This window comes from Leptopilina boulardi, unplaced genomic scaffold (assembly GCF_019393585.1).
Source record: "Leptopilina boulardi isolate dan_hultmark-lab unplaced genomic scaffold, ZJU_Lbou_2.1 LbouV2_122, whole genome shotgun sequence".
NCBI lineage: Eukaryota > Metazoa > Arthropoda > Insecta > Hymenoptera > Figitidae > Leptopilina > Leptopilina boulardi.
In genome coordinates this window covers 2,317,777-2,389,865 of record NW_026137666.1, presented here as the reverse complement: position 1 = coordinate 2,389,865, position 72,089 = coordinate 2,317,777, and the positions used below count along the sequence as shown (strand labels likewise).

The window sequence follows — 72,089 nt, the reverse complement described above, 5'->3', positions numbered from 1 at the left end:
TGATAACCCATAAGAAGACATTTTTAAAGTACTTTAACAATAGTTTTAAAGGTATATAAGATCAACAAACCGTCTCTCACGATATACGTGTAAAACAGCAAAAAAAAAACATAATAGTTTGTAGAAAATTTCTGTTAAGTTTGACAATTATATTGCAATCCCTCCTTGAACAATAGACCCCTAGGTCCTTTGTTGAAGGATTAAAATTTTAACCCGAGTTTTATTGCTTAAAAAATTTGTAATTTTAATAACTCAACTTTAAAAAATATATATTCAGATTCGTTAATATTTCCAGATTATGAATATCTAAAATTTATCATAAAATAATTACATTTAAAAAAGTTATAATTTATCTCGTATACCTTAAGTTTGATAAAAAAAATGGACATCATTTTTGAATTTAGCTGACAAAGGAAATATCATATGCATAATAATGTATGAAAATAATATAAATCCATGAAAAACAAATATAATATTGAAATAAATATAAAGTTTTAGTTTAAACATATTGAAAAAGCTAGTTGCTTTTCACTTTTATGAGGGTATTAACGGTAACTCGACCCTTTTCGCAGGTAAATTTCCCAGTTCCATTTCAGTACCAAAATGCACCAAATTAGTACTGAGTTGGTACTGAGATCTCAGTTCCAATTTCCCAGTACCAATCCAGTACCACCCTTCCGGAAGGGTCGTAAAAGTCTCGCGGAAAAGGTACGTAAATGGGGCGTAACATATGATGATACACGTGATCTGCTTGATTTCTTGGAGCATGTGGAGGAACTAAGTTTTACTTATGAAATCCCGCTGGATAATTTGGTGTCTTGTCTTCCAATGCTCTTAAAAGGAAAAGCTATTTCATGGTACCGTTATAATAGGATAAATTGGAAATTTTGGGACGAATTCGCCCACGATATTAAACAATTCTTTTTACCAGTTAATATTAATAGACAGTTAGAGGAGGATATTAGAAATCGCACGCAGAGACAGAAAGAAACCGCACATGATTTTATCACAGCGTCGCAGACTCTGAGGGCGCTCTCACAAGAAAAGACGGAGCAGTGTGCAGGATATGATTCAAATGAGTTAGAAAAGGACAGAAATATCGCTCCTTCCTTTTCTACCCCATTTGAAACACATCCTGCAGACGTTATATACGTAGACATGAAATTCATAACGTCTCGGAGTTAATTCGTTTAACTAACGAATATGAACTGATTGTCGCAGCGGAAAAAGCATACAAACCGCCCCCTCAACTAATTTCCGGTCCTACGCAATCCGAACAAAACAACAACAGGGAAACTCGCGGCGGACCGACGAAAATCCGGCGGAGACACAGTCCAAGACTCAAGTTTTGAAAGCCGGACAACAGGCAAAGTAAATATCGTTAACGTACTAAAAGAAGCACGTATCTATGAACCAATTAATATAGAAGGCAAAATTTGTTGTGCTTTATTGGATACGGGTGCGAGTCGTTCATTTATTGGTGTAAAAGTTTACAATGAAATTTGTAGACATAACTTCGCGGAGTTAAAGCCTATAAATATGATGGCACGGTTTGCAGATGGTAGTCGCGCTCAAATTTTAGGTACTGTTGACCTTAAAATTTTCTTTCATGGAAAAACCGTAGATGTCTCTTTTCGGGTTTTACCGAGTCTTGATTTAGACATGTTAATCGGTCTTGATATTCTTAGCGCCGTGAATTATAAATTCGATTATAATAAAATCGCGTCGACCGATGGCGAATTTATTAACCCCGAAGAAAAGGACATCAACGAAGCGCTCAGGGAAATTTCCGAAGTGTTGAAGATATTCAACGAAATTAAAAGTCCTACCACATTCGGCAAACATACGGTTAAACTTAAAAATTCGGACCCTATAAATTTATCTTATTCCCCACAAAATCCCGCGATGCTTAAAATTATGAACGACGAAGCAGACGATATGATCGCAAAAGACGTAATCGAGCCATCAAGCGGTCCTTGGTGTTCTCCAATTGTTATCGTCAGGCGAAAAGACGGAACTTATCGTTTCTGCATCGATTTTAGGAAAATCAATGCCGTATCGGAGAAAGATGCATATCCAATTCCTCACATCAATCCGACGTTGGATAAATTACGGGATTCGACATTTTTCTCCAAAATTGAATTGAAAAATGGCTATTGGAATATCCCACTAGCGGAGGAAAGCCGATCGATTACGGCTTTCATCATTCCCGGATGTGGTTTATTCCAATTTAAGGTCATGCCGTTTGGTTTGCATTCAGCATCATCTACTTTCCAACGTACGATAGAGAAAGTATTAGGGCCTGAAATGGGAGTTTCGGCGTTCGTATATTTAGATGACGTTATCGTTCTCGGTAAGACTGTTAATGAGCACTTACAGAACGTTAGGCGTATTCTTAAACTTTTGCGAAACGCTAATTTAAAGGTGAATTCCGAAAAATCGGAATTTTTTAAAACTAAAATTCATTACCTCGGACATATGGTCGACGCGACGGGTATTCACACCGATCCGGAAAAAGTAAAATCGATTCTCGCGATTCCGGTCCCGAAAAATATTACCGAATTGAGACGATTCATGGGAGTCATCTCCTGGTACAGGCGTTATATCCTGGATTGTTCTACTTTGACTGAACCTTTGACTCGTCTTCTCCATAAAAAAAGTCGTTGGAACTGGGGATCCGAGCAAAATAACGCATTCGAGACATTAAAGGAACGTTTGTCGTCGGCACCCGTTCTCGCTGTACCTGATTTTTCGATTCCTTTTTGTCTTCAGACCGACGCCAGTCAATATGGCCTCGGAGTCGTCCTCACCCAAGTTCAAAACGGTCAGGAAGTCGTTATCGCATACGCGAGTCGCACGCTGAATAAAGCCAAACAGAATTATTCAGTCACAGAAAAAGAGTGCTTGGCTATAGTTTGGGGAATATCAAAAATGAGATATTACCTCGAGGGCTACTCTTTTTATGTAATTACCGATCATGCGTCCTTTCGGTGGTTACAAACGTTAACTAGTACCTCTGGTCGAATAGCCCGTTGGTGTGTTTATTTACAGCAGTTTGATTTTACGATTAAATATCGTAAAGGTAAATCGAATAACGTCGCCGATGCCTTGTCTCGCGATCCGATTGCGGATGAAAATCTGCTCGAAGATTTTATAGACGAAACTGCTTTTATTATCGATGAAAACGACCAATGTGAATGGTATCGCGATTTATTAAAGGCTTCGATCGCAAATCCGGATCGATACCCAGACTTTTCTGTGAAAGATGGGTTGCTTTATCGACATTTGCACCACAGTCTCAATTTCAAGGACAGAGGTAAAGCCTGGAAATTATGCGTACCCGAACCGTTGCGACCTACAGTATTGAATGAAAACCACGACGTTCCGACCGCCGGACATCTCGGAATTGCCAAAACTATCGCCCGAATTTGCGAAAATTATTACTGGCCAGGCATGAATGGCGATATTTCCCGATACGTTCGGAATTGCGTTTCGTGCCAAGAGTATAAATTTTCGCAAAACGCGACTTTTGGAAAAATGGGAACCTGTAATGCTACCCAAACATGGGAGTATGTGTCAATGGACATCGTTGGTCCATTGGTCCGTTCTTCTCGCGGAAACAAATATTTACTTGTTTTACAAGATAAATTTACAAAATGGATCGAATTGTTTCCCCTCAAAGAACAAAAGACTAAATCAATCATTACAATTTGCGTTTAATACCGCGAAACACGAGTCGACACAATTTTCACCGGCGTATCTTAATTTTCAAAGAGTATCGCAGACACCTTTTTCGCTGAAAGGTAACTTAGAAAAGGAGTTTTCGCGAAATACACCTTCCGTTGAAAAATTAAAAGACACTCAGGAATTCGTCTGTGTGAATTTGGCACGCTCTTTTACGCAACAAAGCACGCATTATAATAAACGTCGTAAAAATTGGGTACCTGAAATTGGGGAAAAAGTAGCAAAAAGGGAGCGTCACCTGTCGTCTGCTATTGATAATTTCGCGGCAAAACTAGCTCCTCGATGTTCAGGTGATGTCATTATAAAAATTGTAAGCGCAAATATCGTCGAAATTCAAGATTCTTCAAAACGAATTCAAAGATGTCACGTAAAGGATTTGAAACCCTTCTACTCCGTGGATAAGGATCCACATGCACCGTGATTGGACGTTAGGATCCAAGAAGATTTTTTCCCACCTCCTGATTCAACCACCAATGATAAGGGAAGAAGATTTTCGCAACCCCACCATTGCGACATCGACAATATAAATTGATTGCATAAAATTTTAAGTCATTATCTTTTCTATTTGTTACTCGAGAAAGATGGCATCTCTTCCAATCTTAAATAAGTGTGATGACGTTTCGGCTATCATCGAAAAAGTAACCCCTGATGAAGAATAATTGTCGGACATAGCGGTAGTGAAGCATATCGACGATTTACTTCAGCGAAAATCCATACCTGTTTCCAAATCAAGATATCCAGTCAAAGACACGGGTTTGTCGGAGCCAATTGTAATATCATATCCTTAAAAAAGTTACTATTAGTACATCTACGCAGCGCAAACCATCACCGGACTCCTTCGAGGAATACAATCCAGAAACGATGTTCTTAGAACAGGATGTGTAGAATACTTATTTTCGCTAACGTGATGAATTTGAGGAGGCATACGCTGCGTTGTCCGAATTTGTCGACGATGCTGAGAAATATTTGCCCACAATTGTAAATAGTCCGCTACCCATGGAGGAAATATCACCCTCACATACACCTATTATCGAGAAGGATGTCGTCTTGGTCAATAATGCAGAAGAGTGGAAAACCCGACTTTTTTCAATTGAAGTCCTATATCGTCCAACCCCACAAGCCAGCTTCGATTTGCGAGCCTTACAAATCGAAAAATTAAAGTCAACGCCTGGAAGATGTTCGGACTTTTGGATTCCTCCAAGAAAAAGGTTCAACGACGAAAATAAAACCGTTAACTTTAGTTTTCCTAAAGGAAGAAAATCCCGATTTTTGACGACAGTAGATGGAATCTTGATGCAAGTACAAACAGACACAGCAGGAAACATCAAGATGACGCCGAAACATTAACCTTTTTTTACTTTATTGTATAAATCTTTTTTTATTTTTCTATTCAATATATCTTTTGTTTATATTCATTCAAACGTCTTTTTTATACATATATATTTTTTTGTACAAATATTTTATTAAAAAAAAATTTAAACGGAGAATTATATTTGTTCTAAATTACATTAGAAGGAAAATCCAATAATAGGTTTTCCTTCTCAACGAAAGGGGGGTGTAAGGAAAAACAAATATATGTCACGAAGAGCGACCGCGAAAGTGACAGGTGAAGGTCACTGAAAACTGGGAGCGAAACGAAAAGCGAATTATGTATATCGAGCGCACGGACCGTAAAGAAAGACCCCTTTGTCGCCGTCGAAAATTTTGGCCAAGATGCGCGTCGCCCACCGAATTTCGAGAAAGATGGGAGTATTTCTCTACTTTCTATCTAATATATTGAGCATTTCTTAATATATTGGAAGGTATTTTTAACGTATGGAATCTTTTGTTCAAAAGGAAAGTTGTCGTTTTACGCTCTTTCCTCCGTGCATTTCACGGCAAATAAAAACAAGGAGGGGGTCCTTTATGTTTATTTCATAAACATTATGCTTCCTCATTGTGTAAAGCAAAAAATTCGCTTCCTCGTGAAGGAAGCAATGAATTTGTCCAATTCAATTGATTGATTTAAAAAATTTCGAGTTAAAAATGTTTTAAATTAATTAAATTTTTTGAAAAATAAAGAAAATTTTCATTAATTTTGAGTGTAACATAAACTTTATATATACGAATCGATTCGTTTTAATGCAAGGAATACAATTATTTTATTCATCAACTTGAATTTAAAAAAAACACAAAATTTTTTAGCTAAAATATGAATTTTCGATTTTTCAATTTTTATTAATTCTCAAATTTTAAATCAAATCTATACTTTATATATACCAACCAATTCGTTTCAATGCAGGGAATAAAATTATTTCATATATAAACATGAATTTAAATAAACACATCATTTTTTAGCTAAAATGAGAATTTTTGATTTTTTAACTTTCTTTAATTCTTTAAATTTCAATCAAATCTATACTATATATGGGCAAATCCACAGAACCGGCCGATTTTTACTTATCAAGATGAAAATTTTCCAAATAGCAAGCACACCTTTTATTTATGGTTTACTTTCTTTAAAATATATTCAAGAACAATTATCTTCTTGCGTGATTCATTTTATTTTAATGCCGTTTGAGTTAAAAGCCAAAAACGAAAATATTATTTTTCTTCTGGAAATTATAATTAAAAATGGCATTTCTTTGTTTTTTTTATATATTATTTGAAATATGTGCAAAACATTTTGAATAATAAAATATGATAAAATACAAATAATTAATTTTTTAATTATCAAAAATAAATTATTTATATTTTATCATATTTTATTATATATTTTATTTATTAGCATTTAATTTTTTATTTCTGTAAATTAAATTGTTTACTTACTAATTTTGATATTAACTATTTTAACCAACAAACTGACATTATTGACATCGATTTTGATATAACTTTGAAAATAAAACAAATGAAAGGATAATTCATTTTTCACGATTAACTAGTTAAATTTCGATAAATTTTTTTTTATTTTTAATTTTTAGACGTTATAAATTGAAAATATAATTTGGCGTTTGCATACAAGAATTATAATAATGTCTTTATATAATCACACATGTTTTCAACTCATCATATTTTATCCTGTAGTTGTGCTACTGAAAAAAGGCTAAGTTGAAAATGGTTCACGCTTAAACATAGAGTGATAATTATTGGAATATTTTCTTTAATTCTGATTGCACTCTATTCTATGATACATACATTTGTTCGTCTGTTCACAAGCAATAAGCTCCAATTTGAAAAATTCAAATCGAATAATCGCCGCAAAAGATATTTACAAAAATGTATAGACATTTCATTATTATAAAATAATGAGTAACGCTACTTTCAACGACTATCATTTCTTTTTATTTAAGAACACATATTTTTTATTACTTTCAAAACATTCTTCAATAAGTAAACTATAATTCACCACAGTTTGGAATTGTTCGGATCTATGCCGAACAAGTTATACCTATAAGAATTAAAATTTATACCTGGAGTAACACCGTAAATTTCATTTTTTAAGTTACTTAATTCGATTTAATTTTTTATAAAAGACTAGAAGGTTCACATTTATTCAATTTTCTTATTTCAATAGGTTCTCAGAGATATTACAAAATGGTTGAAGTATGAAAATAATTAATATAATACTTCTAAAATAGAAAAATATGTGAGTAACATGAAATCGGCCGGTTCTGTGGATTTGCCCATATATATATCAATCGATTCATCTTGACATAAAGAAGACGATTATATTATATATTACCTTAAATTTTTCGATTTAAAAATTTTTTCAATTAAAAAAAAATTTTTGGAAAAAAGACGATAAAATTTTTTTTTTGGGGTATTTTTAAAAATCCTCTCGTCATTTTTGAGAGATTAATGTGTTAAATAAGCCTACCAAATTTTATCCAAATCCATTAAAACCTGTTAAAGATATCGTGTTCACAAAAACGACCCACACACCCATACACACACACATACACACACACATACATACATCCGGACAATTGATCAGGATCTCATATAACATGTTTCTATATAGAGGAAAATTTGTTTTCACCATTTTTAAAAAGTTTATAAACGAAAGGACTACATAGCTTCCTCCACGAGGAAGCAAAACGAGTTTTTCTCGCCTACAAGATTTGTCATTTTCTGGTCATCGCAGCTGATCATCATCGTTTCCTGGTCATCGTAGTGGATCATCATCGTAAATTGGTCATCGTAGCGGATCATCATCGTCGTCATCGTTTCTTACCCCTTTTTTGCCTTCGTCGATACGTGTCGCGTTTCTCTTTCCTTATGTCGTAACCATTTTGTATATATTCACATTCGTCGCGTCGTGAATATCGCCATAATTTAAATAATTTTTACGTGCGTCAATTTGCGTAGTAAAATTAAGTTATTTACGAAATCCGTTCTTTTTTTTGCGTCTATTGTGTTTAAATTTTGTCAAAGTTTTACGTTTATTTATTATAAATAATAAATCACCTTCTTTGTAACTTTAACGATTGTAAATTTTATTTTATATATACGAACCCTGATCCGACTAGCTAATCCTCAAAAATTTATCTTACATTCGTTACACAGTAGGCTCGAAACTTTCCTAGTTTTCATTAACCTTCATTATAATAGAATTTTACAGGGTTTATGTTACACTTATTTGAGTAATTAAATGCAATATTTACAAACTATTTTTATTTTTTCAGAGTTAAAAATGGGATTCAATGCCTTCGATCCTGACAACAAAGGAGCTATTAAAACAGACCAAATAAGTACAATGTTCAGTATGATAGGAAAGACAATTGGCGCTGATATTCTTAATGATGCTATTGCAGAAGTTGATCCCTTTGGTATTGTTAATTTTGTCTTACCTTAGAATAAAGTTTTTTGAAGCTGTAACTTGGAAACTATGAAAGCTATCACGTTGTTATTTTTTGCAAATTGTCACGAATTTAGTTATCAAATTACTCAGAATTTTATACACTCCCACACAACACAATATCTTGCTGTAAGCTTCCCCTGAGTTTAAACCTAAGATTCGTTAGCTTACATTGTAAACATAAGGTGAGCTGAAAATGTCCTATAACCTTACTGTAAGCTTCCCGTAAACTTTCTGTAAGCTTCGTGTAAGCTTACATTATTCTTAATAACCTCAAATTTCAAAATCCGTAAATTATAATTTTGTAAACACAAGAAATGATTTAACAATTTTTAAATTTAGAATTTTGTTACTATATAATCAATTAATAATTATTTTCTGTATTTTACATCATTTTCTATAAACTGCACGCATTTTTTGTTTGCATTCAGTCTAATCTTTATAACTATTCACCAGAATTATGTTTTAGCTACACATTTTGAATACTGTAAACGAGGAATTTCAAAATCTTTATTATAAAGTGACCTAAAGGCGCTTGTACACCTCACAAATTCTGACTGTATTCAGGATTTGTAACAGTTTTCTAAGTAAGAAATTATTTTTCTAAGGCGGAAACCAACTTAGAAAATTGTTTTCTATGTCGGGATGATTTGAATATATGATTATTATAATCGTAATTAATGAAAGTTATGAAGTTTTAGGATATAAATATGTATAAAGTATTGAATAAAATGTGAGAAAACACGTTTGTGCTAAATTTATTTTATTAGAAGGTGAAAATATTACAAGAAATGTGTTAAAATTGTTGACATTGTAATTGAGGTGATGTTTTTGGAAATGGTGATGCAGCACATGCGTGATGAACCGGCAGTCACCCTATTTGTTACTTCAACGTTTTCATTGTTTTTAAAATTGTTTTTAAAAAAATGAACAACTCAGAGATAGATGTAAGTAATATAAATCTTCTATTATATTAAGTTAACAAATTTCGAAAAACGACACCGACCTCGTGACCTCGACACCGTCCTTGAAAAATCTATTTTCAATTATTTTCAAATAAATCAAAATACTTTGCATATATGCTGTTAGAAAATCTTACAAACTATTTTTATGTAACATCTTTTTTCAACTTTAAACCGAAAAAAGGTTATTTTTCAATTTTAACCCGAAAAAGGGTTATTTTGCAATTTGTTAAGAATTTTTTGATTTTTTCAATTTTTTATTATTATTTTTTATTATTTATTGTTGTTTTTTCAATTTTTAGTTAGTAACCTATAATATTGTGTCTAATTTTAAGTGTCATTAAAATCAAATGTTTTTAACTTAATAATTTTAACATTTCTTAATTTAAAACGAAACATCTTCTATTATATTAAGTTAACAAATTTCGAAAAACGACACCGACCCCGTGACCTCGACACCGTCCTTGAAAAATCTATTTTCAATTATTTTCAAATAAATCAAAATACTTTGCATATATGCTGTTAGAAAATCTTACAAACTATTTTAATGTAACATCTTTTTTCAACTTTAAACCGAAAAAAGGTTATTTTTCAATTTTAACCCGAAAACGGGTTATTTTGCAATTTTTTAAGAATTTTTTGATTTTTTCAATTTTTTATTATTATTTTTTATTATTTATTGTTGTATTTTCAATTCTTAGTTAGTAACCTATAATATTATGTCTAATTTTAAGTGTCATTAAAATCAAATGTTTTTAACTTAATGATTTTAACATTTCTTAATTTAAAGCGAAACATCTTCTATTATATTAAGTTAACAAATTTCGAAAAACGACACCGACCCCGTGACCTCGACACCGTCCTTGAAAAATCTATTTTCAATTATTTTCAAATAAATCAAAATACTTTGCATATATGCTGTTAGAAAATCTTACAAACTATTTTAATGAAACATCTTTTTTCAACTTTAAACCGAAAAAAGGTTATTTTTCAATTTTAACCCAAAAAAGGGTTATTTTGCAATTTTTTAAGAATTTTTTGATTTTTTCAATTTTTCATTATTATTTTTTATTATTTATTGTTGTTTTTTCAATTTTTAGTTAGTAACCTATAATATTGTGTCTAATTTTAAGTGTCATTAAAATCTAATGTTTCTAACTCAATAATTTTAACATTTCTTAATTTAAAACTAAACATCTTCTATTATATTAAGTTAACAAATTTCGAAAAACGAAAACGACCCCGTGACCTCGACACCGTCCTTGAATAATCTATTTTCAATTATTTTCAAATAAATCAAAATACTTTGCATATATGCTGTTAGAAAATCTTACAAACTATTTTTAAGTAACATCTTTTTTCAACTTTAAACCGAAAAAAGGTTATTTTTCAATTTTAACCCGAAAAAGGGTTATTTTGCAATTTGTTAAGAATTTTTTGATTTTTTCAATTTTTTATTATTATTTTTTATTATTTATTGTTGTTTTTTCAATTTTTAGTTAGTAACCTATAATATTGTGTCTAATTTTAAGTGTCATTAAAATCAAATGTTTTTAACTTAATAATTTTAACATTTCTTAATTTAAAACGAAACATCTTCTATTATATTAAGTTAACAAATTTCGAAAAACGACACCGACCCCGTGACCTCGACACCGTCCTTGAAAAATCTATTTTCAATTATTTTCAAATAAATCAAAATACTTTGCATATATGCTGTTAGAAAATCTTACAAACTATTTTAATGTAACATCTTTTTTCAACTTTAAACCGAAAAAAGGTTATTTTTCAATTTTAACCCGAAAAAGGGTTATTTTGCAATTTTTTAAGAATTTTTTGATTTTTTCAATTTTTTATTATTATTTTTTATTATTAATTGTTGTATTTTCAATTCTTAGTTAGTAACCTATAATATTATGTCTAATTTTAAGTGTCATTAAAATCAAATGTTTTTAACTTAATGATTTTAACATTTCTTAATTTAAAGCGAAACATCTTCTATTATATTAAGTTAACAAATTTCGAAAAACGACACCGACCCCGTGACCTCGACACCGTCCTTGAAAAATCTATTTTCAATTATTTTCAAATAAATCAAAATACTTTGCATATATGCTGTTAGAAAATCTTACAAACTATTTTAATGAAACATCTTTTTTCAACTTTAAACCGAAAAAAGGTTATTTTTCAATTTTAACCCAAAAAAGGGTTATTTTGCAATTTTTTAAGAATTTTTTGATTTTTTCAATTTTTCATTATTATTTTTTATTATTTATTGTTGTTTTTTCAATTTTTAGTTAGTAACCTATAATATTGTGTCTAATTTTAAGTGTCATTAAAATCTAATGTTTCTAACTCAATAATTTTAACATTTCTTAATTTAAAACTAAACATCTTCTATTATATTAAGTTAACAAATTTCGAAAAACGAAAACGACCCCGTGACCTCGACACCGTCCTTGAATAATCTATTTTCAATTATTTTCAAATAAATCAAAATACTTTGCATATATGCTGTTAGAAAATCTTACAAACTATTTTTAAGTAACATCTTTTTTCAATTTTAACCCGAAAAAGGGTTATTTTGCAATTTTTTAAGAATTTTCTGATTTTTTCAATTTTTTATTATTATTTTTTATTATTTATTGTTGTTTTTTCAATTTTTAGTTAGTAACCTATAATATTGTGTCTAATTTTAAGTGTCATTAAAATCAAATGTTTTTAACTTAATAATTTTAACATTTCTTAATTTAAAACTAAACATCTTCTATTATATTAAGTTAACAAATTTCGAAAAACGAAAACGACCCCGTGACCTCGACACCGTCCTTGAATAATCTATTTTCAATTATTTTCAAATAAATCAAAATACTTTGCATATATGCTGTTAGAAAATCTTACAAACTATTTTTAAGTAACATCTTTTTTCAATTTTAACCCGAAAAAGGGTTATTTTGCAATTTGTTAAGAATTTTTTGATTTTTTCAATTTTTTATTATTATTTTTTATTATTTATTGTTGTATTTTCAATTCTTAGTTAGTAACCTATAATATTGTGTCTAATTTTAAGTGTCATTAAAATCAAATGTTTTTAACTTAATAATTTTAACATTTCTTAATTTAAAGCGAAACATCTTCTATTATATTAAGTTAACAAATTTCGAAAAACGACACCGACCCCGTGACCTCGACACCGTCCTTGAATAATCTATTTTCAATTATTTTCAAATAAATCAAAATACTTTGCATATATGCTGTTAGAAAATCTTACAAAGTATTTTTATGTAACATCTTTTTTCAATTTTAACCCGAAAAAGGGTTATTTTGAAATTTTTTAAGAATTTTTGATTTTTTCAATTTTTTATTATTATTTTTTATTATTTATTTTTGTTTTTTCAATTTTTAGTTAGTAACCTATAATATTGTGTCTAATTTTAAGTGTCATTAAAATCAAATGTTTAAAACTTAATAATTTTAACATTTCTTAATTTAAAACGAAACATCTTCTATTATATTAAGTTAACAAAATTCGAAAAACGACACCGACCCGGTGACCTCGACACCGTCCTTGAAAAATCTATTTTCAATTATTTTCAAATAAATCAATATACTTTGCATATATGCTGTTAGAAAATCTTACAAACTATTTTTATGTAACATCTTTTTTCAATTTTAACCCGAAAATAGGTTATTTTTCAATTTTAACCCGAAAAAGTGTTATTTTGCAATTTTTAAAGAATTTTTTGATTTTTTCAATTTTTTATTATTATTTTTTATTATTTATTGTTGTATTTTCAATTTTTAGTTAGTAACCTATACCCTCACAACAAAAGGATATTCAGGATATCCTTGGGACGTCCTGGGGATATCGATTTGTTTTCGGCGGTTTGGATATCCCTGGGATATCTTAGAGATGTCCATGGATATCCAGAGGATATCTTAGGGATATCCGAATCGCCAAAAGCAAATGGATATCCCCAGGACGTCCCAGGGATATCCTGAATATCCTTGTGTTGTGAGGGTAATATTGTGTCTAATTTTAAGTGTCATTAAAATCAAATGTTTAAAACTTAATAATTTTAACATTTCTTAATTTAAAACGAAACATCTTCTATTATATTAAGTTAACAAATTTCGAAAAACGACACCGACCCGGTGACATCGACACCGTCCTTGAAAAATCTATTTTCAATTATTTTCAAATAAATCAAAATACTTTGCATATATGCTGTTAGCAAATCTTACAAACTATTTTTATATAACATCTTTTTTCAATTTTAACCCGAAAAAGGGTTATTTTGCAATTTGTTAAGAATTTTTTAATTTTTTAAATTTTTTATTATTATTTTTTATTATTTATTGTTGTTTTTTCAATTTTTAGTTAGTAACCTATAATATTGTGTCTAATTTTAAGTGTCATTAAAATCAAATGTTTTTAACTTAATAATTTTAACATTTCTCAATTTAAAACGAAACATCTTCCGAGTTATATTAAGTTAAAAAATTTCGAAAAACGAAAACGACCCCGTGACCTCGACACCGTCCTTGAATAATCTATTTTCAATTATTTTCAAAAAAATCAAAATACTTTGCATATATGCTGTTAGAAAATCTTACAAACTATTTTTAAGTAACATCTTTTTTCAATTTTAACCCGAAAAAGGGTTATTTTGCAATTTGTTAAGAATTTTTTGATTTTTTCAATTTTTTATTATTATTTTTTATTATTTATTGTTGTATTTTCAATTCTTAGTTAGTAACCTATAATATTGTGTCTAATTTTAAGTGTCATTAAAATCAAATGTTTTTAACTTAATAATTTTAACATTTCTTAATTTAAAGCGAAACATCTTCTATTATATTAAGTTAACAAATTTCGAAAAACGACACCGACCCCGTGACCTCGACACCGTCCTTGAAAAATCTATTTTCAATTATTTTCAAATAAATCAAAATACTTTGCATATATGCTGTTAGAAAATCTTACAAACTATTTTAATGTAACATCTTTTTTCAACTTTAAACCGAAAAAAGGTTATTTTTCAATTTTAACCCGAAAAAGGGTTATTTTGCAATTTTTTAAGAATTTTTTGATTTTTTCAATTTTTTTTATTATTTTTTATTATTTATTGTTGTTTTTTCAATTTTTAGTTAGTAACCTATAATATTGTGTCTAATTTTAAGTGTCATTAAAATCAAATGTTTCTAACTCAATAATTTTAACATTTCTTAATTTAAAACTAAACATCTTCTATTATATTAAGTTAACAAATTTCGAAAAACGAAAACGACCCGGTGACCTCGACACCGTCCTTGAAAAATCTATTTTCAATTATTTTCAAATAAATCAATATACTTTGCATATATGCTGTTTGAAAATCTTACAAACTATTTTTATGTAACATCTTTTTTCAATTTAACCCGAAAAAGGGTTATTTTGCTATTTTTTAAGAATTTTTTGATTTTTTAAGTTTTTTATTATTATTTTTTATTATTTATTGTTATTTTTTCAATTTTTAGTTAGTAACCTATAATATTGTGTCTAATTTTAAGTGTCATTAAAATCAAATGTTTTTAACTTAATAATTTTAACATTTCTTAATTTAAAACGAAACATCTTCTATTATATTAAGTTAACAAATTTCGTAAAACGACACCGACCCCGTGACCTCGACACCGTCCTTGAAAAATCTATTTTCAATTATTTTCAAGTAAATCAAAATACTTTGCATATATGCTGTTAGAAAATCTTACAAACTATTTTTATGTAACATCTTTTTTCAATTTTAACCCGAAAAAGGGTTATTTTGAAATTTTTTAAGAATTTTTGATTTTTTCAATTTTTTATTATTATTTTTTATTATTTATTTTTGTTTTTTCAATTTTTAGTTAGTAACCTATAATATTGTGTCTAATTTTAAGTGTCATTAAAATCAAATGTTTAAAACTTAATAATTTTAACATTTCTTAATTTAAAACGAAACATCTTCTATTTTATTAAGTTAACAAATTTCGAAAATCGACACCGACCCGGTGACCTCGACACCGTCCTTGAAAAATCTATTTTCAATTATTTTCAAATAAATCAATATACTTTGCATATATGCTGTTAGAAAATCTTACAAACTATTTTTATGTAACATCTTTTTTCAATTTTAACCCGAAAAAGGGTTATTTTTCAATTTTAACCCGAAAAAGTGTTATTTTGCAATTTTTAAAGAATTTTTTGATTTTTTCATTTTTTTATTATTATTTTTTATTATTTATTGTTGTATTTTCAATTTTTAGTTAGTAACCTATAATATTGTGTCTAATTTTAAGTGTCATTAAAATCAAATGTTTAAAACTTAATAATTTTAACATTTCTTAATTTAAAACGAAACATCTTCTATTATATTAAGTTAACAAATTTCGAAAAACGACACCGACCCGGTGACCTCGACACCGTCCTTGAAAAATCTATTTTCAATTATTTTCAAATAAATCAAAATACTTTGCATATATGCTGTTAGAAAATCTTACAAACTATTTTTATATAACATCTTTTTTCAATTTTAACCCGAAAAAGGGTTATTTTGCAATTTGTTAAGAATTTTTTGATTTTTTAAATTTTTTATTATTATTTTTTATTATTTATTGTTGTTTTTTTCAATTTTTAGTTAGTAACCTATAATATTGTGTCTAATTTTAAGTGTCATTAAAATCAAATGTTTTTAACTTAATAACTTTAACATTTCTTAATTTAAAACGAAACATCTTCTATTATATTAAGTTAACAAATTTCGAAAAACGACAGAGTCCTTGAAAAATCTATTTTCAATTATTTTCAAATAAATCAAAATACTTTGGATATATGCTGTTAGAAAATCTTACAAACTATTTTTATGTAACATCTTTTTTCAATTTTAACCCAAAAAGGGTTATTTTGCAATTTTTTAAGAATTTTTTGATTTTTTCAATTTTTTATTATTATTTTTTATTATTTATTGTTGTTTTTTCAATTTTTAGTTAGTAACCTATAACATTGTGTCTAATTTTAAGTGTCATTAAAATCAAATGTTTTTAACTTAATAACTTTAACATTTCTTAATTTAAAACGAAACATCTTCTATTATATTAAGTTAACAAATTTCGAAAAACGACAGAGTCCTTGAAAAATCTATTTTCAATTATTTTCAAATAAATCAAAATACTTTGGATATATGCTGTTAGAAAATCTTACAAACTATTTTTATGTAACATCTTTTTTCAATTTTAACCCAAAAAGGGTTATTTTGCAATTTTTTAAGAATTTTTTGATTTTTTCAATTTTTTATTATTATTTTTTATTATTTATTGTTGTTTTTTCAATTTTTAGTTAGTAACCTATAATATTGTGTCTAATTTTAAGTGTCATTAAAATCAAATGTTTTTAACTTACTAATTTTAACATTTCTTAATTTAAAACGAAACATCTTCTATTATATTAAGTTAACAAATTTCGAAAAACAACACCGACCCCGTGACCTCGACACCGTCCTTGAAAAATCTATTTTCAATTATTTTCAAATAAATCAAAATACTTTGCATATATGCTGTTAGAAAATCTTACAAACTATTTTAATGTAACATCTTTTTTCAACTTTAAACCGAAAAAAGGTTATTTTTCAATTTTAACCCGAAAAAGGGTTATTTTGCAATTTTTTAAGAATTTTTTGATTTTTTCAATTTTTTATTATTATTTTTTATTATTTATTGTTGTTTTTTCAATTTTTAGTTAGTAACCTATAATATTGTGTCTAATTTTAAGTGTCATTAAAATCAAATGTTTCTAACTCAATAATTTTAACATTTCTTAATTTAAAACTAAACATCTTCTATTATATTAAGTTAACAAATTTCGAAAAACGAAAACGACCCCGTGACCTCGACACCGTCCTTGAATAATCTATTTTCAATTATTTTCAAATAAATCAAAATACTTTGCATATATGCTGTTAGAAAATCTTACAAACTATTTTTATGTAACATCTTTTTTCAATTTAACCCAAAAAAGGGTTATTTTGCTATTTTTTTAGAATTTTTTGATTTTTTAAGTTTTTTATTATTATTTTTTATTATTTATTGTTATTTTTTCAATTTTTAGTTAGTAACCTATAATATTGTGTCTAATTTTGAGTGTCATTAAAATCAAATGTTTTTAACTTAATAATTTTAACATTTCTTAATTTAAAACGAAACATCTTCTATTATATTAAGTTAACAAATTTCGAAAAACGACACCGACCCCGTGACCTCGACACCGTCCTTCAAAAATCTATTTTCAATTATTTTCAAATAAATCAAAATACTTTGCATATATGTGAAAAATGCATTAAAATTCATTTTAGATAAATTAAAATCCATTAACTTTTGGCATAGTTATACGGTTTTGAAAATGACAATGTTACCCTTAACGTCAAAACTTCAACCCCCTCCACTTTCTACAAATATTTTTTTAATGAGTTTATATTTTAGGGATTTATTACTATCATATAGGAGAACAATTTACCAAAGTATGAAGCCAATCCCAGAACATTGACTTTTTGGGCTGGGGCGATTGAAAAATAATCTCTCATATATGCTGTTAGAAAATCTTACAAACTATTTTTTTTATAAGTCCAAAAAAATTAGAGACTTAGAAAAATATTGATTTTTTTATTTTTAATACTTAATTTTCATTTACAATAATGTAAAGTTATAATATGTTTTAACTTATTCATCGCATCCATTCTGCAATTTTCGTAAGTTGTTTTATTTCTTATTAATTTTTAAATTAATTTTTTATAATTTAGTTTTATATGAGTGATGTTATTAATAAATTATTATAATTTATTATATTATTTTCTTGATGTTACGCAGCCGTTACTACTCAGCGCAGCCAGTTTACAGTTTTTGTTATTAGTTGATTATATTTTATATATTTTGGTTAATGAGGGAGCATATTTTATATATTTTTTTCTTTTAAATGGTTTTTTAATCCATTCTATGCGATATGAACAGTATAATAATAATTATAATATTTTTTTATGGCGCTGCCGTTACAGTTCAGCGCAGCCATTTCCAATTCAATGAATTAATTTATATATAAAGTAGAGTTAGTAGATTTCTTCGTAGTCGAATTTTTTTAAAACATGTGTTAAATATTATTGTAATATTTCTTGGTAAACAATGTTTCTTACATAAATTTCTTTTTCATTGCCTATCTTTTTTTTATTCCTTTTTCGCTATGTGTAATACTTGAATTTTTATATAATAATACTTTAAGATTATATTTTGAAGTTACTCTTGATAAAGCAACATATAATTGTCACGGACTAAAAACATGTGAAGGAAGGTATATGCCTACTTTTTGGAAAGATTGGCCTTGAGATTTGTTGATTGTTAAAGCAAATCCAAGCCTTATTGGAAACTGCTTTCTTGACATTTGAAATGGTATTTCTTCGTTAGACGGTGACAATGTAATTCGTGGCAAAATTACAATCTCATTTTTATAATTTCCCGTTATTACTTGTGCATGAAGAGAAAAACTACCCATTTTAATAACTTTTAGTCTTGTTCCATTACAAAGACCTCTTTCTAAATTAATATTCCTTAAAAGTATCACAATTGCACCAATCTTTAATATTAATTTTTGAGGAGGAAGTCCATTTGGAGTTAAACTATTTAATACTTCAATTGGTATTAAGTTAGTTATTGTGTCACACTTTTCATCTTCTTCAGATGAATCTATACTTAAATATTCTCTAGGTTCACCTGTCATTCGTTTAACAATATCATTATTGAATTCAAATACATCATTATTCCGGAGAACTAGTAATATATGTAAAATCAAACAAGAATCTCTTTATAACGGTTTACTATAGATAATAAAAATAAAAACCGATATTTTAAAAAGTATTTCGATTTATTACGAATATTTTTCTCAAAAATTTGCAAAATCTACATGTGTTTGTGGGACAATTTACATCAATATAATATAATAAAATATAATTTAAGATAAAAAAAATATATTATAATATAATTAATATTGTTGTCATAATTATAATAAAAAAAATCTAATATTTAACAATTGTCATTTCATCCTTCAATGAAACTGATCAAAATTAAGATAAATTTTATACAATATTAATTATATATTAATTTAAAACATAAATTATATATAATATACATAAACTACAATAAGTAAACAACAATAAGTACAATTTTAACCGAGCGTGCGTTAGCGAGCGAGGAATACATCGCTAGTTTTTTATTAAATTAAATAACGCTATTTTGAGAAACAATCATTTTTTAGGGTTTCGTGGCCCATGGCCGAAAGCCTTATAGTTTTACTTTGGCGTCCGTCTGTCCGTAGTATATTTTGGGGCACCACAGCTCCCAAAATCAAATTTTAGGGCACAGATCCCAAATTAAACTTTTTGGGCACCACAGATCCCAAATTCAAATTTTGGGGCCCCACAGATCCCAAATTAAACTTTTGGGGCACCACAGATCCCAAATTCAAATTTTGGGGCCCCACAGATCCCAAATTAAACTTTTGGGGCACCAGAGATCCCAAATTCGAATTTTGGGGGCACCAGAGATCCCAAATTCGAATTTTGGGGCACCACAGATCCCAAATTCAAATTTTGGGGCACCATAGCTCCCAAATTCAAATTTTGGGGCCCCACAGATCCCAAATCTCCATTTACTGAATGGACATTTTCCCGAATGGACATTACATGAATGGACATTACATGTCCCATTAGTTAACATGCCCCTATAATTGACATGTCCCAGTAGTTGACCTGTCTCAGTAATTGACATGTCCCAATAGTTGACATGTCCATATAGTTGACATGTCCCTATAGTTGACATGTCTCTATAGTTGACATGTCCCAGTAGTTGACATGTCCCCTTAAAGCGCCACGAAACCCTAGATGTAGGCGCAATTGCGCCTAGTTCTTTTCCTATTTTTTAAATTCTCGCAATAGTGGAAGTTTGAAACTTAATTTTTTAAGGTTAAGTTGACAGTTATTTCACTTCAATTTAATCAAATTTATCATATCACATTGTGTAGTTTTGTCTTTTATGAAAGAGGAAAAATATGATGGTCAATTTAACCTTAATAAAAAATCAAGTTACAGTGCATAGTATCAAAAAAGATACAAATTTATTAAAATTCACACGTATAACAATATTTACATGTAAATTTTATTATACATTTTTATAACTACTTTAATTATTATTCTTGTAGAATTATTAACATATCAGTTTAAAATAATTTGTAAATTAAATTATTATGGGCTGAATTTAATAATAAAGTCAATAATATTTATTTACAGTCTGCTAAGAGAAAACTAGCTGTTTTATTACTGCAGAAAATAAGTATGTGTAGGAAAAGCAGCGAAAAAAAGAGGAAGTTCCGAGTCCACCCTCTTTGGCAGCAACGTTCGATACTCGGTATGTTATTAAAAAGAAAATACAATTTATTTTGTTTAATTCTATTCAATTTATCTCTTATAAACTTTGTAATTAACTCAACTATTTAGGTGCACACAACTCCTTAGCAAAGGAAATGGTCAAGTATGACCCAACAATGTTAACGAATTATATTCGAATGTCAGTGTCCACATATGAAAAATTACTACTGAAAGTTGGAAGTAAATTGGAAAGCTATCCTACCAGAAAGGATATAATTACTCCATCTGAAAAATTGATGGTAACTTTAAGGTAAAAATCAATTTTTATCTTTTGCAGGGATCATGGATCAAATCCACATATTAAAAATCATTAAATGTACACCACAAGCTTGAATTGTGCTATTGCTTGTATTTTGATCATTGCAAAAATTTGTTTATTTTTTAGAATAAATTGCATAAAATTTTTTCTCCCCGAAACTGAAACTGGCACCTAGTTTTCAGCAACAAGTTAATTTTTTAAAAATTATGTTAGCAATATCATTAAAAAAGTTAATATAAAATTAACTTTATTAATGAAGTAATAATATACCTAAGTAAAGTTACTAAAATTAATTTTATTAACTTTAACTTTCGTCTTCTACCTTAAATTTTGTACTTTTCTTTTTTTCTTACGTTACTATAAATAATTAAAATTTTAATAATAAGTTCACAACAACTCAGGTGAAAATATAATTGATTTTAAATATAATGGCTTTATGATGTTTAAAATGTCTATAGTTGTCATATTGTTTTAGGTATCTTACGACTGGAGAGTCATACACGTCCTTATCACGACAGTTTCGTATGGGGATAAAAACTATTCAAGTTTTTATTCCTCAGACTTTAGCAGCTATTTGGACAACATTGCAGCCAGAGGTGCTTCAATTTCCAAATTCGCCAGACTCTTGGAATGATTTAACAAATGGGTTCAAGGAAAAATGGCAATTTCCAAATTGTTACGGTGCTATCGATGGGAAGCACGTCCTAATGCAGGTTATTTGTAAAATGAGTTATCAGTAGAATAATTTGCTTCATTTTTTCATTATTTTTTTTTATTAAATCTTATAAGATCTACCGTTTTTTGTTCATGGAAGTATAATATGAGGCATTTTATGTGAAAACCGAAATTGATGTCACGGATTTTTTTGTCCTTTTGGTGATCAATAGTGTTCTGTTTGTTAAAAAAGTATACCAAATATTAATTTAGCTTTGCCACAGGTCAGGGAAATCAGAAAAATCATGAAAAGTGAGATTGGTCATAGAAATCAGAGAAAAGTCATGAAATTTAATGAAAAATATCAAATTTCATAAAAATACTACCAAAACTATTATTTTTAAAAATTTTCAATTCAAATTTTTACTTCTAAAAATTATTGTCTTACATTTTTTTTAAGTTTATTATTTTATAAATATTGAATTATTATTAAAAATTTGTTATTTAAAAAAAAATTAATTTCTTAACAAAAGAACGTTTCACATGAATATTTTCTGGAATATTTTTTAATCTTCTGCATTAAACTAAGTTTTCAATTTAGGTTAAATAAATGTTGAATAATATTTTATAAAAAAATTAATAAAAATTTTAAAAAATTGATTAAATGATCAGTTTTGCAAATTATTGAAAATCAGAATTTCGATAAATGTTTTTAAATAATTAAATTATTTTGAAGAATTTGATTAAAATATTATTAAAATAATTAATTTAACTAGGAATTTTAAACAAATGGATATCAATTTTAGATAAAATGGAACTTTTAGAAACTTTTAATTCTATTTTTTTAAAAGAAAATTTAAATTATAAAAGAGTTATAGTGAAGATTTTTGTAAATAATTGAACTTTAGAAGACTTTTTAAATAAAATTTTGAAAATAATTGAATTCTGAGAAAGTTGTAGTTAAGATTTTTAGAAATTATGGAATTTTTGGAAAATTATAATAGAAATTTTTAAAATATCTGAATTTTAGAGAATTTTAAATTTAAAAATATTGTAAATAATGGAATTTTTAAAAAGCTCGATAAAAATCATTAAAAATAATTAAATTTTAAAGAATTTTAAATTGAAAAATGTTTTAAATAATGGAATCTTTTAAGAACTTTTAATTAAAATTTAATTATTATTATATTAACTTTATTTTTTGTCTTTAAGCAATAAATTTAATTATTGGTACTCTTTTTGAAACACCAAAAACACTATTGATCACATATGATGGAAAAAAATTCCTGACATCAATTTGGGTTTTCATATGAAATACCTCATAATAAGGGTGATAATAAGTTCATTAGATAATATTAATTTTGAAATTATTTAAAAATAATTCTATAATTATTATCATACATTTTTAGGGACAACCTGATACTGGATCAGATTATTTTAATTATAAGGCATTCCACAGCATTGTTCTTCTTGCGATGGCAGATGCTAATTACAGGTTTTTAATGGTAGACGTCGGAGGAAAAGGGCGACAGAGTGATGGTGGCATATTAAAACAATGTCAATTTTTTAAAGCTGTTAAGGAAAACAATTTAAATCTACCCCCACCAAAGTCACTGTATGAAGGTGGTCCAAGAATCCCACATGTGGACATTGGTGATGCTGCTTTCGAAAATAGTTTACATTGCTTAACACCATATAAAGGAGCGAAAAGTGGCAATCTTTCTATAGATCAGAACGTGTACAATTACAGACTGAGCAGAGCACGACGTGTCATAGAAAATGCTTTTGTCATTTTAGTTGCCAAGTGGAGAATTTTTAGGACTCCCATTTTGATATATATAGAGGTAATAAAATTAATTGTCTTAGCGACAATTTGTCTACACAACTTTATTATCAGAGAAGAAAAAAAATTGCCAGAGAATTTGCAAAAATACTGTTCTGCAAACTCTGCAGGCCAACTTGGAAGTTTGGAAGACACTGCTTTGCAACCTTTGGTCATTCCTCAAACAAAAACTGACCAACAAAATCTTGCCAGAACGATTAAAAATCACTTTAAAGAATATTTTATAGGTCCAGGAAAAGTTCCGTGGCAAAATAGAGCCGTTTTTGAAGATGATTGAGAAATTATGTGTAAATTAAGCGATCCTTGAATTTATTCTTATATTAAAAATCTTGAATTCTTTTTAAACTCTACGAAAACCGGATTATTAAAATTTTCGAAACTATGTTTAATATAATTTCCCCTAAAATAATGTAAAACTAAATTATTTTATAAAAATATTGATTAAAACGATTTTCTGTGATTTAGATAGTATGTATAATTTGTATGTCTTCAGCAAGATTCTTAGAGTTACTCAAATTATTTAAATAAATCATTTATTTATACTATTATACATGGAGGAACAATTTTTTAGTACAATTTTAGAAAATTGTTCCTCTGAGTATAATAGTATATACTATTTAACATAAAATTTGTATATTTTTTAGTACATATGTGTTTTCGCAATAAGTTTGTTTTATGTACGGAACCCTCGGTTTCAGAGCGAACTGCACTCGAACTTGTCCGATTTTATTTTTTCTATTTATTTAATTTTTAATTTAATTTAGATGCAAAAACAATGTTTTAAAAATATTTCAACTATGGAGTATTAATATTTAATTAGGACATCAACAATAAATATATAACAATGGATACAACTATAACTGTGAGAGGAATGTTTATCAAGAAACTAAGTCATTAACACAGTTTTTAAGTAGTAAATTTTTATTTGGGCTTACCTAAACACAGGCAGTTTCTTTGCTTCTTTTAGTAGTTAACTAGTATTGTTATTATTAATACTTACAACGAATCAGTCATTCTTTAATCACAATAGTATCAATCACATAGGTGATAAATAAACATAAATATTTGAAACATAATTTAAACCACTTTATGAATGACTAATTACAGTAAAACGCTAGTTATCCGATCTAATGTGGACAGTACGTCCCTCGGTTTAGGCGAAAACTCAAAAAATACGGATTGTTATTAATATAATACAATTTAAAATTTGTATTTAAAAAAAGCAACTCGGATGACGCGGACTAGACGCTCTACTGTAAATAGTTCTTAATAAATGAAATTATCGGCATATAGAATCTTGTAAATTTTTCATTATTTTTATCTGAACGTCTATTCTCTCATAATCGTTGTCCAGTTTCTCCAATTCTTTGTCAATAAACATTCCAAATTGTTCACAACTGCTGTATTGTTGTTGCTTTGGTCAAGTTATGGTTTCTACACATTTGAGAATTTCTGCATCGAGTTGCGTGCAGTTCATCTTTTTTGTACCTTCATTAATATAGTTGTAACTCATGAATCTCTATTGATATATTTAAAACCAAAGACAATTAATTAATTTAACTTGTAATGTATGTTGATGCGAATTTCTATATGTATTTATTCACTTTAAACATAATTAAAAATTATCTATCGCGGAAAGAAGATCTTATTCTTATCAACTGTTATATTTAATTTAATTTAAATATTGAATAGGTTATAATAAATCGGTGTAGTGAAATAACCAAATTATCTGGAGCCACCCTGCACTGTAAGAAACATTTTTGCAATTTTTGTTGATAAAATGAAGAAAACATCAACGAAAAAAAATATAATAAAATTTTAGACTTATTATCAAACCCCTTGAAGCATTCTTCTAAAAATGAAGCATAATGTAAAAGTAGACAATTCTACTCATACCTTATTCTATTTTTTTAAATAATTATTTATTATTACTTTTAATTACTTTGAGAAATAGAAAAAATATGTATAAGTAGAGTTTTGTAGTTTTAACTGGTGTTCTTCCTTTGACGTCGAATCCCAGGTCCTTCAGAACATTATTATTATTTTCATTCGCCGTATTGGATGCTGGGACATTGCTAATTCTCCTAAGATTAATAAAATGTAAACTGAAAGCTTAAAATGTAATTCCTTTCAGAATTTAATTCTTTCCCTGCTAAAAATAAAATCACAGATCGTCAAAAAATTAGTCAGGATTTCTGACGTTTTGAGACTGATTTCTGATTTTATTTTTAGCAGGGTTTTGAAAAAATAAAATAAATAAAAAAAATAATAAATTAACAAATTTAAAATAACATAACCAGCTAGCAAATTAAATAATAATTTTTGATTAATTCTCCCACTTTCGAGGTGAATAAGAAATTTAAGCTAATTTGCCCGCTATAGTATTAAATTTTTTACGATTTCAATCATTATATTTTTGTAAAAGGCAAAATATGATTGTCAACTTAACCTTAAAAAATTAAGTTTCAAACTTTCACTATTGCGAGAATTTAAAAAAATGATTGTTTTTCAAAATAGCGTTATTTAATTTAATAAAAAATTTATATTACTTACATGTGTCTCTAAGTTGTTCATTTTTTTAAAAACAATTTTAAAAACAATGAAAACGTTGAAGTAACAAATAGGGTGACTGCCGGTTCATCACGCATGTGCTGCATCACCATTTCGAAAAACATCACCTCAATTACAATGTCAACAGTTTTAACACATTTCTTGTAATATTTTCACCTTTTAGTAAAATAAATTTAGCACAAACGTGTTTTCTCACATTTTATTCAATACTTTATACATATTTATATCCTAAAACTTCATAACTTTCATTAATTACGATTATAATAATCATATATTCAAATCATCCCGCCCTAGAAAACAATTTTCTAAGTTGGTTTCCGCCTTAGAAAACTCATTTCTTACTTAGTTAACTGTTGCAAATCCTGAATACAGTCAGAATTTGTGAGGTGTACAAGCGCCTTAAAGTATAAATTAGCAGTACATTTACACGAATATAGAGATATTGACCAAAGATTTTCACTTTGGCCAAAACAGCGGTAATGCTAGTATCGCTCGTTAATTTTTGACGAAATATTTAGCTACACGGAAAAAACAAACTAACTATTTTAGCACCAAACTGCTCTATCATTTAATAGTATATAATTTGGTTTACCTATTAAAGTATGAAATAATGCTTTTTTGGTTTAAAGTAAGTCCATACTAAATAAGTATAATGGTTATACTCTTATAGTAATAGTGACGTACGCTCGTGCTCAACGATGCCTTCTCTCAGGGAAGGCACTAATTTCATGTAGTTTGCTTCCGCTCTGTGTTGTTTCTATGGAGTAGCGGTTAATTTAGCGGAATGTGAAATGGGAATCTGTCATTTCGAGAGAGGGGTTATATTATTGTTTTGATTTTTCAATAATTTTGAAATTTTAATTTAGTTGTGCATTGGAAAGAAATTTATAATAAAAATTAAAAAGTTCAAAGTGGAGGAGAAACGAGAAAATTATAAAATGTTCGCTTGATTAATAGGTAAGTTGATTAATATATATTAAAAGAAGAATAATATTTATTAACAAGAAATTGTAATTTTTAGGTTATGTGTCTTAGTCAAATTTCAAGCTTTAATTAATTTGATTTCTCAAACAAAAGTTCAAGTTTTTTCAAACAATAAAATGAAAACATGTTGAATATAGATTTGTCAATTACAATGTTTGTTACAAAATTCTAATATGTTTAAAAGATAAGCAAAACAATTTGCCTATTTCGTCTTTCTTGGCGACAATTATTTTAGCATTATTTCTATTTATTCATTTCTTAAATTCTATTAATTGTGTTATTAACTATCTTTGCATTAATTACATGAAAATTGATAATGAATGATTAAATTTATTAATCAAATTTTTGTTAATTAAATCAATTTTTGGGAAAACAAAATTTTTATTTTCAATCCTTTTCGTTATTTATTAATCATATTATTCTTTTGATCTTTACAATAAATATAAGTATAGTGATACGAAAGTACCGTTCAGTAAAATTCAAAAAATTTAATTTTCAGGTGAATGCGATGGATGCTGTAATAAAAATTAAAATGTGATATTAAAAGTAAATTTTCCTGGGAAATTATTGGAAATGGAATTAATTGAAAAAAATGGATTTAATTAAATTAATGGAAATTGCTGGAAAGTTACTTTCGTATAACTATTTATATATATTTTAAAGATAGAAAAAGTGAAATAACGAGAAGTATTCAAAATAAAAATTTTATTATCCAAAACATTGATCATTTCAATCTTTTTTGGTGAAACATTCAAATAATTTATAATAACAGTGGTAGAGAATTAAGAAATAATAATTATTATTATATTTATTATCATTATAAATATTTTCATTATTATATGATAATTTTCTTTTTATTAAAAACAACAACCTTACCACGTTTACAGGTTAGGTTTATTCTTATAAATGTGAATCACAGCTTCATTTTGATATTACGATATCATATAATATCATATTCATAATATTCATTAGATTGTAAAACATTTTTATGAAATTTGTAAAGAATCAATTGCTTTCACTCCAATTTTCACAAAATTTCAATTACAGTAGAACCCTGATTATCCCAGCTTGCTTTATCCGAGATCTCGATTATTCGAGGTGGCGTCAGAAAAAAATTTTTGATAAATATTGCATATATTCTTTTTCTATTGATTGTTTACAAACGATCTAAATATTATTTTTATCATTGTAAAGAAAGTTTGTTTTTAAAAAATAATATTTTAGAATTACCAAAGAATATTTAAAAAGAATTACACATAAATATGTAATTGTTCGAATAATTATAGTTAATAAATATTTAATAGTTTTTGAAAAATTATTATTATTTTAGTAAATTGTTTAAGAAATTATCGAATATGAATATAAAAAATACCTTTCTTGTTTGTAGTAAAGACATTTTTAAGAATAAAATGTTAAATTACATATATTAGAATAAAAGTCCGTGTTATCCGAGTTTTCGCTTTATCCGAGGTGGGTCCAGTCCACATTATCTCGGATAACCGAGGTTCTACTGTATATATTTTGAACATTTAGTTATTTTAAAGATTTGACTGCAGCTATTTTTCACAATAATGGAATTCAAAATAAGTTACATTTTTATACCAAAATAGTCGCGTGTCGTTTGAAATATTTGGGATAAAACTTGAGAAAATCGAATTTTTTGAAAACAAATTTTAAAAAGTGGTCTTTTTCTTTCAAATAGTCTGAAAAAGTCTAAAAGGTATGCTATCCAAGGTCTGAAAAGAAAATGAAAATTATTCAGAAACTTGATTTTTTAAAAATATTTTCTAAAAATTATATCAAGTAATCTAATTATTGTCAAAAGATTTTATTAAATTTTATCTTATATTATTATAAAATCTAATATTATTCAAAAATGCGTTTGGTCTAAGGTATTAGTGACTACAGTCTCATTTTTTATTTAATAAGTCAATATGACCTTAGACCAAATGAATTACCAATATAAGTCGAAACGAAAAACCAGATCTATTCGTTAAAGAAATCATTTAAAAATTGTTTGAAATATTTAAAAAAAGATAATTTAAACATATTTTTTGTTAATTTAATTATTTTTACTACTTTTGTTTATATATTTTTTAAATTCCTGTGGAAAAATAAATGACAAGTATTTAAATTTTCGTATTAAACAAAATTATTGATTTTTATTCGCCTTTTCTATAATCTTCAATTGACTAAAGTGCCTTTTTTTACAGACTTGTGCAAATGTTTCATATCTTGATCACAATGTATCATGTGTGAAAGGAGGCGAAGCTTTGGGAATCACAAATGGATTTCGAGGATGCGCTATTTGGCTGGCAGGATTATCTGGAGTAGGTAAAAATTGTGACGTTGTAAAATTTACAATTTTACAAATCACAAAGGTTTATTTATTTTTCAATATATTAAATAACTTTGTTTATTATTTGTTGGAATGGTAGTAATAAAAAGAACACACGAATTTAAATAACGAAAGTATCTTTTATTCACTCTTGTCGAGACACAGCGTAGTAGGCGGACGCAAGCGAAGTGAGCCGCACTCTGCTACACGTCAGTGCTGTAGTAATAAAGGGGCGATTGGGGAGTACGTTAATTCCGACACTCCCTCCCGTACAACACAATCAACCTTTTTAATATTTTGAAAATAAACATATTTAAACTTATATTTTTTTTAAGAACGTAACTATTATAAAAATAGAACTCTTTGAACTTTGGAACAATCTCGTCGTTAATCAGTCTCTCATCTTCATTAATCCCTCGTCTCTCAATCTAATATCCTTATTTGGAAATCTAGCCTGTGAACAGATAAAATTTATTAGTTAAGTACTCATTAACTTATTAACTAGGTGATTATGCAATTCAAATGATAGGGGTTTCGTGAATATATCAGCTATCTGATCTTTTGATCGAATCCACTTTACAGTTATTAATCCATTTTTCACACATTCTTTAATGTGATGAGCTTTAATTTCAACAATGTGTCTCAGTTTATTCCCGCCATTTGTTTCTGCTCCCACACCTGCAGCTTTGTTATCGCACCATAATATCATTGGAATAAGGGGCTCTTTCAAGATTAATTTCAAGGAATTGTACATGGACAACATCTCTTGACTCGCCTCACTCATCGCAACATACTCAGCGTGACACGTCGAAAGAGCAACATAGGCCATACTTAAAGCTACTTTAGTAAATTTATCATTCCATCTCTTCGGACTTATTCGCAGACCATAAAGAGCTCGTCTTAATTTACACACTTTTTCTCTTCTATCTCGATCAGAATGTAGAGTTCCTTCAGGAATTTCCATCAAAATTTCTTCATCAATCACACCATTCAAGAAAGCAGTTTTCACGTCTAGTTAATAAACTTTCAAATTGTATTTGTTTACAATCGCAATCACAGCTCTCACCAAAGGAAGTCTTGAAACAGGAGCATAAGTTTCTTTTAATTCGTATACGTTCTTATCTTTAAAGCCTCTAATAACAAGCCTAGCTTTGAATATAATATTACCATCCGGTTCGATTTTCCGCTTAAAAACCCATCGCGAATCAATAATATTAGCTTTTTGTCCATTTCTCATCTTTGTTGGACGATTCACAATTTCCCAAACATCATTTTTATTCAAGGACTTTAACTCATCTTCAATAGCTAATTGCCACAAATTGTTATTAGTTGACATCGCTTCTTTGTAATTAACTGGATCTAAATTAATTTTAGCCAAAAGCGCATGATAAATGTCGTCATTTATGTCATTAGTTACATTCTCAACTTTGTCATCGCATACATTTGTTGACAAAACATTCGCCTTTTGTGACTCATTAAATTCTAAATCAGAAAAACTCACATCTTCGACAGTTTTCGTTTCAACTTTTCTTTCAACCAAAATTTCACTCTCATTAATTTCCGTCACATCTTTTCTTGGTCTTCCCCTCTTTCTTTTGATCTCTCCCTCCGGTTTCAATGAATCATACGAATTTTCCTCATCTTTATCGAAGTCAATGAACCATTTTTCTTTATCGATTTCATTATCAAGTGAAGAAAAATCTTTGATCGCATTTTTTAAAAATCTATCTCCATAAACAATTTTCTCATTGAATCGCAGCTCCCTGCTTTCATAGAATTTTCCTTCCTCAGGTCTCAAGAACTGATAACCAGTTGGAGTATAACCTACCATAACAACACGTCTTCCTTCAGCTCTGAATTTAGGACCAACTTTTCGATGTACCTTGATATAGGCTATGCAGCCAAATCTTTTCAACTGATTGATATCAAAGTGATGATCAGGAGCGAATCTTTCCAATGGAGTTATCATATCATTTGCTTTATGTGGCGTTCTATTATATGCATATACAGCAGCGGTCACAGCCAGATCCCAGAGATTTTCAGGTAATTTCGCGTCGTACATATAACTTCGAATTTTCTTTTGAATTGTCTGATTGAAACATTCTGATGTTCCGTTGTGTTCAGGAGTATCCGGACAAGATAATTGCAATTCCGCGCCTAATTTTTGCAATACTTCAATTGTAAACCCACCTGTATATTTAGTACCATGATCTGTTCTTAAATAACACACCTTCGCGTCATAACCTAACAAATTTCGCGCACTTCTAACAAACATTTGCAAACAATAGCCTGTTTCACTTTTTGCTTTCATTGGATAGGCCATAGCTAACCGAGAATAGTCATCAATGAAAACCGAAATGAATCTATAATTTCGAGGATACGAAGTTGGTGAAATAGGACCCATCAAGTCTGAATGTATAATTTGCAAAACGGCACTTGCTCGTCTTCGAGTATTTGAAAATGGCAATTTATTGAATTTTGATATTTGACATACTTCGCAATCTCGAATTTTCTCATCAAATTTAGCTGAAATTAAATCTTTATTGTCTGGAAACTTTCTTTGGAAAGCTTTCAAATACTCAAGAGAAGCATGGCCGAATCTAACATGCCACAATAACGCTTTATTGTCCCTAGTAAATTTTTTATCGTTGATCAAAATTGAGGTTTTTTCTTCATTTAATTCCACAATTGGTAACTCATCGACATTGTGAAATTTCCTATCCCAAATTGTTACGTCAAAATTTGATTGCTCATAAAGAGTTTTTCTTTCTTTTAATTTCTCATCTGATATAATTGTGATTTCTACATTCTCATCTTTTTGTTTTTCGTCTATCGAATTTTCTTTAATTACCTCATCTATTATCATTTTTTCGAAATCAACAATTCCAAATTCTGAGTTATTTTCTACATTTTCTTTAATTAATTTTTCTTTCGCAGTGACACTTCTTGTATTATACTTTTTGGTTTCTAATTTGTTTTGAACTAAATTTGCAAAATACCTTTTATTAAAACCTTTAACTTGATAATCATTTTTAAATTCGCTCTTATTCACTTCTAGTTCAATTATCCAATATGGTTTCTTATACACACCGCATAAATATGTTTCGTTCGAAGTAGGATCGAAAATATCGATTTTCTCATCATCTAGATACACACCAAGACCCGATTCGACAAATTTTCGCAAGGACAATAGGTTTTCTTTCAAGGCTTCCGCAAAGATTACTTTGTCAAATTCTAAAATTCTCCCATCTTTTAATTTTACTTCAACATTACCTACTCCCTCCGTTTTCAAATTAGCTGAACTGTTTTTATTAGCACATTTAATTATTCCTAAATCGGATTCGTCAAACTTTTTAAAAATTATTTTCGAATTTGTCAAATGTTCAGTCGTACCTGAATCAGTCAAAAACTCTACCATAATTTTATTATCATTTGAATCACATTCATTTTTATTATTTACATTTGTAAAATAGGAATTACAATCAACATCCATTTCACACACATCATTATTATGTAAAACAAATTCTGAAGTCTCACCTTTATTATTTTTCTTTTCCGTTGATTTATCTTCATTGTTTCGATTTGATGATTTGTTGGGATTTTTATTATCAGGAGTTTTGTTTCTATTATTTACTCGCTGATAATTACCCCTTGATCTACCTCTACCACTAAAACTACCTCGTCCTCTTTTGGGGTAATTATTAAACTCGATATTCCCTTTTCTTTTTATACCTCGCCTCTTATTATTTGAATAATTGGAGTTAAATTGATCATTCGACTTACCGAATTTAGAATGACCTCGGCCAAAACTTCTCTCCCTCGAATAACCACTAGAAGTTGATGGTTGATTTGGGCAATCAGCCGCGATGTGATACCCAAAAGTATTACAACTGTAACAGAGGTAACCTTTTCCCTTGTTGGGACAGTTCGCGGCAAGGGGTGTTTTCGGCATTCACTCAGAGTTAACTCTAGAGTTAACAGTGGTGCTCAATGATATTATCTTTGAAAATTTATTTACCCAAATAAAATAATTGATTTTCTATTTTCATCACCCTGAGTTTGAAGATAGTTGTCCTTGTTTGCTTACTTTTTTTTAATTTATACGTATTTTTTGTTTTTCATTTAAAAATGGAACATATTTTTGCTACCCATAAACGTGTTATTTTTTTAAAGTTTATAATTTTCAAATTTTTCATTATTTCCCTAACTTTAATTAATCTGAATTGTTTAAGAAACTAGATTATTTATTTTAATTAAAGTTGCTTTTTATAAATAAAAAGTTAAAATAATTTTTAATAAAAATAAATTATTATGTTTCAATTTACACTTTTCAAACAAACAATCCGTTCACAAATTTTGTCGGCCATTAAAGGTTAGGACTGACCCTTTTTATTTACTCTCGCAAGAAAACAGAGTTAACTCTGGGTCATCTAGTAATAAATTTTTGGGGACTTTTATGAAATCTAGAAACAAAAAATTTTATTTTAACATTACATTACTAGAATAAAAGGCCCGTTTCACATATTGTTACAATTGCAAACCCTGCGCCAATCAAAATGAATCGTCTATGCCAAATTGCCAATCAACAACGTTCACAACCAACAGACGAACTGAAAATCAAAATTTACATTTGAGCACCACTGCTAACTCTAGAGTTAACTCTGAGTGAATGCCGAAAACACCCAAGATGTCCCGATGCTTGACATTTATAGCATCTGTCTCTGTCTTTGTCTCTGTTTACAGAGAAGGCCGCTCTCGTCTCTCTTAATCCATTATTTGATTGCCGTCTATTTGCCTCTTCCTGTAATACCAATAATTTTAACTCTTCGTATTTTACACTCTTACCCTTTGTATTTTTCGATACGAACTCGACTGTTTGAATAGATGGTACAGAGACCATGACAGCATTGTAAAACGCATCTCTTTTCTCATTTTCAGACAATGAGGTCGCACCAGGAGAATTCTCATAATTTCTAATCGTTTCTTCGAATTTTTCGCAAAATTCTGCAGCGGTGGTTTTGCCAATGATGTATTGCATGCTATAGATTTGTTTTCTCACGGTATGAGAATTGACATTTGTTTCACATCTTTTTATGTCTTTTAATTTATTCAAGATCTCGATTGGATTTTTAAAATGCATTACTTTTGCATGATAATTTTGATCAATATGATTGATCAAAACATCGCGAACTTTGAAGTTTTGTTCCAATAAAACTTTCTCGTCAGTAATATTGTTTTCGATTTCCGAATCCACAACATGCAATAGATCACAGGCCCTTAGTTCCGATGAGAAATAATCATAGAAATGTTCAAATTTCATATTATTTGTCAGTTTATAGTCTCTTTTTAAACCCATCCCTTTATTAACGATTTCTAATTTTACAGTTTCTTTCGCGTTAAAAAGTTTACCCTGTGTTTGAACGTTATTGCTTGAACCATTTTTATTTATTTTGTCAAATTGTTCTTTGAAAATATTAATCACTTCATTTTAAAATTCTGAGCTTTTCCCCTGTGTATCGATTTTATCATTATTTTGATCAGAAATTTTTACCTCTATACCAACAGCATTGTTTTCCTCATCTCGCTCGTTTCGCCTGTTCCTTTGTTGCAAGGATGTTTTGATTTCTGCCAAGGAATTGACAGACTCTTGAATCTTAATGACTTGATCGGCATAATTATTTCTAATCACATCGATCAACAATTGCAAATTTCCCTGATCTATCCTGAATTGTCTGAACTCGTCTACTTCTGTTTTTATATTTCCCATCACCTGCGCAATGCCGTTGATAGCATTGCCAGTTGACTCGCAGAAGTTTTTGAAGGACGAAATAACTTCGCCCCATTTGTTTTCTTGTAATTCCAGGCGCTTTACAACTGAAATTAAATTCTGACCATTAGGATTACTAGTTTTTATATTATTAGTCAAATTAGGATTTAACATTTGTTTTATTAATTGAGGATTGTAATTGACTTGTATGTTGTCAGTCAATTTTGGTTTACCTTCATTCAATTTGTCATCTATATTTTTCAGAATCTCCTTTTTCATCTCTTCTCTCGTCTTTTGCTCACTGCTCTCCTTGGTCTCACCAACCTCTCGGTATTTAATAAATATTTTTAATAATATGCAATATTAAAATTTAACATAAGTAAATATTATTTATTTAATTAAATACAAATTTTATTAATCACATCTGCTTACCGGTTTTGTATTCGTTACCCTGTTCCATTTGAAGGGTCAAAGAATCTCCTTCAAGTTTTAGTATAATTAACTCATCTGGATGAATTTCATTTAACATGAAGGTACTATTTAAATTACACCAAAAATTTGTCAACTCGTTCTCTTCTCAAAATATGTTTAAATTATATTTTATTTCTTAATTTTGTAATTAAATTGATCAATCCAATAAAAGTTTAATTTAAACAAACTCGTCTCAAAATATAAATTTGGATATTTAAATTTTCGCGCGTTTTATCATGTGAGGATAAAGTAGGTTTCTATTTATCCCCTCATTTTCTCCTCTTTGCGATTCGGACCCTGGCGGATTCGATTTGCGTAATGTCTACTTAACTAAGCGGACTTTAGGTAGACATTAGGTAGACATGTAAAAAAACGTATAAAAAAGCTATTAATCGACTTATTATGATAAAAAAAAGTTGATAAAAGGGTAAATGAATGTTTATAGAGTAAATTCGTACAAAATTTGTAATTAATAAAGCAATAAATAATTAATAATGAATGGAAATGTGCGCGAGGTACCTGATCAGTTCAGCTGTACAATTATTTTCGTGCTATTTTCATGAAAAGAATATAAATTAACTGCAAAAACAATTGATATTTATAAAAAAGTGTAAAATTGATTTAATTTTATTGTTTGCAATACGAATTATTAAATAATAATTAAGTTTTTATCAAATGTGAATAGTGTTGTGAAAACCTGTGAAAACTAATGAGTTACTACATTACCGATCGCATATGAGAGATGGCGCCACCAGTTTTTACAATACAGTCCGAGCTTGTTTTCTTCCAAGCTTTTGCTTTGAAAGAAAATAAAAAGTGAATTTTAAAATGCAGAATAAAGTTATACAAATAATTATTGATTTCATAATTGTTTCTCGTCCAAAATTACGGACATGATTGCAGCTTTTTTGTTACACTCATCGAGAACTTTTTATTATCATATGCGATCGGTAATGTAGTAACTCATTAGTTTTCACAGGTTTTCACAACACTATTCACATTTGATAAAAACTTAATTATTATTTAATAATTCGTATTGCAAACACTCAAATTAAATCAATTTTACACTTTTTTATAAATATCAATTGTTTTTGCCGTTAATTTATATTCTTTTCATGAAAATAGCACGAAAATAATTGTACAGCTGAACTGATCAGGTACCTCGCGCACATTTCCATTCATTATTAATTATTTATTGCTTTATTAATTACAAATTTTGTACAAATTTACTCTATAAACATTCATTTACCCTTTTATCAACTTTTTTTTATCATAATAAGTCGATTAATAGCTTTTTTATACGTTTTTTTACATGTCTACCTAATGTCTACCTAAAGTCCGCTTAGTTAAGTAGACATTACGCAAATCGAATCCGCCAGGGGAGGGGATCGTGATGGCTGCCGATCTATTACTCGTTCAGCCTCCCCATTCGCACATTTTTATTAATTTAATTTATTTTAACTTTACTGGACAGTTTTCAAACACAACTCACTTTTATTATTACTAAAAACTTGTCTAAATTTTAATGCTCAAAATATGGCTTTACTATTCTCATCTTTTACTTTTTATGATTTTTTTTAAGCACGATTTTAATTATTCAGACTAAAATCACAAACTAAAACTTTTGCATGCATGCAGACATTTTATTTTTAGTTTAGCAAGATTTTACTTTTTATAGAAAATAAAAACACTTCAAATCAGAAAACTCATCAGTTTAACACATCCTATAATATTGCTCCCCTTTTTTTTTTTTTTTTTTTTTTTTTTAATTAGTTTTGTTGCGACAATCTCGTCTTAAAAAAAACTCTGCTACACGTCAGTGCTGTAGTAATAAAAGGGGCGATTGGGGAGTACGTTAATTCCGACATTATTCCTGAAAAAGATATTTCAATATCAAAAATTTACTAGACGAAATCACATTATGGATTCGAGAAATGGAAAAATCTTATTTAATACTAATTTAATATTAAGAATTAATGTCTGTCATCCCTTTTTATTTATGTATTTTCGAGCCAACATTCAACTGAAACAAGAAATTAAGAAAAATATCAAGATTTAAGAAAAACTTTGAGAAATATTGATTATGTTCAATATTTTGTATTGATCAACCTAACCTCAATTTTGATGTCATCAATAATTGGATATTTTGAAGTTTATTATCAATTATTTGGATATATTATTAAAAATTTGGATTCTTGAATATTCACTTCCGATATACCCATTAATTGGATAATTGAGAGATGCCAAGTATTTTCACGTTTTATGCAAATATCACCCTGAGAATATCATTGACTTCGTTTTCTGGCGAAACACTAAAAAATTATTATGATTTTTGGAAGGCTTCTTTATATTTTTAAATTACTATTTAAAACTTCTTTTTTTGCGGTTAGCCAAAGCCCATATAAAATATTTGATGTTTTGGATTTATGTCAATTTGAAGTTAATAAAAAATTTATGTCAATTTGAAGTTAATAAAAAATTTATTTTTCTTTTCTTTTTATTTTAATTCGAATTATTCTTCTTTCAATGTTAATCCAAACTCATCTTTTTTCCTCTTACCACTTTTTCGATTTTGATTCGAACTTTCCCTCTTTCGATTTTAATTCAAATTTTTCTTCTTTCGATCATAATTTAAAATTTCCTTTCTTTCGATATTAATTTGCATATTTCTGGTATTTTTCCCTTTTCAAATTAAAAATTGAAAAAAATTAAAATTATAAAAAAAATTTGGTTTCTTGTTTGCAGGAAAAATAAAAAATTCACAGGAATGGATCAAAAATATCAAATTCCACAAAATTATGATTTGCGAGTTAAGACGAAAAAATCTGTGCTTATTTTTCTATGGAAAAAAATTCAATTTCAGATTAAAGTTAAATACTTCGGAAGGAAATCTTGTTGTTACACAAAAGAGTGGTTCTTCGATGTATGGTGAAAGGTTTTTTTTTCGACTGAATGGCTGAAAAAAGCAGTAAAAATAAAATAAAAATAGAACATATGAAGCAAATATGAAAAAAAACAATAAGAGAGCTATAGAAGCTAGAAAGAAACAGAAGAGAAATTGAGAGTTACTGAAGAACAAAAGAATTAGGTGAGCGAAAAATTTAATTTTCAAAATTCCCTGAAATTTCAAAAACTTTTTCTTGAATAAAAAAATTTTGAATTGTTACTTTTCCAGAATGTTTAAAATGATACAATCTGGATAATTAATTTACATTTCCTTCGAGGAAAATTATCTTTACTTTTAAAGAATTATTAAAAAATTCTCTGTTTTTACAGAGAAAAATTTTTTAAAAAATAAAAAATATTTTATAATGTAAGTTCTATTTTATTCTCTATTCATTGTCAAATTTTTAATACTTTCGATTAAAAATTTGATAAATTTACTTTACGCTACTACTTTTTTCTGTACTTCTAGTGATTTTTTCAATTATTTGCTTTTGATACAACTTTTTTTATTTATGTCTCGTCTTAAAAATTTGTACCATGAAAGTATAAATAACTCTAATACATTTGTAAAAAACCTTATAAATTAATATTCTCATAACTGTATAGCAATTTATAGACAGAAAACCTTAAGTATCTCAGGCTCACAATTTTTTGCAATGTTTGGAGAAACTTGAGGAATTTGTGAAAGTTATATTTAATTAAGAACACTGGAAATATAAAGTACCTTATATTTTAGGAAATTTATTTTTTAACTTCATGTTTTTTAATAAAAAATTAAGGCGATTCAAACTTGACTCATAATAAATATAATTTTAGTATCAGTAATGATTTTTTACAATTACCAGTAAAATATTTTAGAGACCAAAATATATTTGGTGAGTGATTTTACTCTATAAAATATATTTATATTGGTAAAGAATTCTTTACTTTCTTTTTTAAAATATATTTATTATCAATATTTATATTGATAGAAATGTATTATAACAGTAACTTATTTGAAAATAATTGAGGAGCCACATGCAAGAACGTAAGAGGCGCTGTGGTTCACTCTCAGCGCCTCGTACGTTCTTGCATGTGGCCCCTCAATTAACATATGTATTTCTTTAGACTAGGCTTATTTTGGAGTGTAGTGTAATTGTGTAACTATTTACACAATTGTCCAAAAAGTTTATTGTCATCGTTTTCAAGAGTATGTCAGAATTTGATGAAAGTTTTTCATTTTTATAAATTGTTCATGAGAGAATCCCATTAAAAAAAATGTCAGTTGGCAGGCATTTTAATACTTCGTCCAAAAACCGTTGCTTTCCAAAACACTATTAAGTCGCCTGGGCATCGAATATATACAATTATTATCCACTATATTTGGTCTTCCTCTCAATTCCTCCCATGCCCGATACACGTGAACAATAAAAGACTGTCGATTTCTATCTTCCCCTGACCGGAAAGTTTTGACCATGTAACTCCACACATTTTCAATACCATTTAGGTCCGGTGACTTGGGTGGATGAGGCAACAGTATTATTTCTGGATGGTTTTCGTACCACCTCTACGTAGCGTGAGCACGATGTACTCCACTTCTGTCCTCGATCACTTTGATTTTTTCAAAATAGGTTTCGAGGCAGAATTCTCCTAACGTTTGGTTGAAAGTGATTTTCCAAAATGTACACGTACTGCTCAGCATTCATTTGCATTATTTCTCCAACTCCCCTTGTTGTGATAAATCCCCAAAAACCACAGGTAATACGCCCACTGTGTTGATGTGAAACAACAAAATCGGGATTAAGCCGCTCCCCTCTGGGTCGCCATACCAAAGAACGCCCGTCTTCCGAAGAAAAAAATGTTTTTTCGTCCATACAAATCGTATTTCTCCAGAAATCCTCATCTTGTAGGCAATACTCTAAAGCGTATCCAACTATTTCTTCCCGATGCTCTTGGGTTAAAGCTGTTTTCTTCGATGGTTTTCCATTAATATAATTTATTTCATCTAAACATCTCCTTATGGTCTGAGATGAAACTTCTAATAAGATGTCATTTCTGAGCGCAGCAGAAGCAACAAATGGATTGATATTTAGAATATAATCTCTTATTTCATCATCTTGATCAGCAGTAGATTTCCGGAGACCTTTGTTGAATTGACGATGGTCCATCAAAGCAGAATCACCACCAGCTTGATGAGTTCGAATCCAATGTCGTACAGTTTTAATAGAACAATTTACCTGAGCGGCAATTTCATGTAACTGATTCCCAATCTGGTGAAGCGTTACAATCTTGCTCCGATCAATCACTGAACAGAAAATGAAGTTTTATAGTATTTAATAAAATTTTTAGGTAATTTGGTATTTAAATTAATTATATAATTGTAATTTTACAACAAATAGCTGATTTTTATATTTGAAATTTTTTTGTATTATTATGTTTTTTCAATTTGGGGATTCAAAAACATTTTGTTCGAAATTTACGTTTAACAAATGAAATTCACTGTTTTTGCAATTATTAATCGAAAAATTATAATTTTTTTTTAATGCAAAATTTGACAAAGGAAAATTAACAAAAAAGACTCATGTAAAAAGTCGAACCGATGAAAATTTAAAATATTTATTATGTACGTGTGAATAATAAAAAAGTAATTACTTTTAACAACTGTATATAATGCATGTTTGATAATTATTCATAGGATTTTTTGCATTTAACTTATGATTATAAAGTTTTGACAGGGATCACAGTCGCATTTTCACTTAAAAATCGGGGAGAAGGAGAATTTTTCAAAACGAAAATGGGGATTTTAAAAATGAAGTACCAAAAACTAGCTTCAAGACTCAAAAATGTTATTAAAAAGTAGACTTCGGAATATTATTTTTAAAATAAAAAAAAATTCTATAACACATAAAATTTTATTCAATTTTACATAATTTCCAAAAAATTGGAAATTTAATTTAATTTTTTGAAATCATTTACAAGAATTTAACTGTCGGCAATGAAATTTAATTAAAATTTGACAAAAGGATAATTTTTGTTAAATAAATATTAGAATATTTACTTTTCCAGATGAATTGAAATATTTTTAATGATTTCAATATAAAATTTTTTTGAAATTTAACGAAAAATTTCAACTGTAATTCTTCAAAAATTCAATAATTTCTTTGTTGAAATTTTTAAATAAAATTGTTTAAAACATATTCTATTCAAAATTAATTATTTCAAAGAATTTTAATTAATTACCTGTGAAATGTCTAAATTGAATACAATATTAAAAACTTTATATTTTTATCCGAAATGAAATTATAATAGAATAGAGAATATCTCATTTAAATATGGAAACAACAACTGAGTAATTGCCCAGTGGTCGAAAAACGATCTAATTTTATTGCAGTAATATTGCAATTCGGTACAGAATGCCCCATTATCAAAACAAGAGCACAAAATAAAATTAAACAATTGTTTTTTTCAATATCATTAGATTTGCAACTTATATTGAATTAAACTTCAGAAAGTAAATAAAAAATCAATTAATTTGAAATGAATAATTAAATTAAACAATATAAAATTAAGGAGAACGGGCATGTTGCATGAAAAAGGAGAAGCAACGTAGTAGACCGCGAAGCGGTCGATGAGGTGCTAGTCAAGAATAAAATTGTTTATAAATTTCATTTTCATTAAAATTTATTTTGAAATACCCTACATAACTAATATAAAAGAATATAATTTATATTTATTAGATAAATTTGCGTATCGATTACGTTCTGCCATTTTTGGACAAATATTTAAAGTTCTTCACTTTTGACAGCTTATCATGAGACAAATGAATATCAGACTCAATAGGTTGGGTCAATTTCATCACAATGAAGTTACTGAGGATAAATGCAAATCCGCGTCGTCTTTTCTTTCCGTTAAATAATTTTTCGTAAATTAAGTACCTATCCAGCCTGAAGTATGAGATTGCATTTCTTTTAATTTCTTTCAGTCTAAATCAGAAACCGAGGTTTCTAAAGTTTCAAATTTCCAAAATTCTCTGATGTTTCCAGGTTTCCCAGGCCACTTTTCTTAAAATTCCCTGACCAAATATAAAATTATTGTAATAAAGGTTTAATTTATTACAAATGAAGCTTACAATAAAGTATTTATATAGTTATTCAGGGTTGCTAAAAGTCAAGCAGATCAGAAAATTCAGGGAAAAGTCAGTTAATTGTACCAAAAGTACTGGAAAAATAACAAACATTTAAAATTACTACAAAAATTCTGCTTTCTGTTGTGGGGAATCCATCGTAAGTCGATGTAAAAAAATGTACTAACAACAAGCATCCAAAAACCCTATATGAAGTATTTCTGTTCAATTTTGGTTAAATAACAATAAAAAATGAAATATCTTACAAACAAATAAAGTTATCGTAAATCTAAACTAACCAATTGAAAGTTAAGCTAATTCCGCATCCAACGAGCCCTATATGAAGTATTTTTGATAAGTAGATTGTTAATAAACCTTGAATTTCAAGGTCAAATGTTTTTTAAAAAAAAAATTTTATTAACAGCGTGTAGCCCGTCAAAAAAGCTTTAAAAATCATTATATATATGTTAACTTTTATGCATTCTACTTATAAATATTGTACATTAAAAAATTTTTTTTTTTCAAAAGTCAAAAATTAAAAACGTTGTAATTCAAAAACTATATTATTAAATTCAATAATAATTTATTTTTAGACTTTCACCAACAATAACAACATTTTAGAAAAGTATGGATTAAATTCGAGAACTTTTAATTTTTTGTTCGGACATTTCAGGAATTTTGCCTCATATATGGAGTCTAACAAGAGTGTTAATATAATTTATTAAAACCCTATATAATCTTCTGATCATCTTTCTGTCAGTTCATTTGGATTATCCGGTTTGGAGTGAACCTAACCCTCTTCAAACTATCTAGATCTCCAATATTCATACAGGGAGTTCAACTCAATACCCTAAAAAATCCATAGTGGTGACCCCGACTCCAGAGTAATCCGGTTAATGTGTCTACATCAAAACCGAAGTGATTTTTTGTTCTTGTTCTCCCATCAATATATGATATTCACATCAAGCCACATCTCCAACCAGGTGGGCGCGACGCAAAAAGGGCGCCAAGCAAATTACACACTAATATCCAACATTACAATAACCACGCACCTAAATTGATATAAAAAAAAAATAAAAAAATAAGTAGCTCCAGTTGTTTTAAAAAAAAATTACAGTGTTCAACAATCGCATTGTAAAAGCCAACCTATGTGAAAAATAAAAATGGCAGTGTAACGAGCAAAAAAGGTGAAGCCGTTGTGAATCAAGGATTCCAAGCACATACATCTGGTGAAACATTAAGAAATTAGCAAGCATCTGACAAAATAAACGCAGTTCCTGAAAAGCTTTGACGGAAGAAAAAAAAGAAGAAGAAGTTCCAGTAGAGGGGTATGCAGTAAGGTAGCAGTGACGTAATTCCGACGCCATACTTCCACTCCAACACTTCAGTAGTCAGCAGGAGCGACGCAAACCAGTTGCCGCCATATTAAGTATCTAACCCCACTCAAAAAGACCAATATCTGAGATGAAAGCATAAGATACGCTTCATTCAACACCGTGCATTGTAATATCCAGCTGGAGAGACGGAATCAACGAGTTCGAAAGGTAGTCCAGACAGATATCAAAGTAATAACTTCAATGTAAGTCAATATAAAGTTGTATTCTTTTTTCTTTCTTTTCACTTATAAGAATTTCTCACTATTGTTTTTTCATTATATTTAAATTAGACGTATAACTGTGAATGGGGAATACATGTGTATGACTGTCGAATTTATCTTTTTTGTTTTTTTTTCAATGTATAAGGGGGAAAAACAAATTATCTGCACTGTGAAGTGAGAAAAGGAATATTTTTGTTTTTTTTAATGCGTGAAGGAAAGACTTCAAAGTAGAATTTACCACAGATGTTGACAACACTCCTCGATTTTTTTTGCGCATATGTCAATAATGTGTGTTACAGGTGACGAGTTTGCTGAATCGACAACGAGTGTTTAAAAAATAATAATAATAAATAAAGGAAAGTGTTTCCAATTATTTGACCTAAATGTAAAATACAGTTATTGTTATCGTTGTGGGTTGAGAAGTTTGGAATGACTGATTATTTGTGTATTATTTTAACTATTAATGCCAAATTATCATATTAAATAGAACATATTTGCAGTACTCGCATATTATATAACAACATTTTAACTGACTTAATTATTGCTGCGTACGTAGAATTGATACTGTTTTGGTTTTTTGTATTAACCTCTGAATTGGAAATTGTGGACAATCGGGCATTGAAGGATTTTAAATAAAATTACCCTTCTTGTTTTTTTTCTTTTTCAACGCGAGTTTAAGGATCATCTATATAAGGGTGAAATTTGGTTAATTCGGTCGTACATTCGTTATTTTTGCTCTTCTATTCCTAGTATAGTCCCTAGTATAGTCCTACAACGTCCCGCGCCGACCGATGTATATTCACAAATCAAAAGCGGTTTATTACTTAATTATGGTACAAGTAACGAGCATAGACTTAGGCAATTGATAAAAGGCGAAGTACTTAATGGAAAACCAACGTACATTTTAAATCAAATGCGTAATATTGCAAACGGCCAGTGCAATGACGAAATGTTAAGATCCTTGTTCATGGAGCATTTACCAACCTTGCATAGGCAAATACTGGCACCTAGCTCAATAAAGGATCTAACTGAACTAGCACAAATCGTGGATAAGATAACGGAGAAAATTCAACCTTCTCATAATTATCAAGCGGACACACCGAATGTGTCAGTAGTCGAGAAAATGAATACAGCGTTAGAAATAAAACTCGATGCGATCGCCACAGAACTTGCGACCATGAAAGAAAACATGGGTAAAAGCCAAGAACGACATCGGTACAACAGACGCTTTCGAAACAGATCCTAAAACAGATCGCTATCAGGTTCTTACCGTAATAAATCACATAACCGAGAAAAATCCGAGCGACCCCCAGATCTATGCTGGTGCCATTGGAGATTTGATAGTAAATCAACTAAATGTGTATCTCCATGCAAATGGACCACAAAACAAAACTCGGGAAACTAAAAACGCCTGATCGGATAGACGTAATCGATGGGTATAAGAACTCAAAACGACTTTATGTTTCCGAAAAAAAACAGGCATGTCGCTTCTCATTGATACGGGATCTGATATCTCCATTATTCCCCCAGTAGGAAAACGAGATATTCCCCCTTCAGAGGTTACACTCATGCAGCGAATAACACATGCATCGCAACGTATGGTTACAAATAACTCGATTTAAATTTGGGATTGCGACGAGACCTCTCGTGGAACTTTTGCATTGCCGACGTACCATACGCGATAATAGAAGCAGACTTTCTCGCACATTACGGTCTTTTAATAAACCTTTAAACACGTAAACTAGTTGATCCCTTAACAAATTTCCAAATTAACGGAACCTTAAAACGGCCGAAAATCATAACGTGAGTACAATTGATCGCAAGTCAGAATACGCGAATTTATTGGAAGAATTTCCCGAAATTACCCAACTATATCAGTCGATAAATACATCACGTTGCGACACGGTGCATCATATAATAACCCATGGGCAACCAGTAGCCCAACGCGCGCGACGGTTGTCAGCGGTAAAATTAGCTACGGTATAAAAAGAATTCAATGAATTTACCAAAGCGGTAATTCTAAGACCATCAAGCGGTTCGTGGGCTTCACCCATAGTCTTGAAACAAATAAAAGATGGCACATGGAGAATCTGCGGAGACTTCCGTCGTGTCAATTCAGTAACGGAACCCGATCGATACCCAGTGCCATACCTACAAGACTTTGTCGCAAATCTTCACGGAAAAAAGATTTTCTCAAAGCTCGACCTTCATAAAGCATACCACCAAATACCAGTTGCCCCCGAAGACATACCAAAAACAGCAAAATACCGACGGGCACTTTAACACTAGTAGATAGATTTTCAAGATGGCCAGAAGCAATCCCTTTAAAAAATATAACTGCTCAAACAATATGCCGCGCTTTTATCGACAATTGGGTTTCTCGATTTGGTAGTCCTGAGACTGTTACAACGGATCAAGGGGCGCAATTCGAAGCAAAATTATTTACAGAACTCCGTCGGGTGATCGGATGCGATAGAACGCGCACAACGCCGTACCACCCAGCCGCAAACGGTTTAGTTGAAAGGTCGCATAGAACATTGAAAGCTGCAATCATGTGTCACTCGGGAGATAATTGGTTATACGTATTATCAACGGTTTTGCTCGGGATGCGAATTTATATCGCGGAAAATGGAGCATCTCCAGCGGAATTTATGTATGGTACGACGTTGCGTATACCTGGAGAAATAATTTTTCCAGAGAATGAGTCTGCTGACCCGAAACATTTCCTCTCTGAATTCCGTCGCCACATGCATGAAGTTCGCGCAGTGCCAGTGGAACACCATAATAGGGGGAAGATATTTGTACATAAGGAATTAAAGGAGTGTACGCATGTATTTCTGCGAGCTCCGCCTAATAAGAGATTTCTTCAATGTCCGTATACGGGTCCGCATAAAATAATTAAGCGCATAAATGACAAGGTACTAGAAATAGAAATAAATGGCAAAAGAAAGAATGTATCTTTAGAAAATGTCAAACCAGCGCATATAATTCCTCGAAAAGAATGGTTAACATTTAATAAAGTTGTCAACGAAAACTCAAATAAAATAAACGAAAGATTGTCAAGTAAAATCGAGAGGAAGTTGATCAGTAATCCCATTGTAAATATCGAAAGATATACAAGCGCGAATAATAATAATAATAATAATGCAAACAATTTTTTCAATGAACCGGATATACCCAGGAAAATAAGTAATAATAATGATAATGTAATTGAACTTCATAACGAACCTGGTACATCCGGAAAAAATAGTCAGAGTGTAAAACCAAAAATAAAGGATGTTGTAACGTTTCATGAGACTAAAGAGAAACGTGATGAACAGATGTCAAAACGCGTAAAATTCACAATGAAAAATGTAATGTTAGGAAATACTAAAGACAAAAGTACAACTATTAAACGTGTGAGTACTGCAAATAATCGAGAGTCTTTAAAACCCTATATAATCTTCTGATCATCCTTCTGTCGGTTCATTTGGATTATCCGGTTTGGAGTCAACCTAACCCTCTTCAAACTATGTAGATCTCCAATATTCATATAGGGAGTTCAACTCAATATCCTAAAAAATCCATACTGTGTTGAAAATATATTTTCGAAGAGCATAATAACCTTTATTTGAAGGGTAGAATGACAAAAGGGGTCAAGCGCCAATTCACTGTTTTTACAGGAAGTAAAAAAAACATTTTTAAAAATTTTGCAGGTCATTTAAAAAAAAACTGAGAAAACCGTTTCGATATATTAGTATGTTTTAATAAATAAACAACAATTTGTTGAAATAAACCTACATATTAACGATAAAATTAAAAAAAACTGTGGTTCCTTGAGGTTATATCAACTGCGCACATTTTCTTTAAGCATTAATTATAAAAAAAATATACAGTTTAAAGAAAAACTGGAAAATTAGTTTCTTTCTATGGAATCGACGAAATGAATAGAAAAAAAAAATTTCTTTAAAAAATTGTTTGTTTTCAAGAAAATTACGAATTAATTGCTTGCTCTGGAATTGAGCAATACTTTCATCTTTAAATTCAATTGTTCACTTAGTATAATAATCATAAAAATATTTAAAAATTAATAACAAAATGATTTTAAAATTGTTTAAAATTGAAAATATATTATTATTAATTTTATTAATTAAAATAAAATTAAAATAAAAATAAAATATTAAAATAAAACCTAAAAAAATAATATTTTTGATCAAAATTGAACACCACTTTCTTTTGTTTTTCAATCAGGTTGCAATAAAGTAAATTTGAGGCTATTTTATTAATTTAATTTTTATTAAAAACTGATTTAAATACTCAATAAAAAAGGAAATCCTTCTACAGAAATGTGTAAATGAATTTTCTTGATTTTTTTATGCAAAAACCTCATTTTCGATAAATTGGCGCTTGACCCCTTTTGTCATTCTACCCTTCATTTATCCTTTTAAATTTTATTTTCACTTCGAAAACGTTTGAATCGAAATGTGTTTTAAAAAATTCCTTAAATTTTGCTCATATCTTTAATTTTAATTCAATTTTTGAAAAATCCTAGTATTTAAAATGAATTTTATTGAAAAATAATCAAATTAATTGAAATTTTGTGAAATTGTTATTTAAATACCAATTTTAAAAATTATTCTAGTTCTAAATATGTAATTTCATTTGAAATTCTGAAAAACTTGCAAATTTTAACTCAACTTTTTAGATACTTGAATTTTGTCAAATAATTTTATTAAAAAATCAACAAATTTGTTAATTAAATATAGTAGAGTGAGTCGAAAAAGGCAAACTTAACGAAAAAACCATTTTGCAAGCTAAAAACTTTTTTAAATTATTTATTTGACATGGAAGTAAAATAAAAATGCAAAAAGAAAGAAGTTTATAACAAAATATTTTGCCAAAATCGTAAGATGACTTTTCCTTCACCAGGTGGTGCAAAAAAGCCACTTGCAAAAAAATCTTTTATTTTTTATTTTCTATCTGACTCACAAAAACTGGTTGCTAGGCACCTCTAGAAAATACTCACCCAGTATGAGCTCTACAAAAATGATCTCTTACACTTTTTCGATAAACTTAACCATTTCAAAGATATTTAAGGTCAAACATTGAAAAATTTAAGAACAAAAAAAATTTTTTTTCTGAATTTTCTGACTTACTGAGTAATAATTTTTATTGATTGAGCATAAAAGATTTTTGTAGGAAATTTAATGCTCTACGTTTATACGGGCTTAATAAGCTATTGGTGACGAGATATGATTATTTTAATATCAAACTGAATTAAAAATAGAAAGCTACGATGAGCATAATGTTCCCATTAATATTAAGAGCTCATACTGGGTGAGTATTTTCTAGAGGTGCCTAGCAACCAGTTTTTGTGAGTCAGATAGAAAATAAAAAATAAAAGATTTTTTTGTCCCACCCTAATATATATATATATTATTTATGTATATATTTTTTTTAATTAAAATATGGCATTTCTTCAAACGACTTTGTTAATAAATTACGAGACCTTATATTCATATACGAATAATTTGTCATTTCTTCGCACACTTATGCTTAACTTATATTTATAATTAATAATATCTTATTCTAAGTACATATGTACGAAAGGGCACTGCCCTTAAATATGTAAATAAATAAATAAAATGATTCAAAATTCAAATTTTCAAAGAAAATTTATACAAAAAGTTTGAAATTTAATTATTTATAAAAATGAGAATTATAAGTCTTCACAAATTAAATTGTTCTCAATTAAATTTTTCGAAATTTCGACTATTCGAAAACTTCAATTATCAAAAATTTTCTGAAATTTAATTATTTCTAAAACTTACGACTGTAATAATTCAATTAATTTATATAATTTTTAGCTAAAATTTTTCTTGAAACCAATTGTTATTTTTTTTAATTTTGTGAAAGTCCTTTAAAAATTCAATTATTCAAAAAGGAAAAGAAAAGTTTATTTAAAATATGTCTAAAATTCAACTGTTCACAATTTTATTTTATGAAATTTCAAGTAATTTCAAAAAAATTTGAACCCAAATTATTTAACAAACAATTATTTAACAATATTCTTCTTCAGTGATTTCGAAAAATTATTAAATATTCAAAATTTCAAAAACATTCGAAAATTTATTTTTTTTCAAAATTACAACTGTAGATTTACCAGAATTCAATTATTTTCTTTAATTTTTAAGAAATATTTTCACATTTGTAATCAGTTATTTTTAATAATGCGTTAGGAAAATTTTTTGAAAATTCAATTATTTATTTCAATAGAAACTATATATTTTAAAATACTTAAGTTCTTCAAAATTTTTAAGTAAAATTTTTCAAAATTAAATTTATCAAAAATTTCAATTTGAAAGCTTTTGAAATAAAATTATTTCTAAAAATTTCTTCTATAGCTCTTTGAATATTGAATTATTGTCTAGAATTTTAACTAAATTTCTTCTTTAAAACAATTATTATTTTTAATAATTTTCAAAAAGTTATTTGAGAATTCAATTATTTTCTATAATTAAACAAAAATTTTCTTTTGAATTCAATAATTTTGGGAAAGTTTTTCGAAAAATCCATTATTTATTTCAAAAGAAACTATAATTTTCTAAATACTTAAGTTCTTTAAAATTTTTATTTCAAATTATTGAGAATAAAATTTGTCAAAAATTTCAATTTGAAATCTTTTCAAATTGAAATATTTCTACAAATTTCTTCTATAATTCTTCGAAAATTGAACTATTTTCTAGGATTTTTAACTAAAATTCTTTTCGAAATGAAATAGGTAATAAAAATTCATAGTTGCCAGTTTTAGCTTCCTGTTCTTTAACTTATTTTAATTTCTGCGTGTAATTTAAATTTTTAATACTTAGTAATGTCATAATTCTCTGCAAAAATATGCTTTTTTTAAATTCGTGTTGCAGTGCTTGAAGGTACGGTCAGGGATGTCAATATTATTTCTCCTACTGCTACTTCAGTTGTCAGCATGTGCATGTCTGAAATTCAATCTCGTGAGAGAAAGAAATTTAATTTGATTCTCTTTGGAATTCCTGAGCATGCTGAGTCTGATACTTCGGGAAACATAGCTGAAATTTTGAAAGAAAATATTTTTAAAATTCTTGCGCCTTTTGCACCCTCTTTTGTTTCTGATATTCTTAAAGTTCAAAGACTCGGTGCTTTTGCGCAGGCGTCTCGAAAACCCAGGCCGGTGAGGATTGTGTGTGCGACGGAGGAGAAGGCACGAGCAATCCATCAAACATTTGTAGCTGCCAAAGGGAGCACGGAATATTCCCATCTATCGAACACATGGATGACTTTAAATCGAACAAAGCTCGAATTGGAGGAAATAAAATTAGTGAAAAAGGATATAGCAGCTCGTCGTTTAAATGGAGAGTCTGTGAAAATGGTGTTTCGTCAGGGAAGACCTGTCATTGTAAACACCACGATTCCAGAGGCATCTTCTTCCACTCCTCATGCGAGCGTAGTGACCATTAGTTAACTTCCCCTATCTCCCTCCAACGGTCTGTTCCATGTGATCGCCTCGTGAGTGACGTACATTCTATCTCGAGTAGTATACACCATTTATCAATTTACTACCAGAATGTCAGGGGCGTGAGAACAAAAACTGACTCTCTACGCATAGCTGTTTCTCTGTGTAGTTATGATCTTTTAATATTTAGTGAAACTTGGTTAGTTGCTTCTATAAACTCTGCCGAATTGGGTTTTATGAACTATACAGTTTATAGATTTGACAGGAATCCTGCAACTAGTGATTCACAGCGTGGAGGTGGTGTGCTAATTGCCGTCATTAATTCTATTAAAAGTACTTTAATAGATACAAAATTAGATACGGTTGAACATGTTTGTGTCAAGCTCAATTTTTTTTCAACTTTATTTATAATAGTATGTTTTTATATACCACCGAACTCTAATTTAGACATTTATTCTAGTGTTTTTCAATTATTTGAAGACATTTCTTTTTTATTTCCAAATGCTACAGTTTATTTTTTTGGTGATTTTAATCTTCCTTTCATTAATTGGTACTTTGACAACAGTTCTGATCTAATATGTTCACCGAAATTTGCTTCTTCACGCTTGTTTACAGACATATCAAATCTTATTTCTGAAACTTTGAGTTTTCTTAATTTAAAACAGATAAATCAATTTTTAAATATTTTTGGTTCACTACTGGATTTAATTTTTTGTAACGGTGATCTTTTTGATTTAAATTTAGCTTCTGATCCTATTTTGCCTATTGACTGTTATCATCCTGCGCTTATTCTTCAAATTTTTTGTAATGCTTCTAGAAGTATGTCTTCTTCGTCGTCATCTACTACTTTTAAATTTGATTTTTTTAATGCAGATTTTGGTAGTATTAACCTCTATCTTGCAAACATTGATTGGGCATTTTTAAATGACCTTGCAATTGATGACGCAGTCGACTGCTTCTATCAGCATTTGTTTAATGCAATTGAACTTTTTGTTCCAACTAAGCGAGTAAATTCTTTAATTAATCCTGCATGGTTTACTTCTAAACTTAAGAATCTTGTTTTTCAAAAGAAAATTGCTCATCTTAATTATAAAAAATTTAAATCTCATGAAAATTACGTCATTTTTTCTAATCATCGTAAAAAATGTAAATCTTTATCAAACACTTGTTATCGAGACTATTTATCTCGTATTGAGAAAGCTTTAATTGACAACCCAAATAATTTCTGGAATTATGTAAACTCGTTACGTCATAGCAATCGAATTCCTAATACAATGTTCCTCGGAGACTGTACAGCTGATAATAACTTGGATATTGCTAATCTTTTTGCTAATTTATTTGAATCGGTGTACACTTCTCCTACATTAGATGAATTTATTTTTGATAGTAATAATAACAATATGGACAGTGTCGATTTGAATACTATTTTTATTACTAAAGAGCAAATATATAATAAATTAAAATCTCCGGATGTGAGAAAGGGCGCTGGTCCCGACGGAGTTCCTCCTTCCCTTCTTCGCGCATGTTGCTGATCTTTTCTAGAGCCTCTTTTTATTTTATTTAACAAATCTCTCTCTTGTGGTATTTTCCCTTTTGAATGGAAAAAAGGCTTCATTGTTTCTATCCACAAGAGTGGTGATTTAAACAATGTTGTTAATTACCGTCCAATTACCATTTTAAATGCAATAGCTAAAGTTTTTGAAAATATTATTTTTGATATCATTTATCCTTCAGTTAAAAATTTAATTTTGGATGAGCAACATGGGTTCATGAGGGGAAGATCGACAGCTACTAACCTTAGTATTTATACTGACTATTTGTTAAACTGTGTTGAAAATAAATCTCAAGTTGACTCTATTTACACGGACTTTAAAAAGGCGTTTGACAGAGTTGACCATCACATACTTTTGGCCAGGCTGAGGGGCATGGGCTTTTCAGACATATTGATTTCTCTTTTTAACAGTTATCTTACGAATAGATATAACTCTGTTCGTGTCAATAACGTTTTCTCTAGAGCATTTGTTGCCACATCTGGTGTTCAATAATTTCAATAATTTCAATTTGAAACCTTTTCAAATTAAAATATTTCTACAAATTTTTTTCTATAACTCTTCGAAAATTGAATTATTTTCTAGGATTTTTAACTAAAATTCTTTTCGAAAACAATAATTATTTATAATAATTTTCAGAATGTTCTTTGAGAATTCAATTATTTTCTATAATTTTTAACAAAAGTTCTTCTTGAAATCAATTTTTTTTAATAACTTTCCAATATTTTCAAAGGACACCAAAAACTGAATTTTTTGTATGTTTTCTGTCAATTTTACAGTTTTCCACTATTTCTAATAAAAAATTCACAGACTTACCGACGCGTAAAAATCCTGTTATTATCGAAAGTCGTAAAAAATATCTGACTCAAAAATAAATTTTGAATAATATTTAAAACTATGTTTTCAAAATTTTGTTTTAAGGAAAAAAATAAAAATGGAAATCGAATAAAAAAGCATTTTAATCTAAAAAGTATTTCATTGCAATATTTGGAAAAAATGTCGAAAAAGTCCCTCTTTATTAAAATTATTTGAAGAAAATTGGATTTTTTGAAAATAGTGGAAAAAATTCGAAAAAGTCATACTATCCGAGGCTTAAAAATAACTAACGAATTGAATTATAATCCTTATTTATTAACTTATTTTTGAATTTTTGACGTATTTATAATTGGACATTACAAATGTAATTAAGTTTTTTCAGTTATTATCTTTTATATTTATATATTTATTAATTTTGAAATTGTTTTTACTTAGAAGCTAATTTAAAAAATTTTTTTTTTTAAATTTAATTTAAAATTTTAGAATTTAAATTTGTTTTCTTTTGTGTTTAAATAATGTGGCCTGATGAAATTATTTCCTCCATGTGAAGCCTTGTCTTCCAAATCTTCCAAATTTGCGACGCCTGGACATTAGTCAAAACGCAATAGATCTGATAGATTCACAATCATTTATGGAAACCGCAGCTCTTGAATACATTAACATCTCTGGAAATGCCTTGTCCGTAATTCACCCCTTGACATTCAAACACCTCTCAAATCTCTACGAACTCGACGTAGGGTGGAATCGACTACTGGAATTAACACCAGCCTTGCCGAGAAACATCAAACATCTCTATCTAAAGTCGGTTCTACAATAAGCCCGTCGGACGTGGTCGTGTGACATGACGCTGTTCGTGCTGACGTCACAAAGTAAGTATTGCCAACTGTTTTGAAATGTTCGACGAAAAATAATGTGAAAATAAAGTGTGAAGTATGAATAATGTTATTAAATAAATTGTAGCAATTTGATTTTATTTTCAGTTATTGTTCAATCCTGGAATATTTAATTAGTTTTAAAAAAAATGTGTGGGAATTAAATAAATTGCAAGTTAATTTACAATTGCATTTTCTTTTGAGAAAAGTGTGGTTATGTTTGCGACATATTATGTTTGTATTTTATATTTTTTGTTATTTTTCTAATAAAAGAAAAAAATAATGCAAAATATAAGTCACTTATTATTTTTACTATAAATTATTAAATTTTGACTATTTTATTTAACTACTTAATATCATTTGTTGTATCAGTTAAAACCAAATAATTTAGATGTATATAGAACTTTTAAAACCATTACTGATTTGCAATAATTGAAGAATAAAAAGAAATCGCTGCCAAGTTGAATTGTGAAATTTTGTTTTCATTGGATAAATACAAAATCTCATGCGATTTTCTTTATTTAGATCGACTATTTTTCGTGATTTTAAAATATAATTTTTTTATAATTATAATTATTATTATAATCTTGTAATATAAAATATATTTAATATGTTAAGAGTGACTACAAAAAGCAATACCAAAAGTCATATTTTTTAAGATTTTTAAAGTTTGAAAAATTAATAACTTCGTTATATTTTCGAATAAAAGTTCGCAAATATGTCAATCTATGTGGTTTAAATATTCTTTAGGTTAGTTATGTTAATTTTAAATGTACATAAATATTTTTATAAAATAATGTAAAAAATGTAGGATTATTGGAAATTTTTCAGTTTTAAAATATAAATAACTCCGGATTGGCTTACAGTGGAATGTTTGCTAATGACTTTAAAGACGCGTTTTTAAAATGTCTACAAAAAGTATAAATTGTGTAAATTAATAATTATACATTTTTCTTTATAGTTATTTATTGAATACAAAGAAGACCGCTAGTTTCAGTTTCCATTTCTATTTTGTTGAATTGTTTGACAGACTTTATTTTATTGTAAAAATACAAATCATATTAATAAATATACAATTAAAATCAATATAAATACAAATCAATAATAATAAACCTAGCGCAAAATTCCTTCCTCTGAAATAAAGTATTCGGCAAGCATATTCCTTTGTTGAAAAACACTATCAGGAATTTGAACATTTTCTTGTACGTTAGGGTTGTTTTCATCAATTAATAAATTTTGCCTGTGTTCATTTTCTTGAGTATACATTCTGTCAACTTCATCCAACAGCAATTCTTGCGTAATTATGAAATTATGCAAACAAACTAAAGCCAATACAATGGATATAGAGTTGTCAACTTTAAACTCCAATTTTTTTTTATAAATTGTCCATTTGTTTGTCCATTTGTTTGTCCATAGACCAAAGGAATCCTCAATGGTGTTTCGACCTCTGGCCAATCTAGAAATTGTTATAATTTGAAATAACATATTATAGGTTTAAAGAAATCATTTTCCTTATATGCAAACTCATAAAAACAGCTAAAATTTAAAAACAATATTTATGATTTAAAAAATTATTGAATTTTAAAAATAAAAATGTTTTCAATTCTTTTTAATTTTTTGTTTTATCCAATACACTTAAATTTAATATTCAGTTTCCCAACCAGTATACTAAAATTTAACAATCTATTATTTACAAAAAAAATTATAAATTTTTCAATTGTTTTTAATTATTATTTCCTATTTATAGCTATATATGATCCTTTCAACTAAGCTCTGGTTAAGTTTTAAAAATATGGGAAACTAAAAATAAAGAATATATTCATTATAACGTTTTATGGTTTTCTCAAAGTAATAAGTACATGGTTTTACATACGTGTTACAATTGAAGATTATGAACGTTTATTATTAAATAACTTACCTGTAATTGAAATTGTTTTCAATGTCATTAAGTCTTTGATTCCTATCATAAGGCTTCATTAGGTATCGTCTAAAAGGAAATATTGCATCTCCAATGAAGCAGTATGGTAAAACAATATTTGTCCCGGGTATTTCACCATCAGGTGGTAAATCAACTTCATTGTTTTCTAAAGCTATACTCAAATCGGTGCGCACAAATGCTGCATAGTCACTTATGGAACCTGAAATTTTAATTATTAATTTTTATACACCATATAATAATAATTATTATCTATAACATTACTTTGAAAAATTAAATTACCGTAATTTCCAACGTCCACCCAAGTAAACCTATAAAAAGCATCGCATGCTGCCAATAATTTAAAGCTACAAAACTTTTTGTAATTATAATACATGGTTCCAGAATGAGGAGGTTTTTTGATACGTATTTCCTTCCCATCGATAGCGCCAACACAATTTGGGAAATTCCACTTTTGATAAAAGCCGCGAGCAACAACTTGCCAGTCAAAAGCGTCCTTTCTCGGTAGATAAATGGGTGACAAACACTCCCAGATAATGTTACACACTTCTATTATTATTCTGTATGTAGTCGAGTGACCAATGCGAAAAAAATTTGATGTTGTTCGGTTGCTGTCACCGTTTGCTAAATATCTAAAAAACAAATAAATTACCTACAAATTCAAATAAATTTCACATTGCAACAAATTTTAACAAATAACAAAAAAATTTAATTGAATTTAAAAAATCAAAAGGAAAAAATCCGTTATAGAAGACAATTTTGAAGTACATTAAACTATTAGATGTTGGATAATCATTGTTATTAAAATGTTTTGCTGTTTCCAAAAAATACATTCGAATACATTCAAAACAAATTGATCCTAAAAGAGAAAAATTCCTGTTATAATATTCTCTCAATATATCATCTAAAAATAAGATTTTTTTTTATTTTAATGGGGGAACTTTTAAAGGATTCAGTTCATATTTTTCTTTTCAATTACGATTTTCCGTTTCAAATTTTTAATACTAAAGCAGAGAAAAAGGGAAAAAATTCGCGATTACATCTCTGTTACTTCTCAAGTCAACATAATCTAAATATTAGTGCGAAATTTTTCAAATCTGCAAATTTTTATAAGCTTAGAATTGATTTTTATATAAAAGATAGGTAAAAATGATAATTTTTTTTAATAAAATAATACATTATTTTCAAAGTACAAACATTGAATTATCTAAATTTAAATACACATATAAAACATGATTTTCTGTTTGTTCATACGAAAAATTTCATTTTATTTATTACAAATTATATTGATAGCAATGTTAATTTCATGATTTTATTTATCACATTTTTTATTTAATTTAAATATTCAATTGATTAAAATATATGACGTGCTCTAAAGAAAAGAACTTTAAAAGCAAAAAGGTTTTGGCTATTTTTTGTAATTTTTTGAGTGATAATACATGAAGAGAATCAATCATTAATACAAATCATTGATGATTATGGTTTAATTACATCCAAAATATTTAAAAAATGATTTCGTTTTCATATAATAAAAAAGAAACTTTTAATCATAATATTAATCTATCAAAAACATAACCTATAATACGTTTGCTTCTAAGGTTCTTTTCTTCGGAGCGCGTAACATATTATTTTCTTGAAATTTTAATTATTTCTTTAATATTAGTGTACATATATGCTCAAATTAAGAATATATATTTTGATATAATATACAAAAGGGAAATATAAATAAAATAAAATAAAAGGAATTGGCTTGAATGAAGATTATTTTTATAGAGTGTAATTTTGGTCTTACAAATTTTCACATTTAAAAAATACCGAACTCGTGGTGAACAGAAATCTTTAATTAAATTGTATACTTCTATTTAATTATCTTAGATTATCTTGAAGTAGAAGTATGTTATTTATCCCTCGAGAAAACTTAAATTTTATTAATAATATAAGTATTAATTAAAATTGATTAATTTATACTTACTTTAAAGTTACAATCAATCTAAGCTTTTTTGATAAAGGCCGTCTTCTGCTAACTTTTTGAAGTCTATGTGCGATCATATTATACAAAAGATTAAATTGATCTGGATTCATCCTTGTTATTCGATAAAATTCTTCATGATCACTTGTTAAATAATATAAAAAAAGATTTTGATATGCACCAAATAATTCACGCATGTTGTCTCTTATGTGAGGTTTTACCCACCACCTGCGAAGCCGAGGTCTTGTTTGACACAATTGTGAATAAAAATTGACAATATTTAACCATTGTCCTATAATAGAAATTATAAACACAGCAATAGTGATCATGATGAAAAAAAAGTTTTTTTAAAAAAATCCTTTTTTGTTGTAAGTTTTTGAAAGCACAGAAGGGAATTCTAACCAAACTCGAAACACCGTCAAAATGAGTTGGATCATTGAGATAGTAAAATGTAAATAGAAGGGTATATTTTATTGAAGAGGGAAAATTTACAGATGGAGCTGAAGTCGTTAGTTGCACGAAAATTTAAATTTTCACTTTCCTTATTTAAAAAAAGATGTAAAATATAAATAATATATAAAACCTGGACAGTTAAAAGGGAAACAATCAATATCATTATTTTACATACAATTCAGATCAGAAAGAATATCGAAATTTTTATCCAAATTTTATTTCTGTTATGTGTAAAACATACTTTACAATCATTTTTAAGTAATTATGTATTTATCAATCATTTTTCGCATAAATTTGAAGATTTTTGAATTATAATGTGGTAATATGTAACAGCAATTTTAGTATCGGTTTTTTCGATTAACAATAACTTGATTTACACTTACATATAAATTTTCAACCGAAAGATATGACTTTATATAAAAGTAACCAGTATTTTCTTATACATAAACCCTCTAACAACAAACATATCTAAGTACAATACTAATACATCACAATGAAGCGTGCTTGCAAAGATTTTTATATTGTACGATACAATAAGACACAACAATTTTTTATAGTATTATATCCATAAACTTTACTCAACAATAAAATTTTAAATATAATATTATGCTTAATGAACTCGAAAAGTAATCAAGTTCCTCATATATTAAAAGTAAATTTTTCAAAAAATTATGAGCAAGGAATTTCGGACGAAACTCGGTGGATTGATCCTTATATATTAATACTCTAAGAGCATACTTTTCTCTTATTCCTTAAATTAAAAAATTTTTTTGGTTGAGCACTTAATCTATTTTAAAACAGTCTTTGTTAAAAGTTTTTAAATTTTATGAATTACGATGTTGAAAACAATTCAATTGTGTCCAAAATTTCTGGCAGTATTTCTCGTTGCTTGTTTAAAGGTAGACGTATAAACTTTCTTTGTATAATATTGAAATAGCCATCTGCTGTTGTTGAAATGAAACTATCATTTCCACCTCTGTTTTGTTTCCAATTTACATAATTTTGTAATGTATTAGCGGTAGATATCAATGTTGGTGTTGATTAATTTCTTTTGAAAACATTGAAACTGGCACAGGCACTGGTCTTGCTTGATTGAAAAATGTAGATTTTGTCGAAACTGAAGATTTATGAGGTCTTGGAGACACCGAGTCTGAAGCAAGTGAGGGACCTGCTGAAATCGATTTTGATAAACTCAGTGATCGTTTTGAAGTAGAATCCCTAGTCGATAATGGGAGCAGTGAAGGTGAATTTACTGACGGGTTTGTCAAAACATTAAAATCAGAAAATGGATCCTCTTGCAATGGAACAGTTTTACCAAGAGAGTCAGGTGTAAAATCCAAATGTTGAGGTCTTGCAGACACCGAAGATGAAGCAATTGTGTAGCCAGATGAAATCTGTTTCGATAAATTTAATGATTGTTTGGAAAAAGTAGAATCTGCAATAGTTAATGGGAGTAATGCAGGTGAATATACTGATGGGTTTGTTGAAACATTTAAATCAAGAAATGTTTGCTCTTGCAATAGAACATTTTCACCAGGAGAGTCGCCTGGAAAATCAAAATGTTTGACATGTTTCTGTTGATCCTTATTTTTTGACGAAAATATTGTAGATTCATTTCTTGAAGGAACTGTTAAAATAATCGAATCAACTAATGTTTTTTGTTGCAGTACACCATTTTCACCAAGGGATCCGTTTGATTGTTGCGTAAAATCAAAATTTTCAACACGACTTTGTTGATCGATATTTTCCTTATCGGACCCCATAAGAAATGTTCCACTGGATTCTTCCCCATCATTTACAAGCATAAAGTCAGTTGATGATTCTGCAAAGAATTTTTTAGAATAAAATCTTTAATTAACTATTTATTATAATTTCAAATAATTATTTAAGATTTTTAGAACTTTATAATTTTCATAAACTCATATAAAAAATTCAATTTTGTGACAAATAATATTTATCTGCTTGATTTTTATAAAAAAATTTATTTAAAAATCAGTTCATTCGAGTCGCTAAATTAGATAATTAGATTTGGTACACATACTTATGTCTAAAAAACAAGTTTCGCTATCCTAGTCAATCGTTATTAGAAATAAGATTATTTAGTAATGATATAAAGAAACCAGAATTTTGAGTATCCACCTCCATGGTTTTCAAAAACGAGACAGTCTTAAATGATTTTTCACTGAAATAAAAAACGCATATACATTACGTAGATGTGAAATAATTTAGGTATCTTATTGAATTATAAATATAATTAGAGCAATACATTACTTTTTATGAGTAATAAATGGAGCCAAAAACTGGAAGTCGTGAAAATATGGCCAGTGAGTCAAATTTTTTTTATGCTTCCTCACAAATTTGTCGCGCAGTAATTGCCAATATTTTTTCGGATCTGAAGAGTAACAAATATTACTGTGAATACAATTAATAAACTTTTAATAAGCAAGGAACAATATATTTTCGTTTTCAGAATTATTATAAAAAAAATTTTAATAATAAAATTTGTTTGAACGAATTTCATCGATATGAAACAGTTCTTTTAAAAAATGTCGTAAAAATGGTAAATAATAGTCTAATTTAATTTATTAGTTTCCTCTATAAAGAATTTGTTTTTTCTTTTAATATTACAATAAAGGTTTAACAAAAATTAACATTTACAATTTTTTATTTAACAACAGTTTTAGTAAGTATAAATTATTTGGGAATAAAAACTCATGAAGTATTAAATAATGAAATAGAATTCTCAGCATTATAAAACAATTTGTGCCAATATAGTTCATAAAAGCGAAGAGTAAAAGATGATTAATAATGATAATTTTAGAATAAAAATAATTAAATTTTTCCTGCAATGATAACGACAATAAGTAAGAGTTACAATAAAAGTATTACAACTGAGCAAAAGTTTATTATCATTTATTGACATAATAACTTACCATCTATTTTGAATTCATTTTGTTGTAACAAAGTCTGTAATTTATACCAATTTTTCTGTCTCTTTGTATCATCTTTCACTTTTTTAGATGGATTGTAAATCCAATCGTTGATTTCAATTATTTTCAAAAATCGCACAACATTAGGATCTCTTTTACTGTCATCATTCATGTTCTTTTAAACAAAAAGGAAAACTTTTAAACAACCGATATTTGAAGTTTAATCAATCGCAACAGCCAAGCAAGATTAAACAAATAAACAACATAGATGGGTATAAATGAAACGCTGGCGAGATGTATGATCAATGATTTGATAGAATGATTATAGATGTCGCACAAAACTTTTTGCTTAGGGCTTAACTTTTTCAAATTACATGTGAATACACCTTTAAATAAATATCGACTTTGATATCTACAAATAACTTGATCATTATATCAAGTAGGTGAAGACACAGTTTCCACATTTCCTTGCTCTCTGTTTTCCATCACGATTATAATTGTTGAGATTCCAAGTGTTAATCATGTCTGAAATAAACGAAATCCATCAAGAGGAAATATTAATTCAGTTAGTAGAACAAAAAAAATGTTTATTTGACAAATCATCAAAAAGTTACATGGACAAAGTTAAAAAAAATCATGCCTGGGAAGATGTTGGAAATAATTTTTTCGATATAACGGGAATCCTAATTGAAAGTAAGTTCATGTATCGTTTTTAATCAATACAATAGTGCATTGTGCACCAAGTACAGATAGAAGCTGTTTTTCGACGAGTTTAAAACTGTACATTCTTGTAAAACAGCGGTTTGAAATTTCCTTGTGTGGAAATTACTTTTGTGCAATAATAATAACTCTACACGACGAAAAGCACCTTAGCTCCCAAAAACTTTAGAGTATATTTTTTATGTTCTTAGTGAAAATAAACAGAGAAAAAAAATTTTTAATACAAAACAATCATCTTTAAGTCTTTCTTATCTTCAAACAATTTGATAAAATTTAATCTGAATTTACCTAATTAACATGAAACTTTTTATGAAGTTGAAACTAGCATTAAAATTTTTGGGAGCTTAGGTGCTTTTTGTCGTATTGTGTCACATGTATATTACAAAAAAATTTTACAGGCAAACAAATTCAAAACAAATGGAAGAGATTGAAGGAAAAATATTCTGAAGAACGGAAAAAAGTAGTCATCTACGTTCCTTCTGGTTCCGCTGCTCAAGAATATGTGAGCAATTGGCCTCATTATAATGCAATGCAATTTTTGAAGCCCTTTGTTGATTCTCGAAGGTCTTTATAAAATATTAATAATTGTAGAGTAGATATAGATATTAAACATTAAAACATTTAATATAGTCACAATTAATTTATGTTTAATTCTTTAGAGTAATAATGGTTTTATCGAGACACAATTTTTTGTATCTATTCTTAGATAACTGTATTCCTAATTTTACTGTTCGATTTTAAAATAAAGAATTATTACGGCAATAATTTTATGAATAATAGTTGATTATTTTTATCTTTTTATGCAGTACAAGGTCTAATTTTAAAAGACCAGGAAAAGAAGTTGGTCAAAATATGGATGCAGTAAGCGATTCATATAGTGATTTCAGTGATTCTGATGGAGAAAATCCACAAACTTCTAGAGATGGTAGTAGCAATTTAAAGCAATTTCTTTATGAAATTTTTAGCGTCTCTTGACAGCTTTTAATTTTATTTTCTACAATTGCAGATAGCAACGATGCATCGCATGAAATAAATCCTCCAGTTGACTATAGAACAAATGATTATCTTCTGATGATAAAAGAAACATGGAAGACCTTGTCACCGAAGAAGAAAAGGAAATGCTTTGAAAAAATAGACGTTATTTTGGATGAAGCAATGAAGAAATAACTACTATGTTAAAATACATTTGTAATAAATGGAAATAAAGTTCATTTATGTGATACTTTTTTCGTTCTGCCATAATTCTATATAACTTTTTTCGATTATCTGTAATTATCTTTTTCTTTATAACTTAAATTTTCATATTTAAATCCTAATTGAATAATTGACATATTGTAAATAAATACGTTTTGGAATAGAATTATTCTAAAAAAAAGTCTACAAATGTACAATTAATTTTTTTTGTTCTCTATTTCAAAAATTGAAAACATACTATTTCTTTAAAAAAGAATAAATACTATTTATTTTCTTTAATTTTTATTATATATCAAACTTGATTTATATCATTATAATAATTTTTAATTTAATAATGACAATTATTCGTCAAAATATTTACTGCATATGAACCCAGCAAACACTGTTATATATCTGTTCTAGAACTGTTACAAATTTCTTGAGAACATGTTCTGTAACTGGTTAAGAACGTGTGAGTCACTGGTTACGCAAAACGTCGTACTCAGCAGGTATGTTCAGATATGTAACAAATCTAGAACGCGGTTACAAAGTCATTTGTAACAGTTCTAGAACTGTGTTGTAACAACTATGAAAAGTGGTATGTAACCAGTAAGGAACAGAGTTCTGTATTTGTTACATAACTAAATTACGTAACAGGGATAAAAAAATATTATGAGGCATTTTTTGTCAACGCGGACACCCCCCTCTCGCCCAAATTCTTTTCATTTTAAATTCATGTTTAATGGCTTAAATTTTAGTTAAAGGAATATACTTTTGAAATCTGAGTGGCATATTTCCAAATACAAAGGGCTAAAAAGGCCTCAAGCATTACTTTTTGGATTGTTCAAAATGAATTAGAGTAACTTTTTATTGGTAAATTTAAAGAATAACCTTTATATTGGATCCTATATTTTGTTTTTGGATATTTGCCACTCAGATTTCAAAAGTATATTCCTTTAACTAAAATTTAAGCCATTAAACATGAATTTAAAATGAAAAGAATTTGGGCGAGAGGGGTGTCCGCGTTGACAAAGAATGCCTCTATATATGTGTTACGTAAACGTATCACAGTGTAGGAACAAAAATCTATATTTGTGACATAACATTGTTTCAGTATGAATATGTATCATAGTTCTTTAAATGAGAAGAACAGTATAATGTAACAACGATCTAGTGTTGTTATACATGTTGTTCCGAAATTTCCAAGACATTTGGGTATTTTGTAACGATCTTATTTTTGAGAAAAAGAAACTTAAATGAAAGATTGTTCAGAATAACAAAATCAAAGTGCACATTTTAACATATTTTGCTATTCTGAACAAATTTTTAAATTTTTTTGTCAAAAAGGCTATTATTACGAGATATCCAGACATCCCTAAAATTTTAGGACACCCTGTACTATTGTGGTGCATAATAAAGTTGTTATTAAGTTATATAATTTATATTTAACACATTCTTATGTCATTAAAAAATTAAATGTAAATGTTTATATCGAGTTAATTTGATTTGACTTTATATATTATTATTATTATATTATATACTTTATATATATTTAAGACAAAGGACAGCTACATAACATTGTTCCTACACAGTTCTAGAACTACGTTGGAACATCACTTGCAGATCATTTGTGACTGTCGTGTTATAGACATGTTACATAACATTGTTATAGAACTGTGACGTTATCATAATATAGAACAGTTCTGTCACTCTTTTGTAACAATGTTCTAGAATTCAATGACAATGAGGTTATATAACAGATTCGTAACCAACTTGTAACAACTGTTCTGTAAAACTGTGACATCACTGTTATAGAACATTTATAGAACGTGTTTGCTGGGAATGTTTAGCATTAACAATATTTTTAAATTGGAGTTGAATTTATTTTAATTTTATACTGCATTATAATTCAATTTTTATAGTTATTTTATAATATAAAATACAAACATAATATGTCGCAAACATAACCACACTTTTCTCAAAAGAAAATGCAATTGTAAATTAACTTGCAATTTATTTAATTCCCACACATTTTTTTCTAAAACTAATTAAATATTCCAGGATTGAACAATAACTGAAAATAAAATCAAATTGCTACAATTTATTTAATAACATTATTCATACTTCACACTTTATTTTCACATTATTTTTCGTCGAACATTTCAAAACAGTTGGCAATACTTACTTTGTGACGTCAGCACGAACAGCGTCATGTCACACGACCACGTCCGACGGGCTTATTGTAGAACCGACTTAACAATGAATCGTCTCGTATCACTGCCTGGACTCGCATCCAAAGATCTTTCCCTACCAGTCTTAAGAACTCTGGACATCAGTGCAAATGGAATTGAGAGAATTATGCCGGGTACACTCAGTGGATTAGTCAGTTTAAATTATTTAAAATTTGCATAATTTTTTAAATTATTATTTAATTAACGAATTTTAATAATTTTCAAGAAAATTTCAATCGATTTGATTGTTTTTTCAATACAATTTATTTTAAAAATTCAAAAGAAGAAATTATAAGGTTTTTATGTTTTTCAAAAATATATTTTTGACACCAAACATCAGAATGTTTGTAGTAATTTTAGAAATTTGTTACTTTTCCAGTAAATCTAATAAAGTTTCCCCCTCAATATATTATATATTAGTGATGAAATATTTAAAATTTTAACATTTTTCAATTAAATAAATTTGAAATGACAAGTAATTCAATATTTCCGTAATTTGCTTTATTATATTTAAGTTCAACTATAAAGGAAAAAGACTTATGTTTCCAAGTTTTGACAAATTTGGAAATATGGTAAAATAATAATTCGAAATTAAACTTTTTCTAAGTTTCAGTAAATTATTTTCAATTTTGTTTTTATGATATTGAAAAGTGAACCGCATTTTACCTTCGACCATCGCTTTCTCGTGAAATCTTTTATAACATAATAAAATTGTTTGTCAGTTTACATGTAATGTGTCTTTTCTATGATTTGTAAAGTTATCTGAGCTTGTCTTCACTTTTCGCTAATAAACAATTTAACCAATAAAAAAATTGAAACAGAATTCTATTAGGCAATATTATCTAAGTTACTTACGTGCTAACTTTCAATTTCTATTTTTGAAAAATTCTTGACGAGAAAATAAGAAATTTATATTTTGTTAAGCGAAGTGAATTAATGAAAGTATGATTTTGTTAGAAAATAAATTCAGTTCAATGAGTATGTTACTAGTAAAAGAGAATTGAAAATTACGAATAAAGAACAAGCCTATATGGCCAAAGGAAGATGGATAAATTTGCACAAAAATTCCATTATTGTATACACTTAATCCTGAAGCAGCAAATGCTCTAGACCTGGCATCTTCCGGTTTCATGGAATTTTTTCTCGCATAATGCGTTTATCCAAAACAAACAGGAATACCTACAAAGAAAATATTAATAAAATGTTCAATTAAATACTCAAATAATATAAAAATTATTATATTTATTACAAACCCTGGCGGATTCGATTTGCGTAATGTCTACTTAACTAAGTGGACTTTAGGTAGACATTAGGTAAACATGTAAAAAAAGGTATAGAAAAGCTATTAATCGACTTATTATGATAAAAAAAAGTTGATAAAAGGGTAAATGAATGTTTATACAGTAAATTCGTACAAAATTTGTAATTAATAAAGCATTAAATAATTAATAATGAATGGAAATGTGCGCGAGGTACCTGATCAGTTCAGCTGTACAATTATTTTCGTGCTATTTTCATGAAAAGAATATAAATTAACGGCAAAAACAATTGATATTTATAAAAAAGTGTAAAATTGATTTAATTTGAGTGTTTGCAATACGAATTATTAAATAATAATTAAGTTTTTATCAAATGTGAATAGTGTTGTGAAAACCTGTGAAAACTAATGAGTTACTACATTACCGATCGCATATGATAATAAAAAGTTCTCGATGAGTGTAACAAAAAAGCTGCAATCATGTCCGTAATTTTGGACGAGAAACAATTATGAAATCAATAATTATTTGTATAACTTTATTCTGCATTTTAAAATTCACTTTTTATTTTCTTTCAAAGCAAAAGCTTGGAAGAAAACATGCTCGCACTGTATTGTAAAAACTGGTGGTGCCATCTCTGGCAATCTCGGAAATTATGTACTTGGTTAAATTGCAGCTTTTTTGTTACACTCATCGAGAACTTTTTATTATCATATGCGATCGGTAATGTAGTAACTCATTAGTTTTCACAGGTTTTCACAACACTATTCACATTTGATAAAAACTTAATTATTATTTAATAATTCGTATTGCAAACACTCAAATTAAATCAATTTTACACTTTTTTATAAATATCAATTGTTTTTGCCGTTAATTTATATTCTTTTCATGAAAATAGCACGAAAATAATTGTACAGCTGAACTGATCAGGTACCTCGCGCACCTTTCCATTCATTATTAATTATTTAATGCTTTATTAATTACAAATTTTGTACGAATTTACTCTATAAACATTCATTTACCCTTTTATCAACTTTTTTTATCATAATAAGTCGATTAATAGCTTTTCTATATGTTTTTTTACATGTTTACCTAATGTCTACCTAAAGTCCACTTAGTTAAGTAGACATTACGCAAATCGAATCCGCCAGGGAAAATACAAATATTGTTGTTGACCAAAAAATTATCTCACCAACGCAAAAACATTGTATTAGAAATGGTATATAAGCATCTTGATAATTAGCAGAAATATTGCTTGAATTTTAAATATTTGCGTCATGTTGCATTAAATATCTCAAATGATTGTTTTCTGTTTCATCTGCAATACACATCTATAAAAATAAAAGATTTTGCAACGAATAAAATCAATATTATCATATAATTTTAATATTTTCGAATATATTCTATCAACTACCTTGTAAACAAGATGCTAGATGTGAACAATTCTTTCTAACACGTTGCTGAGCAGTTTGCTTTAACACTTTTAGAAGTCTTAGTTTTATCGTATAGTCAACTATTGTTTCAGAATAAAAAGTTGGTTATTAGAATATTAATTTAAAAGGTTTTTTACAAATGTGTTAGAGTTATTTATACTTTCATAGTACAAATTTTTAAGACGAGACATAAATTTAAAAAGTTGTATCAAAAGCAAATAATTGAAAAAATCACTAGAAGTACAGAAAAAAGTAGTAGCGTAAAGTAAATTTATCAAATTTATAATCGAAAGTATTATTAAAAATTTGACAATGAATAGAAAATAAAATAGAACATATACTATAAAATATTTTTTATTTTTTAAAAAATTTTTCTCTGTAAAAACAGAGAATTTTTTAATAATTCTTTAAAAGTAAAGAAAATTTTCCTCGAAGGAAATGTAAATTAATTATCCAGATTGTATCATTTTAAACATTCTGGAAAAGTAACAATTCAAAATTTTTTTATTCAAGAAAAAGTTTTAGAAATGTCAAGGAATTTTAAAAATTAAATTTTTCGCTCACCTAATTCTTTTGTTCTTCAGTAACTCTCAATTTCTCTTCTGTTTCTTTCTAGCTTCTATAGCTCTCTTATTGTTCTTTTTCATATTTGCTTCAGATGTTCTCTTTTTATTTTATTTTTACTGCTTTTTTCAGCCATTCAGTCGTAGGAAAAACCTTTCACCATACATCCAAGAACCACTCTTTTGTGTAACAACAAAATTTCCTTCCGAAGTATTTAACTTTAATCTGAAATTGAATTTTTTTCCATGGAAAAATAAGCACAGATTTTTTCGTCTTAACTTGCAAATCATAATTTTGTGAAATTTGATATTTTTAATTCATTCCTGTGAATGTTTTATTTCTCCTGCAAACAAGAAACAAAATCTTTATTTATAATTTTAATTTTTTTCAATTTTTAATTTGAAAAGGGAAAAATACCAGAAAAATACAAATTAATATCGAAAGAAAGGAAATTTTAAATTATGATCGAAAGAAGAAAAATTTGAATTAAAATCGAAAGAGGAAAAGTTCGAATCAAAATCGAAAAAGTGGTAAGAGGAAAAAAGATGAGTTTGAATTAATATTGAAAAAAGAAAAATTCGAATAAAAATAAAAAGAAAAGAAAAATAAATAAAAGAAACGTTGGAATTCAAATCATAAAATTGAAAAATTGAATAAAAGGGAAGAAGGAAAGCTCTAATTTGAAATTAAAAGGAAAGATAAATTGACTTCAAAAACAAATAACCTGTAGTCTTGTACACTTTTAACCTTCGCTTGACAAGATGCCCACCCAGGGTGGGCCAGACAAATTGAAATTGCCATATCTTCTAAAGTTTTGCCTTAATTGAATTGCGATTTTAAGTCACTGAACAAAATCTTAAGAACTTTCAAAAAATGTAAAAACAAATTTTTAAAAAAAATTTCTTCTTGATTATTTATAACTTTTATCAATGTATGTACGGAGATAACCGGGATGATTCAGATATTTTTTTAATTCTATTTTACAAAAAGACTTGAAATCATGCAGACTTTTCACTGTGAGTGTTTTATGATGTCAAATAATAGATATAAAAAATATTATATTGCATTTTTCATTTGTTTAAACAATTTATTGTTATTATTTACTAACTTTTTTTGTTCTGCACCTAGAAAGATGCAGTTTTTTTCTAATTTTGCAATTTATCAAGCCGAATATAATAAAAGATAGATTTGATGTAAAATTATTAATTCAACAATTGTTTAAACAATTTATTGTTGTTATTTACTAACTTTTTTTGTACGGCACCTGGAAAGTTGCCGTTTTTTTCTAATTTTGCAACTCATCAAGCCGAATATAATAAAAGATAGATTTGATGTAAAATTGTAAATTCAACAATTGTTTAAACAATTGTTAAATTAGTAAATTTATGTCATATCTGTCTGGCTATATTATATTCGGTTTGATAAATTGCAAAATTAGGAAAAAACTGCATCTTTCTAGGTACACTACAAGAAAGTTAATAAATAACAACAATAAATTGTTTAAACAATCGTTTGAATACTAAATTCATATAAAATCTTCATGTTTATTATGTTGAGCTTGTTAAGTTGCAAAATTAGAAAAAATTGCAATTTTCTAGGAATATTATGAAGAATGTTAATAAATAGCAACAATTATTTGTTTAAACAATTTATAATAATAGTTGTTGCAAATTGAATTATATATTTTATTTTATTTATAACCTTTGAATTAATAACTACGAAGAAAAGGTAACAAATTTATAAAATTCTTCTACTGTCGTATGTATATTTGAAAAAGTTATAAATTATTAATAATAAATTGTTTAAACAAATAAAAAATCAACAAAACATTAATAAAATATATTATTTGGTAACATATAACAATTTTGGGAAAAAACTGAATGATTCTAAGTTTTTATTGCAATATACAAAGAAGAAAACATTTGGCCCACCCTGGGTGGGATCTTGTCAACCGTGTATATAAAAAGTATCCAGTCCGGCGAAGGTTAAACCCTTCGTGTCGCATTCTCCGTTTTATCCTCCTCGCAGAATCACAAATTTTTATTCAAACCCGTTCGTACATGGTCCCATCCAAACCGTACGAAAGAATCCCTCATTCATTAAATAGGCCTCAACTTGAAATGAAATTGCATTTTTACCTACTCCAGATAATCCTGCCAGCCA

At 28.1% G+C, this 72,089-nt stretch overlaps 4 protein-coding genes and 1 long non-coding RNA gene across 5 annotated transcripts; 3 read left to right on the top strand and 2 right to left on the bottom strand.

The window, feature by feature from the left end:
• Positions 1 to 21,121: 21,121 nt before the first annotated feature.
• On the top strand, positions 21,122 to 24,059 carry LOC127287352 (uncharacterized). Its single transcript, XM_051314225.1, has 3 exons — positions 21,122 to 21,276; positions 21,761 to 21,998; positions 23,349 to 24,059. Exons 1-3 carry the CDS (start codon positions 21,122 to 21,124, stop codon positions 24,057 to 24,059), a joined length of 1,104 nt encoding a protein of 367 aa, XP_051170182.1.
• A 3,185-nt stretch (positions 24,060 to 27,244) lies between these two features.
• On the top strand, positions 27,245 to 31,690 carry LOC127286984 (uncharacterized). Its single transcript, XR_007843823.1, has 3 exons — positions 27,245 to 27,310; positions 29,551 to 29,667; positions 31,467 to 31,690. It is a non-coding gene; the product is annotated as an uncharacterized LOC127286984 (long non-coding RNA).
• A 24,684-nt stretch (positions 31,691 to 56,374) lies between these two features.
• On the bottom strand, positions 56,375 to 59,279 carry LOC127287347 (uncharacterized). The gene is made up of 4 exons (XM_051314213.1): positions 59,170 to 59,279; positions 57,480 to 57,829; positions 57,180 to 57,399; positions 56,375 to 56,717 (listed from the first exon to the last, which is right to left on the bottom strand). Exons 1-4 carry the CDS (start codon positions 59,277 to 59,279, stop codon positions 56,375 to 56,377), a joined length of 1,023 nt encoding a protein of 340 aa, XP_051170170.1.
• A 1,023-nt stretch (positions 59,280 to 60,302) lies between these two features.
• On the bottom strand, positions 60,303 to 61,772 carry LOC127286891 (uncharacterized). The gene is made up of 2 exons (XM_051313518.1): positions 61,661 to 61,772; positions 60,303 to 61,441 (listed from the first exon to the last, which is right to left on the bottom strand). The coding sequence occupies exon 2, from the start codon at positions 61,422 to 61,424 to the stop codon at positions 60,645 to 60,647; it is 780 nt and encodes a 259-aa protein (XP_051169475.1). The 5' UTR covers positions 61,425 to 61,441; positions 61,661 to 61,772; the 3' UTR covers positions 60,303 to 60,644.
• A 1,246-nt stretch (positions 61,773 to 63,018) lies between these two features.
• LOC127287331 (uncharacterized) lies at positions 63,019 to 64,436 on the top strand. Its single transcript, XM_051314189.1, has 4 exons — positions 63,019 to 63,242; positions 63,668 to 63,833; positions 64,076 to 64,194; positions 64,276 to 64,436. Exons 1-4 carry the CDS (start codon positions 63,071 to 63,073, stop codon positions 64,434 to 64,436), a joined length of 618 nt encoding a protein of 205 aa, XP_051170146.1. The 5' UTR covers positions 63,019 to 63,070.
• The last annotated feature ends 7,653 nt before the right edge of the window (positions 64,437 to 72,089 follow it).

What these genes read in the sequence shown, in the direction of transcription:
- LOC127287331 (XM_051314189.1), top strand. Translation starts at nt 63,071, where the DNA reads ATGTCTGAAATAAACGAAATCCATCAAGAGGAAATATTAATTCAGTTA. An exon ending in AACGGGAATCCTAATTGAAA is followed by an intron (nt 63,243 to 63,667) that starts GTAAGTTCATGT and finishes AAAATTTTACAG; the next exon opens with GCAAACAAATTCAAAACAAA. An exon ending in CCCTTTGTTGATTCTCGAAG is followed by an intron (nt 63,834 to 64,075) that starts GTCTTTATAAAA and finishes CTTTTTATGCAG; the next exon opens with TACAAGGTCTAATTTTAAAA.
- LOC127287352 (XM_051314225.1), top strand. Translation starts at nt 21,122, where the DNA reads ATGGTCAAGTATGACCCAACAATGTTAACGAATTATATTCGAATGTCA. An exon ending in AAATTGATGGTAACTTTAAG is followed by an intron (nt 21,277 to 21,760) that starts GTAAAAATCAAT and finishes ATATTGTTTTAG; the next exon opens with GTATCTTACGACTGGAGAGT. An exon ending in GGAAGCACGTCCTAATGCAG is followed by an intron (nt 21,999 to 23,348) that starts GTTATTTGTAAA and finishes ATACATTTTTAG; the next exon opens with GGACAACCTGATACTGGATC.
- LOC127286891 (XM_051313518.1), bottom strand. Translation starts at nt 61,424, where the DNA reads ATGCTTGTAAATGATGGGGAAGAATCCAGTGGAACATTTCTTATGGGG.
- LOC127287347 (XM_051314213.1), bottom strand. Translation starts at nt 59,279, where the DNA reads ATGAATCCAGATCAATTTAATCTTTTGTATAATATGATCGCACATAGA. An exon ending in AGATTGATTGTAACTTTAAA is followed by an intron (nt 57,830 to 59,169) that starts GTAAGTATAAAT and finishes TTTGTTTTTTAG; the next exon opens with ATATTTAGCAAACGGTGACA. An exon ending in GGTGGACGTTGGAAATTACG is followed by an intron (nt 57,400 to 57,479) that starts GTAATTTAATTT and finishes TTAAAATTTCAG; the next exon opens with GTTCCATAAGTGACTATGCA.